Source organism: Plectropomus leopardus, chromosome 17 (assembly GCF_008729295.1).
Source record: "Plectropomus leopardus isolate mb chromosome 17, YSFRI_Pleo_2.0, whole genome shotgun sequence".
In the NCBI taxonomy this organism is placed as follows: domain Eukaryota; kingdom Metazoa; phylum Chordata; class Actinopteri; order Perciformes; family Serranidae; genus Plectropomus; species Plectropomus leopardus.
The window spans coordinates 10,831,373-10,894,006 of NC_056479.1; the positions used below are offsets into that span (position 1 = coordinate 10,831,373).

The 62,634-nt window shown below is 41.8% G+C and overlaps 1 protein-coding gene across 1 annotated transcript; it reads left to right on the forward strand.

The window, feature by feature from the left end:
• Positions 1–693: 693 nt before the first annotated feature.
• rnd2 (Rho family GTPase 2) lies at positions 694–36,018 on the forward strand. The gene is made up of 5 exons (XM_042505511.1): positions 694–1,007; positions 1,456–1,543; positions 28,442–28,551; positions 31,605–31,739; positions 35,657–36,018. Exons 1-5 carry the CDS (start codon positions 846–848, stop codon positions 35,924–35,926), a joined length of 765 nt encoding a protein of 254 aa, XP_042361445.1. The 5' UTR covers positions 694–845; the 3' UTR covers positions 35,927–36,018.
• The last annotated feature ends 26,616 nt before the right edge of the window (positions 36,019–62,634 follow it).

The window sequence follows — 62,634 nt, forward strand, 5'->3', positions numbered from 1 at the left end:
GATGTCAACAAATGAACATGATGGGATGACGCTGCAAACGCTTCTGTTCAGGCAACAACAACAACAACACATGGCAACCAATTTCAGAACGCCAACTAACACACATGCTGGCACGAATGGTTAGGATTTGGAAAGGCGGCACATAGGTGTAGAAAAACCCCCCAAAACATTCACACGGGAACTGAATGCCAGACTCGTGCATCAATGTCCGTTTGTAATGCTGCCTGTGCCCATATCAGGCAGACCCACCAGGTGTCATCTGGCTGTCCGCTGGTATATGATAACACCAACCTTGGGCAAAAGTGAAACCTCCAAACCCCCAAACCCCCTTGTTTCCCCTCCATGTTGGAATAAAACCTACGCCCCTGCTCTCAAACATAAAATTCCTTAGGTAATATGATATGGACACTGTAAGGATAGAGTAGGTAGAATTTGTCTCCATAGACTCTTTGTGTCCTACTGATATAGTCTTAGTAATATCATAGAGATATTAAAAGGATAGCCTACTGGGAGGCAAAAACAAACAGGATGAGGTCACTATAAACTCTTTGTCCCACAGACCTTTTATTTCCCATAAGAGCAGCCTATTACAGCTGACTGATGTGATCCAGACGCGATTATTAGGAAGGCGTGGCCAGAAATCAAACTACAGGAGTTTCTAGGGAGGGCTGCGTGTGTGTGCGCGTGCTTCCTGTGGTTTCGGTAGCAGATCAGTCAGACAGACAGAGTGTATCAGCGGGACCGGGGAGCTGCGCGCAGGGCAGAGGGATCTGGAGAAAGCGCACCGGGTCGGCGCATGTATTTTCTCATTTTTCTTCCCCGTCTTGCGTTCTGCTGCGTCTCCTATGCTGGATGCTGGATGCAATCCGTCCCCGCGTCAACAGCACACCTCTGACGGACAAAACATGGACAGTATAGGCAGCCGCTGTAAGATTGTGGTGGTCGGGGACACGCAATGTGGGAAAACGGCACTGCTGCACGTTTTTGCCAAGGACTGCTATCCAGAGGTGGGTCTGTCACAAGTCTGAACTTTAGTGATTTTAATATGAAGAGCAGTGGAGTTTGTGAATGAGTGAGCACTGACATTTAAATGCAACTTCAGCAGTACTTATTCAGTAGGTTACATCCACCTGCCCAAAGACAGAGAGAGAGAGGAAGCTGTGATGAATGCCTATAAAATCACTGTAATAGTCCTGTAATGTCTAAATGGACTTCTTATTGTGTCTGCAGTGCTGCCTATGAAACTTTAAGGCGTTGTCTTCACCTGCTATAATATCAACGTTTTTTCTCAAATATCCCCAAAGGGATTACTTTGCTGTTTGGCATTATTTTATTTATCTCCAACATCATTTCAAATGGTTTTCCTTACTTCTCTCCTGAAGCCTGTGGCTGTGTAAACACAGGCTTATCTTGTCCGTCTTAATTGGATAACTAAAATAAATCCCTTATTTTCAGAACTACGTGCCCACGGTGTTTGAAAACTACACAGCCAGTTTTGAGATAGACAAGCACCGGATCGAGCTGAATATGTGGGACACGTCAGGTAAGACAATATCTCTTCATATCTCTGCCTGCTGCACAGTCTCTCTTTAAAGGCTGACATCAAATCAATCCCCTCCCAGCCCCTGCCATGGTGCCTGTCCCTGGCTGCGACCGTGGGAGGACTGCCTCCAACTCCCCTCTCCAACTTTTCTAGCCGTCGTCTTTTTGACAAATTGCTTTGACCTTGCCAACTTCAGATGGATGTCTTTTGTTTTTAGATTCTTTTTTTGTTGTAGCACGGTGCTTCTGCTATTTATGATTGTTGTCTTTTGCTGGAAAGTCGGTGCCAGCCTCATGTCTCCTGGTGCCTTGTGTTTGCATTCCTTCCTGTGCTGTCCGCTGTGTGAGGCTGGCTCTTCCCATGCTCTGGCCACAGGGTCAGGCGACTGTAGGGGGTTGGAATGGGTGCAGGCGTGGAGAATTGAGACAGGATGGGCCTGAAGAGACCAGCAAGTGTGTAACCAGTGACTGTTTTAGCATGATGTAGTGATTTGCTGACATGTCAGCCAGATATTTGACATGTCTGATTGTTTGCTTCAGTTTCCTCCTTTGCCACAATCTCAGGAGATAATATGATATGAAGTTTTACCTCCTTTAAATATTTTACCAATATAAAAAGGGCACTTACATAAAACTGAGCTGTATATGTAGTAGAGAGACACAAATACTTTCGAAATTGGTGCTACATGACCATAAAAAATGTGGAAAAAGGACTGTGCCATTTGCTTTTGCACAATAGGTCGAAAGCCTACAACTACCATAATGCACTTCATGTAACAGACCAATAAACTCTGCTGCTGGTGGGCGACATAATGTGGACAGATCCATGTGATATAACGGTGGCCAGTGAGTAACAAATAATCTCGTATTACACTTACATGGTAAGCTAAAATATGTTTCTGAAGAAAAGAGAGAAAGAGTAAAGGGTCATTTATGCTGACGGATGGATCCTCCTGTCCATTGTCTGCATTTGTCTGTATTTGTGCACCTTTTCTTAAAGCTAACGGATACGGACGAAAAGGAGCAGAACCACTAGATATCATTGTGGCAGTGTAATGAAAATACCACCTAGGAGATGAAGAAGAAATAATAATAAATAATGGTGAAATGGAACGAACTGGTTATATACAGTGTAATCAACATGTAAGGATGTATATAACAGATGCACAGACCTCCACTATCTACAACACTGCTTCCATTTAAAGGTACAATATTACGATTTCCACCGCCACCATGTCTGTGTTTCGTTGTTGTCAGAAACTTTTGACGCTGCCCTTTAGTGCTATCTAATGGCTGTATCTGTGCAAACGTAATGGTCGAATGGAGGTATGAGGACAATGACGTTAATATGAAACAGACATCTATTTTCATATGTAAAGGGAGTAAAGCTAAGTCTTTTGTACCACCTCTATACTCTTACATACTCTTTCGCAGTCTAAGAGCCAGTGAAACTCCGCTGGATGATGTATTTTAGATCATCCGTCATGGGGGGAGGAGGGATATCTAGGCATGGGTTTGAGTTCATCTACACATACTAACCACACTGTTTTGATAAAAAGCTGGTTCAAAATTTGTGAAGTATCCCTTTAATATGATGAGAGTGATGTTTCCAGAGTTTAACTATCTGGCCACTTTAACTCCCTCAGCCCTAAAAGAAATTCATTCATGTTTCTTCCCAGATTCATTCATCAAGATTTCAACTCAAAGTTTTGTGATGTTGTTTTAGGAGCTTTTCCCACCCTGAGTAAAAGTTCTCAAGGCAATAAAAATGTCAAATTTAAACACGCTGATGTGCTCAGAATAACAGCTACTTGTGACGTCAGTGTCAAACACTGTTGATCCACGGAAAGAATCTGTGTCAACAGTGTTGCGCCATCAGAACGGGACTTTCTCTGGAAATCATCCTGACGTTGTCCTGTCAGTGACTTCCTGTGTGATTAAGCGTCAGTGTAAAAACATGCCTCTGGCTGGGGAGGTATTTTTGGCCACCAGGCATCCAGCGGCACCAGTAAGACTCCTGCTCAGAGAGCCGTGGATTATCTGCGCTGAGATCTGCATCTCATCATGGTCATCTCAGGCTGGAGGGTCCTGTCAGCTCTCTGACCGGTGACACGGCTGACCAGTCACAGGACTATTTGGGATCTTCCCAGGGAGAATTCCTTCTTTTATCATAAACATTCCCAAACCTTAAACCCATCCTCCGGCAGAGACGATGGAACTATTTTTATGTTATATGATCAGTAAAAGAATGTTGTTTTTCTTTGGACCTCATGGTGACCCGGAGAGTAAATCTGCTTGAGCCTGTCAGTCAGGGGTCGGGGTCCCCTGGGGCCTGGGGCCACTACTTAGAAGAGTTCCTTATCTCTGCGCTGTAAGAGCCTAATGATGTAGTGGGAATGTTGTGCTTCTGTCCATCTTTAAAACCCTAAACCACCTTTGGCAGAGTTGGTCTTTAATCTTAAACCAGGAGCTACCCGCCCCACAACAAACATGACGTCACCCAACCCACAGGGCAAATGTGTGTGTGTGTGTGTGTGTGTGTGTGTGTGTGTGTGTGTGTGTTTGATAAAAGTGTGCTTCTGTGTGTGTGTGTGTGCGTGTGTTCAGAGGTCCGTGGTATGCCATTATTCACTGATTCACAGCAAACACAGATGTTCATATTTTCCCTCAACAAGGAAAATAATTGGCTCACACTTCGATGAAAAAGGCTTTCATCTGAAGAAAATAGCATGTCTCCCATCATTCCTCTTTTAGATTCAGATTTTATTATTGCCTCACTCCCTCGCCTCTTTCAGCTCCCCTTTACGAGCTGTTTTTGTTAGTATTATTTTGCTCTTGAACACTATTAGCGGCACCACCAGCTCAGTGCCCAGACTCTTAGGCATGGTCACGGCATCATTTACAACAGAGTGAAATCAATTTATTTCAATAAATCGCTGGGATCAGTGGATTTACTCGTGGAGGGGAACTAAATGTGTTATATGCTCTGGCTTAGAGTTAACTTAAGTAAACTTTGACCTGTGAACTCACTTTCTTGCAAACCGTCCCGACAGTGCTGACCTTTTGAAGAGGAGGAAACCTGTCATGGTAGTCGTTGCCAAATAAGAAGCAATGCAGATGGAGCTTTCCTCTGAGTACCCACTTTGCCTTTAATAAAACCACAATATCACTGAGCTGCCAGTACCTCCTATTTTGAAATAAAATGGATCCCCAGAGCTTTTTCGTAGGTGTAGTCACATTGGGCCACTTAAAATCTTGGGAGGGGCAAAACAAAACCAAACACTATAACTGAATTTCAGGAATTCAAATATAGGCTAGTTGAAAACTATTTCAATATAAGAGTTAAGGAATCACGTACTGATTTACTTTTTCCTGTTAATACTAATTGTCTGATGTGCACAGACTAATATCAGTACACGTATATTTTAAGTTCCACAACAATCCTGTTTCAGTGTGTTATAAGTACAAGTTGTTCATCTAACAGGCTGGTTGTCCCTTTGATTAAATATTTAAATAAGCAGCTTTAATATAAAGGAGTGCATTGATTGTCAGGAACAAAACATTTGCAGAGAACAAGCCCTCTCAAGTTTAGGGGAGACTCAAGGGTATAGTACATAGGACCAGTTTTCATTGAGGTGAGACTTCAAGGTACCCCTTTAAAAATGGTAATGCCAGTTGTTCCCTCACCAAATACTGACCTAACTTTGAAACCTTAAGGCCCAGACACACCAACCGACATTAGAGGGCTAGCAACACAAACGCCGCCTGCTGCGTCACCTCATGTTGCCTGTCTCAGTGAAAAAGTTGCACAAGAACATACCAAACTGAAGGCCAACCAGAATGTAGATTCTGCGCCTGTGCGAAAGGAAACACCCTTCCATACCAGCAGACGGAGACGGTCCGTAATCTTCATTAAAAAAGGGAAACTGCAAGACTGTCTTGACACTAGTTGCCAGTTAGCACATTAACAACACAACCCAATGTTGAAACAAGCAAGCATGTTTACCATGCACCAGTGAACAACAACACACATCAGCAGGAAACATTTCTGCTAAAGAGCTCAATGGCTTAAGAAAAACAATCTCACCCGACACAACAGGTTTGTTTTAATCTCACTTTCTTGACTTTAGCCCTTTGTTTACTTTCCTCACATCTGTTTCTGTTCTCATGTGCTGAGCTCAACTGCCAATCAGAGCGATTTCGTGTCTCATATTCAACATGCTGAATCGGCAAAAAAAAAAAAGGCTGACGAGCACAGATGATGACCAAAGGTACAGGACACAGCAAACTGACTAGGGGTTGATCAATATCGGTTTTACAGGGCTGATACCAATACAGATTATTAGAAGTTAACGAGAACAATAACCGATATTTGGAATCAATATACATTTACAATAAAAATGAAGTATTTTGAATTTGGAATATGACAAACTCAAACACAACACTTTGTTTAAATGCCTTTATCAAACGTTTAATCAAAAAAAGTGAAAATTAAATAAAAACGGTTTTACAAAGTAAAAGTTCCTCCCATGCTGACACCTTCTTTGCCCTTTTTAATTAATTTTATCTGCAATTATTAAAACAAAATGCTGATACAGATGATTGGTAAAATGCCAAATATCGTCCCGATAATCGTCCAGGCCGATAATCGGCCATGACCTGGCACCCTCTTTCTGGTGGCTACAGTCTACAGTTCTCTGTACAGCTCAATTTCGACCTGACATGTGTGTCAGTCAATCCTCTATTTACTCTTCCAAAGCTGCATCCCATTCTCCCCAAAATACAGTGTTGTTTTTTTTCTGACAACCCAAGCTTTCAGCCTCTTCACATAAAGTATTGTCTCCCTTTTAATTGCGGGTGAAGTCTGCCTGCTTTGGTCTGGCTCCGCTCACAAAGCATTATTGATCACTATCCCAGGCATGGCTATTTAAACAGCTTGCGCCTCGCCTGGTCCACGTTTCTCCGGCGTGGTTAGATGTGTATTGCCATTAAAAATGCTCCCAGCATTCAGTGCTGCGCCATTGATTAGTTTGGTCTCATTAATTCTGGCTCTTCCACAAGGTCTAGTCCTTGCAGGATGGGTGAGAACAGCGGTGAGGTGTTTATCTAATTGAGGTCATTACTGAGTGTAAATCTGTATGTCTGTGCAAGTCTGTATGTGTGTGTGTGTGTGTTCTCTAAATGAATGGGTATTTTCAGAAGCATTAAACAAAAACAAGGAGGTTTATGGCCTCTGGGAGCCGGAGGGTAACTTTCAGATGTGTTTTATATTCTGCCCTTCTTTCAGCTCCGGACCATCTGGAGAATTAAGTCAATTAGAAAGTGATTGAATGGAATTCCAATGAGAAAAACCATTATAACTGCGTATGTATCTGTATTACATGCAGCATGTGCAAAAAGACGCTGGAGTCCTTTTCACCATCGCATGTATCTGTTTCTTAATGGACTTTTAAAGCAACCCAAGCTGTTAAGTGGTCAAAATGTCAATGCGGCTCTGTGATAAGTTATCTGAGGGCCATTAGTGATTGCTGTCGACGCTCAGTCAGGGTTTTTTACCGAGCCTGAAACATTAATACGCTCTTTCTTTCTTCCCAATATGGTGAGGGTGCCTGGGAAAGATTCCCTCTTGCCTTGGCTCTCAGACTAATACCCAGCTAAGAGGTGTGCATTCTGTTTCTTACAAGTCCGAGTCATGACAGGCCGTGTTTCCCCAAACTTCCAACAGCAGTGCACTCACGTCTCTTTCTGTTTCTCTTCTCTAACTCCTGACCTGATTCTCACATGAGAACTGGAACTCTTACTTTCTGTTTAGTCATGCTGGAGTGTGCTTTCAAGTGGCAATCCACGGGAATCTTGTTTTTCTTTCTTCTTTTGCTGACATCTTTTCTACTAATCAGTTCACGCTGTGGTGTTTTTTCCCCCACTGTACTTCTCACAGATTGCTTGTCATTCAAACCACGTGTCCCTCACTCTTTATCCCAAGAAGCTCTGTCAATGAAATCTGAGTTTCTGTTGAGTTTCTTTGACTGATCAGCGATGCTGGCTATTGTAACCGCCCATTTTTTCCTCTATTTATTTCCAAACAAAGTGCTGTAGCTGCTGCTGGGAACATGAAACGCATCACTTGCTGTGCAGTGGAGGATTTTTTCCTGCAATAGCCCTGTCTGACACCGGGTGTTCACAACAACAAATATAAAAGCTTTCATGAACTGGCTACAGTTTGACACACCATTGTGCTGCACAGTCGGTGACAGGGAGCAGAAAAGCATTTATTTATCAGGAAATGTCACAGATTATGAGAGATTCTGTAAAAATTACCACTCACACAAATTTCAAAGCCACCTTTCTCATGTTCTCAAAGTCATGTTTAATGTTTTTTTTTTGTGACTCATTTCTCGTGACAAAGCTGTTTCGACTTTTCACAGTCAGAGGTGTAATTGTTTTGACTTAAGAGACGATAACAAGACACTGCAAATGTGTAACACCACTCCCAGCCCTGGCTCAGAGTCGCAGTCTGGCCGTCTCTCTTCTGTCATACCGACTTTCCAGCATTCCTGGTGTCTTTATGCTCTTTAAAAACTCCACATTCTCAGCTCGCTGGACCAGCAGGGCATCCAGAGGCCTGTAAAAACATGCCGGCTTTCTGTTCCTCGACACTTTCCACTTGATTAATCTTTAATAGAGAGTGAGTGAACTACAATCACAACGCAGAGCAGAGATAAAATCAACAGACACATCTTTGCCCTCAAAGTACAGCTCACTGGGGGCAGAGGGTGCTCAGAAAAGTGCTGCCTGACCTCAGCACGCTGATCACATGTATTATTTGCTCTGGGCTCTTACAGTTTGGCCTCTCTGTTAGAATCAACGTTAAATAATTAAAAACAATCATTTCTCTCAGAAACTGGAGAATGAGATTGTGTTTCGGTGGTTGTTGCCCGACGGAAAGAGAGCTGCATATTTAACCACACACACTAAATATACCTTTTGTTTATTTTTGTCTGCATCCTGAAGGGAGGATGACGACACCCTTTCAACTGCTTCTCACAAAGCTGAATGTATGCACCGAGCCTAAGCCCTGAAAGTTGTTCCCGCTCTTTGCCTAACCAGCCCAGGGCAATAACTGCCTAAACGAAACCTGTTTTGATGATGCATAGCAGGCTGGAAGGCACTCCCCTGCACTGAGGGAGAACGGCTGCATGACAGTTTTTGGTAATGAGTAAACAGAGGATAGTGCAAGGTTTGTGAAATACTGTATCTTTAAATAACTGTTTGCGCCCTGGTAATTAAACAAACACAGTCATTTGAGAGGTTTAGAAAGTTGCTCCCTAACAAAAAGTTTGCTTTTCCCCACTGACCAACAGTTTAAAAATCCCAAAAATATTCAGTTAACACCAACATGAAAAAGACAAAACAGCAGTAAATCTTCACTTTTTGGAAGATGAAAATGGACTTCAACAACAAATCCATCATCAAAATTGTTATCGAATAATGTCCTCTGGATTTTCTAATCGATTATTAGACTTAAATTGTCTTGACTCAAGTTCTTATAGTTCTTATGTCATTCATACAGTTATTATGCCACCATGACAGTGTAACACGAGTGAATGCCGTAACAGGGTGGCTTATGAACACGCCTGCCAATTGAAAACAACAGAAATCAGTGCGCAAAAAACGCGGCATGTGTACGGCCCTTTACACTACTACTACTACACATGCACTCATTCACACATGCATTCATACACCAACTCGGAGGCTATCAAGGTGCTACCTGCTAACTGCACTTAAACACCAATGGCTCCACTATCAGAAACAATTTGGGGGTCATTATCTTTCACAAGACTACTTCCACATGCGCACTGAGGGAGCAAACAGCTGTAGCACCACAACCTTCAATCTTTGTCCAGATTGAAATACTGCATCATCAACTACTGACATCAAATTATGTTTAAACATTTTTGGTCCCCAGAGGGTGTATCCAAATGACTTGAGTGAGCCTCTGGCTGGCTTTTCCCCAATGTATTTTCATTTCTGTTTTCTTAGCTATTTGATAGACTTACAAACATTCACGACCCCCTCAAGATGAGTCGTAATCTCTCTGGTGATCCTCTGACTTTTCATCTAGTGCTATCAAGTCAAAATTTCAAAATGCTAAACTAAGATGGTGAACATGGTTACCATTATACCTAGTTAAACTGTTTTTTTGTTTTGTTTTTTGCTTTAACGTATCGTTATGAAGCAAATGTTGATTGCACGATATAATGGCTATTGAAAAATGACACCTTCAGCGTTTAGGATGGTCCCCTTTAAGCCTTGCTTTCACTGTGTAATACTGTCTGTCACCGGGTACAATCTCTCGGGAAAACAAAGGCTGACTGGCGATCCAGTCAGGCTGGCACCAATATCTGCTTTCATGTCTTTCATGTCATTATAGACGAAATGAATAAATAAATTCAAGCTTTTATCCTGCGTTGTAGTTGATGCTATCAGGAAACGGGAAAGCATTCGTGTTGTTGTCTGCAAAGGTGGCACCAACAAAAATACAACTTGTAAACAATGGGGGGAAAGGTTGTCTGCTTCCACTTTAATATTGCCACTGTGAGCGTGTAGCATATCGATGGTAGCAGTTAGCGCAATGCAATGCTTTGCCTAAGTACAGCCTTACAGAGCCACGAGCACAGCTAAAGACTAATGCTGTGTTCACACTACAAGCGACAGCTCTACAACAAGACCAGCTTTATTATCAACAAATTGCCATTAAAATGGTGCTCTGAGTGATGAAAAAAGTCGAGGCCAGCTCAATTTTCATTTGTAGCACATCATAGCAACAAGTGTTGGACGTCAGTTTGCAGCTTCATGTCAGCCGCTTCCGCTGAAAATGATTCGTAACCTGTTGCTGTGACACTCGTGTGAACGCAGCTCGACTCTTGTTGGAGCATGAGAGGGCAGGTGTGACATTCTCTATTGTGTCTGTGACAAGAACTCACTGTACACATTAAACAAAAGTTTCCCTTCTCAATTTGGTGGCTGAGCACAGAGTACAGTTTGTAATAATGTGTGACTTGTGACTGACATGTCAGATTTTTTTTCTGCGAGGGTTGGAAATTAACTTGGGCTTTTGTTCAGAGTCTCCAGTCTCCATAGACAGTTAATGGAATGCCTGTGAAGTGTATTTTTGGACAAAGGGGATATCGTTCTGTCCTCCCGGGCCTTATGAACTTGACAGCAGAATCACAGAGAATATATTCTGTCTCATCCCTGACTCTCATCCCCCTGGCATCAGGTTTGGGTTGAGCCTGCAGCCTGTCTGGCAGGCTGCACCTGATAATCCCCAGGATTACAGTTAATGGTTGGAGCCCACAAAGACGTTTTGCATATTAGAAATCAAGCTGCAAGCTGCGTGGGGTGTATGTGGATGTGCAATCTTTGTGTGTCACTGTAGTGTAGATTGTATTAAAATTTTACTGCCGAGGATTTTAGCCATGTTTGATCTGATCACTCCCATGATCAGTAATAATGAGCCTTACTAACAAATAGAAATAAATCACTTCAATTTTGAGAAGAAAAATGTAAATGTAGTGACCTTTTGCGTTAACCCTTTGAAACCTGAATGTACATCACTGTTTTTGTGTTGTATTTCAACCTTTGAAATCTGAGCAAATTGGTTTGCTTTCTTTTGAAAACATGGGAAAACAGCAGTGAGCTACTTGGCAAGAACTGTTCCGCAAATTGCAAGCAGTGAATAGCTTTGGAAAATTATTCTTAAAAAAGGGGGGAAAAGCCCAAAAAACATATTTATAATTTTCTTAACTATATATTTAAAATTATTTTACTTTTTTTTTTCAGGTCATTTCCCTGATTTTTTTTTTTTTTTTTTTTTTTTTTTACTTTTTTCTTTTTTTTCCTCTTAATTTTGAGTTTTTTCTTTTCTTTTTTTTTAAACTACTTTTGTTTTAGCTAATTATTGGGTCATTTCCCCTGAAGTTTCTCAATGCCCTTTTCCCATCATTTCAAAAGAAATCACGCCAATTTGCTCAGGTTTCAAGGGATTAACGGCCACTGAGGGGCTGCTTAGAGCCTTAAATGTCCAGGTTTAGACAATAACTAAAATATATTTTACAGCTCAGGAAACATTATTGCTCCATATTCACACATGGTTGCATATAACTAAAATGGCACTTACAGACATACAGATGCATGCCTCATATTAAAAATTACTATAATTATTTTGGCATTACAAGAACAAATCCCCTCTGTGTTCCAGGCATTTCACTCTTTCCCTCTTTGCAAATGGTCTCCAGCTTCTCAACTTCTTGAATAATAATGGTCTCATGCACAGTGCTGCTCTTCATCGTACCCCGACTCTGAGTGTGTGACATTATGGAAACTCTGGAGGACAGCCGGCAGTCCTGGCTGCTGAGCTGGATGGTCTTGGTTGTTGAGCAGGCAAGCAGCTGTGCTCCATCCCTGGAGCTCTGTGAATTGTATTCTTAGAGGACTACACAACAGGTCAAGAGCTGAAGAGGAAATGTCTGCCCGTATGTTACAGGAGCAGCAAGAAACAAAGGAGAAGAGGAGAATTGTTGATGTGCAGGAGAGCGTAACTTCTCCAGAGATGGATTGTCAGTTATCTTTTCCTCAGAGCTATTTATTTATCCTCCCCTATTTCTTTCCCCTCCACGATGTTCTCCATCTCTGATAGCCCATTAGTCAAGGTGGCTTCTGAAGCGCCGTGTTGAGGTCACTTGCAGTCAGTGGCCGTGTTAAGCAGGGGGTGGGCAGAAGTGCTGCATGAAAGCCAGCCAGCTGCACTGACAGGAACACACAGGCTGTAATTACCACACAGAATATCTGCTCTCTTCAGTGACACTGTGAAGCACACACACACACACACACACTCAAACAACCACCTATACTCACATACACACAACCTGCCACCTGCACCACACAGGCATGTACTCGCTGTTGTGCCCGTTTTTACATGCATACAAAACGTCCTGAGTGTCCCACATGTCCAGCCGCCCATAAACAATAAAACAAGCACTTCTCGGAGGCCCCGGAGGAGACAGCCTCTCAGTCCCTGTGATCTCTTATCTCCGTCAGAGGAGCCTGTAAATGTGACCATGGATACAGCTTGGAGCCGAGAGCCACCACACATTCCTTCGCCACATCTCAGCCCCCATGTACTGTCAGCTTAATGCTGAGCACCAGGCAAAAGTGGATAATCTGCTTAAATAGCATGTCCACTGCTGAACTGCGCTGCACACTGCTGATAGGCTGTATATGGCTTTTACTTAGTAAATGTGCCGATGGAATAATCAAAGTGATAAGTTATTAGGGAAGGAACATTAACGGGGGTAGAATTAAAGGAGTCTTTTGGTACGTGGTGAAGAAAAAGAACACTTAAAGCTTTTGATGAGCTCACACTGACTCAGATTACAAGCCCTGTCTTAAGCCTTGCCATGCCGCGCTACTAACAGAGAGAGAATGGAGCAATATTATGACTGACAGAGAATAAAAGGATAAAATGAAGATATAAAGTGGTTTTCATGGCAAGCATTTAAGACGACAGAAATACAAAGGGGCGATATGAGATACGAGAATCAGTTGTAATGAATTGTAGAGAAGACACTGTTAACATGATGGTATTTGGGACATTTTGGCCAATACTTGTTTCCAGTAGTTAACTGATAAAGACCTGTGATTAATTTTTGAAAAGATATCATAAAAGAAAAAGACATCACAGTCACACTACAAAAGGGTTTTTAAAAAGCATCATACAACAAAATAACAGATGCACATTCAGAAGCTAGCATGCATGTCCTTGTACATGGTATAAACATATATCTAGTTACCTAGCAACTGTATCATTCATTTGGAGTTGTGTGTCCGTCCATCTGATGAATGGAAGTCCAATACTCACTTTCATTTAACTCTGTTTCTGGTTTCTACCAACTTCTGAGGGAAATATCTGGTTCTTTAGCTGCTATATGCTCCATTACGTTCCCAGTTTTAGTCTCTAACTGTGTCTGTCTGCTGTTTGGTGCTAAGCAGGTAGTGTACACTGGGGTTTTTAGAGCTTTCTTGGTCAGAAACTATGCAGTGAGAGCATTCACAGTAAACCAAAACGTTGTGGGCCAGAAAGCTAAACAATGCTAAATGTATGCCAAGACATCAGGTCATATGATACCTTATCAATTACACACACAACAGTTCGTATGATATCTGAAAAAAATAGCGCTAAAATAATAAGTATTCCTACCTGTAATGTTAAGTTAGGTTTAAGAAAAAAATCATGGTTGGGTATCAGCAAGTTATGTACTCAATGTAAAGTCGTGTACTAAAGGTGAAGTTACATAGGTTTGGTTTAGGAAAAAATACATTGTTATGTACTTAAAGTAAAGTTATGTAGGTAAGGTGAAGGAGAAGACTCATGGTTGGACATCATCACTTTATGTTCTTGATGTAAAGTTAGGGATTTTTTTTACGTTACATTTCATTGGTTAGATTTAGGAAAGTGAAGAAACATCAGTTAGGTTTAGTCAGTGGGCATTGTCACGTTTTGTACTTTATGTTAAGTTTTGTTCTTAAGGTGCAGCTACATAGGCTAGGTTTTGAAAACGGATCATGGTTCGGCATTGCCACATCATGTACTTAACAGATTACATAGGTTAGGTTTAGGAAAATAAAGTTCTGTAGGTTCGATTTGGAAAAGAATTATGGTTGAGGATCGTCAGGTTATGTAGTTAACGTAAGTTACATACTTCAGGCAAAGTTACGTAGGTTAGGTTTACTAAAAAAAACTGTTGCTTGTCGTCTGGTTACATGCTTGATGAAAAGTTACATTATTAATGTAACCTGACGACATGATGATCTTAAAATTACTTAATTAATTAATTAATTACTTTAGTTTACTGAGTTTCACATGGGACACAAACACCTCAGGCACTGCCATGTGTTTGTTGGACCCATCCACCACTCCAACCTGCCTCTCTGCGTGGACTTTCACTCTTTATACTGCTTACTTGCATTCTTCCGTCAGTGCATTTGCTGCATGATTGCAATGATTGAGCAGGTTATATGCAAATTTGTATGCATTACTTTTTTTTTTTTTTTTTTTTACACAAACAGTGCATGAAAATAGCCTGAAAAATGAGCTAAAACTCACTATAAAGCTCCATAATGGAGGAGAGCTGCCGTTGTCACATTGTTATTTGATGCATTAGTTTAAAAATACTATATATTGGTCTCCAGCATTTAACGTACATTGTAAAGTGAAAGATAGATGGATGCCACAGATAAAATAGACGAATGCTATTGTATAATGAATACGAGTGAGTGCAAGTGTACATGTGTGTGGGCATGTGTATGATTGAGTGGGTTTGTGTATGGGAATTCCAACAGCTCTGACCCTGTGACCTCTCCTATTGTTTCTCAGCTGACCAGAGGCGTAATGGGGGCTGATAAGGGGTGCTGGGGTGGGAGCCAGCACACAATAAGACTGGAAAGCGAAGCAGCTGCTTCGCCCTATAGGCAAAGACATTGGGGGAGTTGAAGCGAGTTGTGGGGGCTGCCCTTAGAGCATGTTATAAGAGCAGCAAGTGTTCTCTGGATTGAAAAGTGGGGAAAAGGGACAGAAGGAGTAGACAGAGGGAGAAGTGTACATCTGTGCTTTTCCCACCCCCCACCCAACACCCCACCCTTCAAGGCTTTGTTTTGTGGGTGAGGTTTGTTGGTGGCACCCTTGGGACCTGACCCACTGTGGTCCTCGGGGACGCAGACACACAAACGCCAACTGTGTCACACTGTTAAATCACTGCAGCGCTCTTGTTCAATGCCAACACATAGCTACATATGGCCATATAAATAGTCCTATTGGGGATTTAATGCAGTGCTTTTGTCTATTGTATGATGGAGGAAGCATGCTCTGTCTTCATTGACCCGAAGTAACGTGATCTATGACACAATGCAAAGGAATCCATTGACACAGGAAGTTATTGATTCCAAATGTGGTCACTTCAAGGGCACGTGGACTTGAGCAGATGAACCAGGACTTTTCTTGCTTTTCTTTTAGTTTTTTTGTTTTGTTTTATAATGAATAACATACAGTCTGGTGTTGGCATGTTTTCTAGTCAATTGCTTTGACAATAATCTGAACTGGAGCTTACAGGTTACTGTGATGTTCTCTTTCTGTATATTTAAAGTCAGAGGATTTTTTTTAACTTATTAAAACATCCAGAACTCTCCACCATTTTATGCTTTATTTGCGTTAATTTCATTCCTACACAAATGGGCTAATAGGGTTCAAATAATTTTCCCTTACAGGCATTTAGAGAGAAACAAACTTATTGTTCTTCATTCCAAAAGAATAATTATACAACTAATGTAACTATTTTGAAACACTACATCTGTTGAAATACTAAAGTTCTTCAATTTGGACATGGCAGTGATCTTCAACTGTATTTGACAGATCTCAGTGCAATGTCATGTTAAAAAATCTGTATTTTCTCCGATGCCGTTTGGCTTATCGTGGAGAGGCTGCAAACTACGGTGGCTGATGTTAAAACTCTAAAGTTGTTGGGAGCCAGTGTTTAGATTGTCCATTCTGGGCAAACATGGTGGTGCACCATGGCAGATTTTGTGATAAGGATCACTTCCGTCGTAGATATGAACTACCTCTAAGGTAACGAAAACACGACAATTGTTATTTTTAGGTGATTATAAACATAAGAAAAAAATTCTCACTATATTATATTCCATTCCTGCCAATAGACATCCCTAAATCCTACACACTGAACCTGTAATGTGTAACATGGGGAACATCATTTTCAGCAGACCATTAACTGCTCACTGAAAAACAAACTGCTGTTACTTGGCACAGTAATGTGATTACAGTAACACATTGTGGTGCCCCAGCACTGCTCATGTGTTTGGAAAATTGCCTTTAACAAGAAAAGAGACACAAACTAATACACCCTGGCACTGAACCAGGTATTTGTTCCCATTCAGCAGCAGTAGCAGTGAATGCCTCAGTCATCCAGGCAGACAGGAAACCCACCCAGGGAACTGTGGCTCTGTGTGTTTTCTCCCGGTCCACTCCCTCCACCGAGTGCAACAGAACCCGATGCAGCGCCAGCTTTGATCAGCCCACTTCAAACAGCCACACTGACTGGTTCTGCTGCTCCCAAAGCTAGCGCTCAGTCCCTCTGGTCCCCCCGCACCACCACCTCCAAAGGAGCAAAACCCTCTCAGCATCCGTCTGCAACCCAACCGAGCGTAAGGGGATACAGGGAGAGAGGCCGTCTTTCACCTCCATCCTTCACCCCCCACCTGCACCTCGCTCACACACACTCGACAGATCCCATCATTTATGGATGACTTTATTTATAAACAAGATCCAATGCGCTCTCTTTCTCGCTGCTGCTGCTGCTTTTGTGGAAGTGAAATTGCACTTGAAGTATTGCCATGTCTCCCCAGCGGCCTCCCCAGGGGGTTTCAGAGTGGGCTGGGGGATAGATAGCACCATGATAGGGATGTGTTTGGATGGTTATGCACTGGAGAAAGCGGAGTCAATGGAGCAGAGGATGTCCTTTGCCACTCGCAAGTTTTTCTTCCAAATGCCCGTGTAGCTGCCTGAATATTCTTACTTCGTCTTTCATATCAGACAGACAGCAGCGGACGGAGAAGCTACAGTCAGTATTATTACAAGTTTTAATGAAAATCCAGAGATTGAAAGATGTGTAGGCGTGGAAATAAAGGACGTGATCTCTGCTCTTTTACAGGTGAAAGGAACAGAATTTGAATACTGCATGTGTGAGAGGTGATGGTAGTATTCGAGGTGGGCTGGGAGCGTTTTTAGAGCAGAATTCATTGTGGGATGGTAATCACTAATACTCGGTCAAAGAATTAGAGTGGGTGTCCAACGCTGGCAGTGAACTTTATAACATGATCTCAAAGAATGCTGAAATGGTGCTCTAAAAGAATTACAATATTTAATGCAGCTTGAGGTTTTTGTCTATTTTTGGCCACCTTGTCAAATGGAGGCGCTGTTAATAAGCTGTAGGCTAAGAGAACAACCACCATTACAGTTTTATACAAATATTTGGTTAACTGAGAAATGATTATAGAAACTATGGAAAATGTCCTACTTTGGTGCTACCCGGTGTTAGAGTATGACATGGCGGTGTGTGCATTAGGTTTGGGCGGTATCAAGATAATACGGTATGACAAGGTATTTTTAAACCCCGAAAGTACGATTTTCAATATCCTCAAAAATACAGATGCTCCTCTTTCTTTTAAAATGAAAAAAAAATTAAAATTAAAAAAGAATTGCCAAACAGGCGCATTTGCATTTTTTTTTTGCTAATTAAAGCATCTTTTCTGTGGGGCTACATCGGTATTTACGTACAACATCAGACTTCAGCCAGCATGATTTTACTTTTTGGTGCACTATAAGAATGTGTTGAAACATAGAGAAAATAAGAGGAAAAGAGAAAGAAACTGAATTTTGCGCAATATTGTTAACAGGTGCTGCACAACTGAATATCTTTCTCCCTCTGTGGACACGACGAACATTATCGTTGCCAGCCAATATTGTGTTGAACAATACCTACACTGCAAAAATCAAAGCCATAGATGGTGTTTTATTTTATTCACAAAATCACCATTATGCCTGTTTAAGTGTGTTAATGTTTGATTGAAATGTATTTGGGGTATAATGTCAACAACAGTGACCCAGACGTCCTTGGACGTCCCTGTAAAGCCTCCAGAAGGCCAATCTAATCAGCTTTTAAGAAGTACAAAAAAAAACCCAAAAACTCTCCCCTGTCTGAAATCTTTGCTTTTACATGTTTAAGTTGGGCAACCAGACAAAAACAAATACTGCATAAAGACTTGCAGTCTGTGTTGGGGATATCCGAACCAGCTGGAGTCCAACACTGAGCAGTAAAAGAGGTTGTGCAAAGAACAAATAATCTTCAAGTCAGCATCTGGTGTGCTTCATCTAGCTCTTGTCTGTTTTTTTTCTAATTTTTTAACTGTCTTATTTGGTGGATTCTTTCCAAACAGTCTGCCGTTGCTGCTTTGACGAGACTCAACTGTTCTGGCGTGAGAGCTTGAGGAAACACATAAACAGATAAAGGCAGGTCCTGCGTGTGCTCCCTGTACACAGCCTGCAGCCGTTCACAGCTACTTGACTTCCTCACACAAACCAAAATGGGGAAATGTTTGTATTGTAACATCTCAACATGAACATCTCCAAGGAATTGTGAGTGTCATGGAGGGGGTGCACCAACCAAAACAACAAATCTGAAGTCATGTCTCAAATAGTTCCAAGGGGAAAATCAAAGAAGAGACATGATTGGTGTTTTTTTTTTTTAAAGCGAGGCGGGTAATATATAAATCGACAGAAGAAGTGAGCAACAAAAGGAGCATAGTGATCTTTAAAAGCAAAGCGCAGCATGAACCAGAGCCTTAGACAAGACACAAGAGATCAAACAACAGGAGATGAAATGCAAAGCTATTTCTCTGGCGGAATGAGAGTGTGTGTGTCTGTGATTATAAAAGAGGGGCCGAGGGTGAGGAGAAAACTGAAAGCGGACACACCACTCCATCTCCATACCCCTGGGGCGAGCAGGAGACAGACAGTAATGCTGCTCTGTCCCCTCGCCTGTGCTGTCAGCGCTGTGGTCGACCCCTGCTTTTCAACCTGCGATTGGACGACAGACACAGGCATTAACTCCTCGGCAGCAGAGCTCAGAGCAGATCCGTGGAAGGTGCTCGACGCCCTTCAAAGGGCTGCATTTCCTCCACTGGGGAAAGCGCAGGGAGCTTTGATCAATATCCCCTGTGTGAAGGCTGCAGACATGGAAGGTTAATGGCCATTTAACCCAGTGTCACCTCCACTGTCCCGGCTGTGTGCTAATGCCTTTGAAAACTTGACACAGCCATCTCTATTACAGATCAACAGCTTTATCTGTGTGTGCGTGTGTGTGGTGCGTACACTTGTACAACCTATATGTCAGACTGCATGAGCAACCAAACATATAGGCCACTGTAGAGTTCAGTCCATCTTAGGTTGCTTCAATACAAGCTTTTTCATGGCTTGTTTCACTGGATTGAGTTGATTTTTCGCTCACAGATTCACTGCTTCAGGCTCCTTATATAAGGCCGTGGCACATAATCATGTCTCTGTTGCCTCTACATATTACACAAAATCTGGACGATATTTCATGTGATGGTGAAATCTGAAAGTTGCAATATTATAGACATATACACTTATGGCATTAGCGATCATTTGGAAGTATACAGCCCATCTGCTCTGCTACTATGAAGAAACATTTTATTTGAAAGATTTTACTCTGAATGAATTACATATTAAGTAAGAGTTAGTGGATCTCAACTGAAACTAGAACTCAGAAATCAATATTAATCCAATGAAGCCAGGAAGTAAATCTTTGTATTCTCAAGTGATGGATACAGCACTGTCTCCTCTCTCATTTTAGGAAAATGAATATACCTCTGTTGTGTTCCACATATGAGGATCAATGCAATTTTGCAGTATTAAATAGGAAAGTTTGTCCCAGACGTAGTACAGTCGTATGACTTTATCTCCCTACTGGCTCGATATGACTAACTAAGGTGCTTCCTAAATTTAAAGGACTGGTCCCAGTGGTTTAGCATGTTTTTACCAATTTAAATGAGTACTTAGTATTAGACATCCACAGTAGGACAAAGCAGATTAAAAACAGAATGGTTAAAAAGCAGCAGCAAACAATATCATGCATATTAGTGCCCTGTGAGAGTGAAGCTTCAAAATGCTTGATCCTACGTTTCCCATCATGCCACTCAATAGCGAGCTTCATGAGACTGTCCCTGTCTCTAAAATGCCCTAATCTCTCTAACTGTATGCTTCGAGTTTGTAACCCTGTCAAAGGCTTGAAGTCTCAAACCCAATATCGCAACCTATTGGCTATCGGTCTGACGTTAACAGACCTCTAAGGCAACAATCAATATTTTATGGTGTCTTTTGTAGCCAATGGATATCAGGGCCAAGACTTCTTTTTCTGTGCACTGCTCGTTGTTTACAGTTTGATAGCAACTTGAAAATGGTCCAGACAAAATTTTGGCTAATCTCCATAAGCATAATTTGAAAAATTAAAATAAAAAGCTAAATAATCATCAGACGACAGCAGATGGGTTCCAATATTGCATTTCAGTCAATGAGTTTCGCCTCTCCACATGAACTGTTTACCTGCTGTTCAAATGTGATTGGTTAATACAGTCTGGCAGAGTTGGGAGTAAGTCACACATGCGCAAGTTACAAGCAAGTTTTAGTCATCAAGTCTCAAGTCAGTTCCAAGTTACCTTTGTGAGAATCAAGCAAGTAAAGTGGAGTCCTTTCAAGTCCTAAATTGAGCAAGACAAGTCAATATGAAATTCTGATAACACTGGCTAGAAAGCTAACGTTTGACTAGCCAGTAAAGTAATAAGTTAGATAAAAAGACATATGCCTATACCTTTCTTTGTGGGCTTTGTACTGATAGATGAAGGTGGATGTTAGTGGTAATGTCACTGAATTTTGAGCTCCAGACCTTGCATACTGTTGTTCTTTACTTGCTAGATTCTCAACAGCATAATCCCTGGATCCATTTTTTTTAATGTTATGCCTAGCCCCCTTCATGAAAGCTGCCTAGTGCATTGACTTCTTCCGGTCTACCATGTAATAAGTTGTTATGTCTGTGCTTGTTACACTTAAATCACCCAATCATGTTTAAAAACAAAACATAACTTCCAAATATCTAAAAATTGCAAATATTTAATAAAATTGTTAAGTCTTCTCGAGTTATCTGTCTCAAGTCTAAGTAAAGTCTTAACTCAAGAATACCAAGTCAAAGTAAAGTCAAGTCTTTTTCATCAGTATAAATTTAGAAAGTCTCACTCAAGTCCTCAAATTTGTGACTCAAGTCTGACTTGAGTCAAGTCATCTGGCTCAATCATCTGTGTGTGTGTACCTATATACACAAATCAGTTAACTAAGCTATAGCCTATATGTAAAACTGTGAATGCCCCTTTAATTTTCTTCTTCTCTCTTGCTTCAGGCAGCCATTGTTTCCATTAACTTCTTTATTTTATGAAAATCAATTAGCAGACTCTTTAATCTTGCCTGAGTTGTGTTACATCACAGTGAACACAGAGCCTGTATTAATATTTGTCACATTACTGTAATGGGGTATTGCAAATCAATCTGCATTTACCAAGCAGTGACAATGTAACACGGACCAAAACGAGTGCAGACTTTATCTTCCCTGTGATGGATTACACAACTCAGACTCTTGAAACTCAGTTTCAAGAGTCTACTAATTGATTGCATACGCAAACGGGAACCAGTGGTTGCCTGGAACAGTGTAAAGATTAAATACAAAACTCAAAAACAGTAGAACTTGCTAACATGAAAATCCCACACTGAGTTTACCTTTTTTTTTTTTTTAAAGTTTCAATATGTGAAGCACTCGTTTTATGCCAATCTTCCAGGTGGATTTTTTTTCCATCTTGAGTGTGAGTTAAAAATTTCTGCCATGGGAATAAGGTCAGTGGCACCATATGCTGTAGACTGTATTGGATTCTGGATGTGGAACTGTAAAAGACATTTTTTTTTGAAGGCTAATATTCACATAAGAAAACGCTGTCTTGTATAACACAGGGTCAATGTAACTCCACCTTCTCTCCAAGGGTCTTGGCTGCCGTCTGTGTTTATCTCTTTTTGAATAAGAACCCCGATTGAGGAGAAGCCATAACAGTTCACACAACACCAACCGGACCTTCAGCAATGAAAAGTCTGCTCAACCCCTCAAAGGATGTGCCAATCCTCTGCTTCTCCTCCTTTTAGTCACCTCTAATCATCAATGCACTGGAGTCATTAGCCTCCGTGATCCCCTCGCTCTCCTGCTCTCTTCCTCCTCACTTCTTTCAGGGCCCCACAATGAAGCCATTTGCATCCCTCCAGGTTGCTACGATACTCGGCCACCCCAACTTGAAATATTTTGCTTTTGCTTTGAAGGTGAATTTCAAGAAGGAAACAGCTGCAGGAGAAGAAAAAAAGACACCGGGTAGTTGGTGCTGAATGTGCCGTGTTTCTAAGGGTTGCGCCTAACTCAATCACACTAACTGTTTTCGTTTATTTGGCGACATTTGAGAGGGTGTTTGTTTCCTTATACCCTGCCTTTGTCTGTGTGCATGGGTGTTTTTGAGTGTCTATGTGGCCTAATGAGGCTGTTAGTTGCTGTTGACTCCCTGCCATATGTGCATGAACACATCAGAGAGCCTCAAGGCAAAGACTATTATTCTCCCTCTCACTCATAATGGTTTGCTTTTTAGCTGCGTCTGCAATGAGCATGCAACGAACACAGAGAAGAAGTGGAAATTCCCGCTGTGATGGTTCAGATTAATGCACTGAAGACTGGGAAGCTTTGTTAGATGTAAATTTCTCAGGTTTCCTGAAGAAATTTCTCCGTCAAACTGGATCAATTGTGTTTTATAGTTACGTTTATTTCATTGTTTGTCGTAAAATTCTCACAGCGGAGGGTTTGAATGAGTAGATAGACAGCTGTCGTATTGCAGACAGATTAGCCCTATGAGGGAGTTGACGTGTCGGGGGACAGGAGGCATAAATGAAGTCATACCACAAACCCTCAAACCTTATTACTGTACATTAGCACGCCACTAAGTTCCTGTCCATCTCAACGACCTCTGGGATTTCTGGCCTTTGATGAGGCTCGACTGACGACTGGTGAAGACACTTTCCTTCCCACCTCTGTCACCTGAGCCTCCTGCGCGCCGCTGCTGCGATGCTTAGTTCTAATTAGCCAAGTGAAGACAGATATCCACTTTTCAATGTGAGAAATCGCTGGTGCTAAATCAGGCTAATGCTAAGGCTCAAGGAGGTTTCGCGAGGAAGTGTTTTATGTCCGTCCTTGGCACGGTGTGGCAGGGTCCCGCTCCTTGCCAGACGTGATGGTTTTCGTGGTCCCTGCCAGGCAGTGCCCCCCTCCTTCGCCCCCTCCGCTCCATCCATCTCAGCCTGCTCTGTCTGAAATTCAATTGACCTTTTGTTCCACCTCACAGTGAATGGGCACAGGCCAGCTCCACCAATAGCCAACCCAGAGCTCTCATACCTCTTTATTTGATCTGTCCTGCCGAGTCCAGTGCTTTCATTACCTACCCAAACACCCACGGCACCCCCTCCTCTCATCCACTCCTCTACAGCTACATCCTCTTTTATCTCTGGTCATGTCTCTATGCTGGAAGGGGACAAGTGCATTTCAGGCTGTGGAGGTGATATATTTCCCTCCTCCTCCCCGTGTTCTTGATCGTTATGGTGATTGGCTTTTATTTGTGCCTGCTCGGCTTCTTTTAAACACAGCACTTTTTCTCCTCTTCTCTCCCCTCAGAGGACTCTTTTTTTCTGACTTTGCAAAAGTGCTGAGGTAGCTTCCCTGTCGCTCAGGGCAGAAGAGCTCTGAATTGCTACGCTGTGACGGGGCCCGTCGTCAACCGTGACCTGCCAATCATTTTGATCTTTGGGAATTGACAAAATGATCCCAACGGCCTCTAATTACATCTTAAGTCAAACAAGCACCACTGTCTCAACTTTCCTTCATCTGACATCTCTTTGCCTTCATCTGGATTCTGCTGTAATTCCCCAATTGCCTCTCTCATCATCTCCATGCTTCTGCACCTTGCCCTCGCCCCAGTGTCAAAGTCATTAAATCTCCTCTGTCCCCTCTCCACCCCAACATGCTCCGTCTCTTTTCTTCTTCAGCTCTAACCTCGGTACAGGTCTGCTGCACTGTGATACATACTAAAGACCAACTTCAGCAGCTACAGCACCTCATGTGTGACCACTACCAATCAGAGCTCGCTGTCGTACAATGTGTGCTTTGCTGACTGTTGGACTTGGCATCCGTGTGATTGGGCTTTTTTGGATTGTGTGTGTGTGTGTGTGTTTATGTATGTGTGTTTCCTGCTCTCTCAGCAGTACAAAACAGTAGCAATCTTGTATTAATAAAACGAGGAGGGGACTGTGGATTCCTGATAATGTCCTGTAAGGTGTAGGCTAAAATGACATTTATTTTTTCATTTCTTTCTTCTATATTACACTGAAAATATGATTACAGTGTGTATTTTTTAAAGGGTGGAGAAACAAGTCTGTCAAAAGTGTTTGTGTCAAGATTTTGCAAAACTGCCTTTGGGCTTTTGCAGAGTTTAAAGCATCACATTGTAGAAATTTTGACCACGAGAGGTGCCAGGGTTCCCTAACTGTTTTCACATTGATTCACACGCACCAAGCTCCCAGGAGCAGTGCCAGACTCTGCAGGAGTTTAGCAATGGTTGTTATAGTTGAAACTATAAGTCATGTGAGGTGCATGGGTTTCAGAAACATGGAGCCTGTTTATAAATATTAACATGTGTCTGCATGATCCAAACAGGAGTGAACAGTCGAGACACATCGGCTTTCACACCTGCGTTTACCATGGGTCTCCAGCTAACCACTTTTGTTCAACATTTCGTTACTGTCTAAGTCACTTCCTCTGAAGGTCAAACAGCCCTGCACACAATTAATAAAGTACTGGATACAGCGTTTGAGGTGGAACTCAGTTCATACCTTTAAAAAGTTGCTAAATGGTTCATCAAGTCAAAAAAGTTCAACTACCATGTAAACAATCACCCGGATGATCAGCGTTGCTTCCCCAACATTGGGCTTCCACCAGCTGAGCTGACTACTTCCAGTTTAGTGCTCCGCTTACTTGAATGGAGATAAAACTATTTTAATTGAACTGTTTTGCCACTCCAAAAAGCCAGGCACGCTTCCTTGGGGCCTGGTCAGTACAGCTGAAGATATTGCTGTTTGCAGAATTCAACACATCTTCTTCCAGAGGGCAAAACCACAGATGGTCACACAAAACTTTAGCCAACACAACATCAAATAGGCATGTTATAGAGCGAGTGTGCTGTCACTGAAACAACCACCACATCCTGCATTGATGACGTATTTTACGTATCGCCCTTGTCAGGGATGCTCAGCACACTAGCATTTACACTACAAAAGATATATAATCATATGCATTTTCAGACCACCTCGGTAAGTCGTTTAGGTGCTTGGTGGTTGTTTACTCTTGTATTTAGAGCTGTCCAGTTATGATCAGAATATTATGGTGATACCAGGTATAAACAGGGCCGATCTATTCCTTAACCAATCATTACAAAATTATCTGCTGTTAAAACAATGAGTGGAACAGGTGCATCCAAACACAGGAGACTGCAGGCAACAGGAACTTGAAGAAATAACTTACATTAACACTTCATGCATTAAGGCCAAACTGATAATACCAGAACAAAACCAACACTCCAACAAAGACTGAACTGAAAAGCGGGACTGAAATATGAACTTATTTGACAAGGGGATGAAGTGCAGGTGGAGAGACGGTTGGTGAAGCTCAGGTGAAGGGAATGAGGTGATGGGCAGGAGAACATCAGGGAGCTGATACGCTGAGAAAAACATTGGGAGCAGAAACGACTAACAAGGCTGATTGAGGGCAAGTGTGTAGATGGGCAAAGGAGGGAAAGGCAGCGTAAACAAGCAAACCAAGAAAACACAATCCTCTTAATAAACCAAGCAGAGAGAACACTCAGTCCACTCCTCACAAAAAGTCTGAGAGCATCAGGACACAGACAGACTTCCACATAAAGCAAATAATTGTATTCTTACAAATTTGTCACCACAATTTGAGCCATAAATTGAAACTAAAAAGTTTCAAAAAGCTATATCAATATAATATTATCTTGTCCTTCATGCATGCAGAGTCTATAATCTTTAATAGTCAATAGATCTGATTTTTTTTTCACCAAAATTAGTGTGTGTATGCAAGTTTTTTTAGCATGGGAAAACCTTTTGAAATAAGCAATGACTTCTTTCCCGTCACTCGTAAATAAGAGTCAGTAAGCAGGTGAGTAAACAGTAGAAAGCAGCATGGAGACCAGCGAAAATGTTACAGTGTTTACTTCTTTTTTATATCTTTTACTTATTCAGTCTTTCTCTCAAACTTGGTGCCAACTGGTTTCTGAACAATGATAGAGCGCTGCTTAGAGGGAAATGGTCAGTAATTTTGTAGCGGTATCTCGCCAGAGTGCCATATTACTATCAGCAGGAGCCGATAAGTACCTCCGGGCTATAAAGTCTTTTATGGCTGAAAATTCTAACAAGACTGAAGGACCTTTACATTGTGTGCAATGACCAATTTTCAATAAAATGAACAGGTCACCATTTTGGAGCATTATATCCAGTTTTCTTAATACATCCATCATAAACACACTATGAGTGAGGGTGTGATAGGCTTTGTATCTGCAGAGGGAGGTAATGCATATCAGTGGTTCAATGCCATACCAAAAGGACAGAAGAAGAACACTGCAAGCTGTGTGTTTTTTGAAAAAGTGACAAGACTGGATAGCCATTGAGAATATTCATTACGCCTTTACGACAAAGTGCATTTTGGTGAGTAACAAAATGTAAACAAAACTGTTCCTCTCACTTGAAGGCACAAAAAGCATCCATCTTTAATGTGCAGGCTGTTGCATTGCTCATAGTGGGGAGGGAGCAGGTCACTGTGGGACAGCCGGCTGAATAACTGGGGCTACGGGCCGCGTGCAGCTATTGTCATTCCATCATTAACAAAGAGAACATAGTGATGCTAAAACAGGCTGTAGCGCCATTGTGCAGACTCCATTTACCCCACCAGACAAAGGCATGTGGCTCTTTAACACGCTGGCTGCCTTTTGTGTCAGGTCTGGTATGACGCACGTAAACAGCAAGTATAAAAATCTACAATTATCATAATCAGCTTGTGTGACCTTAAGGGATTAAATGCAATACAGGAGTTGGTTTACATACCAAAATGTGCAACACTCATCTACATGATGATTCACTGATTCATGGCCATTTGTAAGCGTGGTAAATGTGGTCATTTGTCACCAAACGTGTGAGTTTTCATGAAACTTAATTGATGCAGCTTTGGGTGTTGTTGCTATCAAAAAGTAAGGGTTCAGGTCCTCACCAGCTCCCAGGGGAGGCAGGAGGGAGGGTGCCCACAGCCCACAGCCACATTTCCAGGGAGAGAGCGAGAGCCCAGATATTTTTACAAGCCTCCTAATGAGAGCTGTAAGAGAGCAGGACCCGTGTAACCGAGCAGCTTGTGAAAGTACAGAGGCACCACGGCGCCTTCAAATTTGATCAAGGTACAGAAATGAAACGCGAGAGCCGGGAGAGGCGTGCAAGTGCATGTGAATCTCATATAGTCGGAAAGAAATGGAGGATTTTTAAAACAAGGTCCATTTTCAGGAGAGACAGGAAGAGGGATGAGTCGGGAGAATTAAGGGGTTCAACCTTTAGTTTGGCCTTTGTGCTGGCATTCGCTGTTGTTTCAGGATGATTATGGATTGTGTGCACAAGTCCTCCAGTCCTCAGCCCACTATAATTCACTTTTTGAGTGTATGCTTCTCTGAGTAACCCCTCGACATTCCTCGTGTAGCTCTGTGATAAAGGGGAGGCCGCAGCTGTGCAGAAGCCCAGGAGACAAAGATACTCAAATATGTGCACACAACTGTTAAGATCCAGACTCATTTGCATCTGCAGAGTGCACTGAAGGTGCAGCATGTCCAAGTTTATGTCAGAGCCCCTGCTTTAATGGACTATCCATGTATTATTGACCTTTAGATCACCTTCTAGTATGTTTCTAATTGACAGAGTAAGCCATATGGTTGAGATGAAGAACCTCATGGAGTTTAAAACACACAGGCATCTCTCAGAAGACACCCTGACCTTACGCCATATGTTATTGTGTGCCCACAGGTTCCTCTTATTACGACAACGTGAGGCCGCTGGCATATCCCGACTCGGATGCAGTTCTCGTCTGTTTCGACATCAGCCGCCCAGAGACTTTGGACAGTGTCATAAAGAAGGTCAGTGTCTTTTTTAATATTTATTTCATCTCCTCCTCTAAACACTTTAGAGCAGCATTTAATATCTGCCTTGACACTGGAGAACTAACCGGAAAAAATTCACTTTCTCCCTATCAGCATCTTGTAGCCGCTCAGATTTCTGTGCCAGCAGCTTGCATTTTCATGGCTCAACAATAGAGCAAATCAGCAGCAGAGGTTAGAGCCTCCTGTTCCTTTATCTCATCAAAACGTCCACGGATACTTGACCCTGGTCCCTCTGAGGAATGGAAGGTTGGAGTGAAGAATGAGAGGGAGAGTCTTTGCACCTCGGTGGGTTCGGGGGGAATATCAGATAAGCAAATTAGCCACATCAGCCATACCATAGAGGAGCTGCTGCAGAACCTGTTCAAGAAAATCGCCCTTCTGTAGGCATTTAAAATATAAAATCTGAGTTTTATGAAGAACAGTTACCCAGATGGTGGCACTTAACATTTGTAAGGTGGCTTATGGTTCAGATGTTGAGACTGAGGTGTTGGTTAAAGTGCGATGCTGGCAGGGCAGGGCTGTGCACGGGTCTTTACAGCCAGTGGCAATACCTATTGTACATGCAGAGACACCCAACTTAATGGGTTTGTTTGCATGCATGCGTGTCACGTAAAATAAGCCTGCGCCTTTTCGTGGTCTCTCATCTTGAAGCCATGTGTGTGTGTTTGCCTTTGAACTGTGCTCCTTGTGGGCCGAGGACAGTTCCCACGGCAGGCCTGTTGACGTGTTTAGTGGTCTGAGGGGAGCCGCTAAAATGCCCCTGCAGACTTTGTAGATCTAACCCGAGACACCTTTTTTTTAAACTCACAAATATCTCACAATACTCAGTGCGCTCTGTCAACAGGGGGAAGCAGAGTAGCCGTCAAGCTTTTGGTTTTCCCATGAATCCCTTGGCGGGGGGTTTGCCATGACCCCCGACCCTGAGCTGTCGCCCTGGTAATCTTTGAATCTCAGGGGCACATGGAAAACCTGTTGCACAATCACCATCCCAAATTAGACTCTTGACCTCTAAGAAAAAGCAGGTCACCAAGGTCTCTGGATGACAGCTGGGGGAGGAGAGAGGGTTAAACAATCAAAGCTTTTGATTGGGTGTTATTGGCAGAACAAGGGGTGGGCTTAAGGTCAAAGGCCGTTTTCAATGTGAAGGATGAATGGACACCCTGACATTCTGCACACGGCATGGGGAATATTTCAGGGCTGTTGGCTGCTGCTGTGCGTTTTTGTCACAGGGAAGGAGACCGTGTTGGTTCAGCTGAATTTCAGAAGTGACATTTAATCTCAGGGTGATTTTAGGAGAAGACTGCTCAACCTTTTCTGTGCAGAACCTCAAATAGATCTGTTGACAGGGGCTGAGTGAGGGAAGTAAAACACACATCAGGTACTGCACAAACCTGAACCAAGCTGGCAGGATGAAATATGGCATATTTTTACACGGTTCTTAGTGACATAAATCTATGATTTTAAAGTAAAAGAGTGTATCGTATTATGTAGGGAAAATCTGCCTTCGTTGATAATTTTTTTCTTACGATAACTGATAAATTGGTCAAGTATTTGTTAACAATAAAACATCACATTTATCTGATTCCAGCTTCGTAAATTTTTTTTTTTTTTCTGGCTTCTTTACTCTTCTATGACAGTAAAGTGAATATCTTTGGGTTGTGGACTGAATTACATATATGAGAATGTCATCATGAGCTTTGGGAAAATTTCCACCAATTTCTGACATTAAATAATCGTTAGTAGCTGCCCTTATGTGAAGATGTCACCTTGTGTTTCTGGAAATTATGATGTGCATTTTTCACTGCTTTCTGACAAATTATTAACCAAAACCGTTACAGATTAATCAGGAGAATAACTGTCAGATTAACCGATAATGGTACTATACATATAGGTAAGTTTTATAGAGACTATAAAATTACAGAATATGGTGAAAATGCCATCAGAATTTGCTAGAGCCCAATATGATGTCTTCAATTTGTGTGTTTTGTCCAATCAACAAAGAAATATTCATCATAAAAGAGTGTAAAAGCGAGAAACACAGCACATTCCCCTCCATTTATGCCTGATAAATGCTTTGTGTTGTCAACAAGTACACAGGTAATTTTCCAAAACAGTGTGTTCTTCCTTTGTTCTCCAAAAACATAAATAAATGATAACATAAATTAAAAAAATCCTGTCCACACAACCACTGTTTCAAAAAATCTCTGTCCAAATGAAAATGCAATAACAACTGAAGCACTGTCAAGACCACGTCAAACCAGCAGCGAGAAATATAATCACAACCCTGAAGCCACATAAAGAAGAAGAAGCTGTTATGAATCTGAATCTGATGCCTAAAAAGAAAACTATAATCGGAAGGCTACTTGGAGCAGTGACCTTTTTAGTGCATTCTGGAAGAGTATATATATGTACATTTTAGTGTAAGCGTTAAAGTCCTGTTAGCAAGGTTAGAGTCAGCATTATTTTGTTTATGCTTGCAACAAAATGTCATGTCATTTGTGATGCCTAAAAAAGGACATAAAAACACACTGATGTTAAAGCAAAAGACTTTTTTGTCTGTCTACATGTAAAGAATGAAAACTGGGTTCTGAAAATCTTCACCTTGGATGGAGTTTTACAAAAGGTCTGTTTTCAGTGAGCTTAAACGCAGTTTGCGTGTGGACGAAAGGCTACATCTCATAGAAAAAAATACATTTCAGAAAATAGTTGCGTATGTGTGGATACATCCTTAAACACCTAAAATATCAAAAATCAAAAAAGTTTTCCGTTGGCTGACGAGTGTTTTGTATTTAAAATATGGAGGAATTGATCTCATCCACACATTTAATAAAAAAAAAATTTAAAAAATGTAATAAAATAAAATTTAAAATACTCCTCAGCTGCTAATTCCCCTCGAGCGCAGGTATCCAGCGTCAGGGAAGCCAAAGGTCGTCACTGTATCTCCAGTCAGTACAGGCAGGTCTGCTCTCATATTTGGCACAATCACTGATGTATTTCTGCGTCTCTCTTGTTGGGTCATGTCTCAACAGTGGCAAGGGGAGACACAGGAGTTTTGTCCCAATGCCAAAGTGGTGCTGGTGGGCTGTAAGCTGGACATGAGGACAGACGTCAGCACCCTGAGGGAGCTCTCCAAGCAGCGCCTCATCCCCGTCACCCATGAGCAGGTGAGAACAAGCAGATGATGGATATGTGAGGAGAAAGGGGTGGGATGAGTAATGAGAGAGGGACTTGGAAGGTGCCCTGGGGAAAAGTAAGACTTGAAAACAACAACGGTTTGCGGGAAAAGAAATTAGAAAGCAATCCAGCGATTATCGTCAATTTTTTCCATCTTGGATCAGCAGTGGCATTGCGTCTGCAGTGAAGTCCCAAAGGAAGGGAGTGTGAGAAGGGGCTCACGCAACACAATCAAGCAACGCAGAATAGGAGCTGTGTGAAATCCCTCTGGGACATGTTGCTGGGGTTGGCGTTTTGACCGAAATTTGCTGATGTGCGATGCAAGGTTGCTTATGGCGAGGGCCACAGAAGAGGGGCGGGCGGTTTATGTCTCAGGACACATTTTTTCCCCTGAAATGAAATATTCATGCAGATTTAGGGATTTTCAAAATGCAGGATGAATAGAAAAACGGACATTGATGAATGAGTGAGCCCTTTTATCGCATGCCGCCATGACCTCTAAGCCAAGGGGATGGGGGGAAGAGGGGGGGGATGATAAACTGTTCTGTAAATCTGTGAATTTTAATCAGCTTTCAGCGTGTTCATTTTGTGCTCTCCCGTGTTGGACATACAAAACGTGGAGGGGCTTTTTCAGTGACACACAAAAGCCCTCAGAACAAAGGAGCCCTTTTCTTTCTCCACTGCTGTCTGAGAGCGCGCCGGAGGCTAAAAGCACGCAGCCTCCGAAAAAATCAGCGACTGAAAAAAAACAGACTGTTCATGTAAATAAGATACATAAACAAAAGACGGAGTGGCAGACCACAGAGCTAATGTTAAATAGCTGGGGACCATTTGTGGCCAGGCCTACATTAAGCTATTGTTTTGCTCCGTCTCAGTGACTATTTTCATCTGAGATTACTACTGTTTGTCCCTCTGACATAACCAGAAAATGTGTGTCACACAGCAGATGCCAACGCTGCACACAATAACCATTTTGGTGCTCTAATCCAATAGCCTCTGTTGTTATCCTGTTGTTGATCTTAAATTGAATTCCAACACAGCGGAGGAGTCGAGAGTGACCACTGGGTGAACTCCAGACATTTCCGCACTAATCTGCCCTGAGATCCGATAGAGCTTTTCCGCTTGTCACGACAATCTCTACCTCGGGCCCCCCCTTTCGCCGCCGCCACTACCACCCCTGAATCTAAATCCGCAGTTCCACCTAATGAGGACTTCATTGCCTCTAATATGCGGCTCAGTGAACAGCGGCGATAAAAATCAGTCCACGTCCACTGGGGATGAAAAGCTCTCTGTGTTGGAGAGCATGCAATTGTAGGGTCATGGGAAATGCAGTACTGTCTCATTCATTACAACCTTTGCACGTCTTGATCCTGCGTGAACGTTGGTTTGATCATGTAACAAGAGTCGAGGCTGTACTGTAGCAAAGAGAGAGAGACCGAGGGACTCCAAAATTAAATTTGTCTGTGATTTGATCGCAAGCAAACAATTTACGGTCTCAATTAACTGGGTATATCGTAACATTACTCAGGGGGTGAGATCCAGTGCTGGAGGAGTTCTGTTAGTCTCCTCTCTCTAAATAGCTGCAGAGACCATGTCAACAGTGGCCCAGTGGGTTCTCCGTTCCTACTCTCTAACCACAGACTGAGGAGTCAGAGCATCTGCATTATTTATGCCTTAGATGGAGGGGCTTCATTTGTCTGCAGACATGTTTAGATCATTGGAATTCAGTCTACAGTTTAGATAGACATCTTTGTCTCGGATCTGCTGCCTCTTTCAGGGACATTTAGTCTTCCACGGTTTGAGATATAGCTCCTGCTTATGCCAAGGTACAATGACGGATGGGGTGCATGTTGTAAAATTTCATTTTCTTTGTGGAGTGCTCACGCTGCACCTTGATGTTGAACAAACCTGTGTCTGTCTCAACCTCTAAAAGGAGGAAGATGTTTTTGTGTCACGGTCAGGTGTTCTACCAGAGAAGAAGCGGAACAGAAAACATCTGAAAGAAGGAAAAGTGCAACAGAAATCTTTTGCGAAAATGTCATCTTATACAAGCTGATGTTTTCTGTTAGACATGTAATCTCACCTTTCCCCTTTTATGTTTCATGTAAAGTATTTTGTTTCATCTGTTTTGAAAAACTGCAACATACATTTTAGGGACAGTTCACCTCCAAATCAAAAATACATATTTTCCTTTTACCTGTGGTGCTATTTATCAATCTTTTCTCTGGTGTGAGTTGCAGAGTGTTGGCGATATCAGCCATAGAGATGTAACTGAACTAGATGGCACTCGGCTTATGGTGCTCAAGATGCCCAAAAAATACATTTGAAAATCTCAAAAGCAATGTCTCTCTCCAGAAATCATGACTCAGTTAATCAAGATAACCTAAAAAACCTTGTTGTGAGCAGTTTTATGCAGGAACTAATTTCTTTTGACCAAACTACATCCGCCAACTGTATCACAGCACAGAAGGAAGTGTGCATCTACTCATGGATGAGAGGCTCATGGCATCGTGTAATGGCATCCTCCTTGGCTGGGCTGTAACGTTAGCTTACTCAATGGTGCTAGGTGAGCTAGCAGTAGCTGTACACTGGACACAACCCTTTTGGGTCAGGATTTTCTTTCAACCGAACTAGAGCTGCCAACCTTATCACTGCGTAGAAGGAAGTGTAGTTTACTGATAGCTACAGGTCAGCCATTAAGGACACCATTAATGTTTACATCTTGCGATTCAATGATTATGAGCCTCTCATCCAGTGTTGTCAACTCCTCTGTAAGGAAAGTAGCTCCCTGCTCTCCCAAAAGTCGCTGCAAGTTGCTAGATGATGTAATCAACTAATTTGCATAATATGAAAGTCTGAGAGAGGCAAAATTAATAGAAAAGGCTAAGCAGGTAGTTTACAAACTAACTGTATTTACAAAGCTGTTTTTGTTGCCATATAACTATAATGTTATAATGCTTTTTCTTTTGTTTTATAGTGACCTAATGAATGCAGAGCAAAACAAAAACGTGGTCTTGTAGCTTATATTTTGCTAGAGGAGGAGAGGGACAAGAAACTGAGTGTGTGAGTGAGACTGACTGAGACAGAGAGGACTGTGTGAGGGATTTTGGGGCATGAAATAAAAAAAAGAGTCAATATTTAAACAAAAACGTAACATTTCTGCTGTAACTGTACAAAATCATCATCTGTGATTGGTCGTAAGCTGCACATGCGTGATTCATTTGCAGGGCCGGCAGCTCTCGCTCAGAGCAGTCACAGAGTCCGCTGCATGAGTGCTGTGGGAGTGATGACGAGGAGACGGCAGCCGCCCTCGCTGTACTCGGCTCTCGTGAGCGCAGTTGTAACATGAACCGCAGAACGGGAAATGCTTTTTGCAGACCTTTGTCAACACAATCATTCCCCAAATGACCAGAAAAAGTTGCTAGATTTGTTGCTGTTTGCTTTTGACTAATTGAGGGGCTGAGGGGGTCTGAAAAGTCACTAGATATAGCGACAAAGTCGCCAAGTTGGCAACACTGCTCTCATCCACGAGTAGATGCACTCTTACTTCTGCGCAGTGATACAGTTGGTGGGTGTGGCACAGAAGGAAGAAAATGGTTCCTACACTAATCTGCTCACAACAAGGTCTGTGTATTATATTGAGTAACTGGATCATGATTTCTGGAAAGAGACTTTGCTATTAAGTTTTCAAATGTATTTTCTGGTGCCATCTACTTCAATTACATTAGAGAGAAGGCAGACATCTCTATGGCTGATATCTCCAGCATTCTGCAACTCACCAAGAAAAATCTAAATAGCACTACAGGGAAAAGAGGAAAAATCTGTCATCTTGATTTTGGCTTGAAGTGTCCCTTTAAGTTTGTTTCCTTGCTAATTGTCTCTTTCTTTGTCTGTCTCTGTGTTCCAGGGCAGCACAATAGCTCGACAGATGGGTGCAGTGGCATATGTAGAGTGCACCTCCAAGGTTTCAGAGAACAGCGTTCGGGACGTGTTTCACATCACCACGGTGGCGTCCGTGCGGCGGCCGCACAAGCCGCAGCTAAAACGCAGCAGTTCCCGCAGAGGCCTGAAGCGAGTGTCACAGCTGCCCCTGCCACCCCTGCCGGGTCGGACTGAGCAAATGGACGAGGCCCCGGTCATGAGGAAGGACCGGGCCAAGAGCTGTGTGCTCATGTAGAGACCCATCACTATGAACATATATATGTATATACATAAACACAGAAATATATAACAGAGGAAGTCTATTTATTGTTTTTGGTAAATGTTTTTTTTTTCCCGTATTTTAATTTTTTGCACTGCAGAAGAGTGAGGAAAAAAGAAACACTGTGCTGTGGAAAGAAATGCTTTGGATTTTTTCTTTTCTTTTTTGCGTGTGTGAATATTTTCTAAGCTGTTTACATATTTGTGTTGTTTGAAATGATGGCAAATTGGACTAACCCCCTGGACAGGAGGAAGCCATGATAGTGGAAATGCCGTCTAGTCCCGGGTATTAAAAAGGAATTAATTTCCTGAAACCGCTATAATAAAAGGATGGCACCGTGGCGGAGCAACAGTGAGGAGGGTAAAGAGTGTGTGTGGAGGACCATGTCGAAGCAGGACGTCTGAGGATGAAGCTGGTTTCCAAGACAGCGTTGCTCGGAGAACATGAGGACTAAATCTGTCGCTGCACTGTCTGAAGTTGTTTCCTGTTGCCATATTTGAGAGGAAATGTACAGTAATGCTGAAAAGGGATTCTAATGATTCAATGAATGATGGCTCAAACCAAATGTTAGGAGCTGGAAATGAGACATGTAACACTGAAATATTGTGGAGGTGTGTGTGAGCATTACTACCACAAGTGCATTTTAGAGGTCACAATATATCTGATTTTATTTTTGCTCATTTAACACTATTTTTCTCATCAACTCCAACCGTGTCAGTTTGATTCAAAGATGTTTCAGATGTTTTAAAGATGTTTCTTTGTGGAAAATAAAGTGGTAAAATGATAGGGCTATTTTGTTTTCTTTTCACCAAAGTCCAAAATAAATGAACAGCTTGACTGTGCAGAGAACAGATGATTTCTGGATAAAATTTCATTCCTTTTTTTTCATTACATGGCATCAGACAAAGATCATGTGATTATTATACACTGTAACCAACTGTCTCATTATGCTCAATGACTTGCAATCTTTTCCCTACAACTTCCCATCCATGTGCATTCCTTCACCAGCCTTCAAAAGGCTTATCTGTAAGTAATAACTCTCCATTTCCTGCTTTAATGTCATCTCCGTGCTCTCGTGTTGCCCTGCAAGTCAAACAGCACTGCAGCCCAAAGAATGAGTCAGTCTTTCAAGGTAATGTGCACACTGTGCAGACCTCTCAGCTGGCAAAATTGAACTGCAATGCAGCAGCACTGGAGCACTAATGTACTGTTTTTGGACTCAGGAGCTTCAAGCCTATTCAGTACGGCAGATGATATGACATGTGAGCTCTTTCATCCGCAGAGAGCAATTTTGCCATTCAGTCGATCCCAGGACTCCAAAACCTTTCAAAGCTGTTTTTTTTTTCTCTGAGCTGCTTCTGTAAAAACAGTCTATTGGTCAGTCTCAACGTGGACTGTTTCTTTTAGGCAGCTGGACTTTTCTGTCTGGAGTGTTTTTGAAGTTGGCAAGCTGCTGTATCCTGACAGCATTTAGGTGGAGGTGAGAGTGGACAGGCCTGTCTGCTGTGAGTCATAACACGCTGGCAGCAACTGAGAGCTTTACCTTTACAACTGTCAGCTATGTCTGGCAACTTAGGTGTTGTTACATCCCAGCCAGAAATTAAACCATTGACAAGATGAGCTCAAATGATGGATGAAATGTCACAGGAACTGGGATGGATGAAGAGAGAAACAAGCTAAGACAAGACACAAAGGGGGAAGTGACAGATGGCTGATGGGTGGAAGTATTAAAGGAATATGCCACCAAAAATATATCCTTTGAGTATTAAATACACACTTCCTGTGGGCTTCAAATGTGTCTCCGAAAAGTTTCCAGCTTGTTCTTTTGCACAGTAGTGTAGTAGCTTCAACAGATCACAATGGACTGATGGCAAAAAGGGAGTCTAGATGTACTTTCCAAAGTAAGTTTTCAAGCCACTCCTTCAACATAATTATCTTCACAACCACTGATCCATTTGGTCAGTATTAAGGTATCGTTGAAAAAACTACAAAACAAGTATCACTACCAGATACTTCTTAAGGGGTCCGCAAATGACAAGACAGGAAAAACAAACAAACAAAAAAAAACATTTCAACTATTCAAAAATGTAACTTCTGTAAAATATTTTTTTTCTTTTTCTATAAAATACTGGGATGTTTACTTCTTCCTAAACTCTTTGGTTCAACTGCTCATGAAAAAGTGCCAATTGGACTCAGGGTCAGATACAGACACACAATACATCCTTTAGCATCGGTATGATTCACCAGGCTGTGCACCGACTGTAAAGTCAACCCATTTGCATCATTATTAGACGTTCAGAGCAACTGACATACTGAAAAAAATCTGTGAAAGTGCCAAAGTCTGCGTAGGGCCAGTTGGTGGGGAGTTGGATAGGTCCAACAAGCAGAGGCAATCCTAGACTGGGGCGGCACAGGCAAAGCAACTCAGCCAGGTTCTGTCCTAACTAATGGTAACCAGGAATCATGGGGTAGCTAAAAGTGGCTCTACTGAGGGTTTTTTGTCAATGCACAATGTGCGAAAATAAGTGGCCATAGGGGGCCATTAGTCCACCTTTAGTCATTGGGAGGCTATTGATATAACTAACATAAACTAACTAACTAACTGACCACAATCTTTTAATAATCCTAACCAATAGCTTTTGTAGCCTAAACCTAACTGCCAACACAAAAGAACAACACAAACAAAAGTCTCCTTCTGCCCAGCATCATAATATGAAGAGTACGGATAAGATCATGTTGTCTGAATAATTGTCACCTTGCCAAGAAATCAATAGTTTAAAAAAAAAGGGGGGGGGGGGGACTTATGACCAAAAAACAGTGGTATTAAAGATCCAGGTCCAGGCACTCAAGATAGCTCAAAAAGCATAAAAGACCTTTAATTCATAGGGTTAGAAACATTAAAAATACACCAATGCTAATCAGCATGCACCTTCTTCAGGGTGTAGTGACTCACTAAGTTATTTGTATTCTTGATATTTTGTTGATACATGATGGCATTTGAAACAAACTGAAGATACGAATAAATGATAGAAACGTGAAGAAGCTTCTATGAATGTTTTGATATTCCGTTTTCGTGGTAATCTATTGCAACTGCTGGGAATCCGAGCTACTGCGCTACTCTGCAAAGCAGAAACTTTGAGAGTCAGCTCTTAAGCCTGCAAGGATGTGAATGGTCAATACTCAAAAAATAGATTTCAGTCCTGTATTCCTCAAAGCAAAAAAAAAAAAAAAAAAAAAGGGCGGGTGGGACATTTTTTGGATGGACACATGAGTCACAGAGGAGCTGGAGGAAGGTGTAGCCCAGGGCAGGAAATGAGCAGTGGAAATGAGGCCAGCACCCACAGCAGGAGCACAAGACCTGCTGTGCCCCCACAGCTCGGACTGAGACTTAAGAGGATTAGTCTTGCCGTGCCAATGTGTGTGTGTGTTTGTGCATTTAACAGAGTGGGCATGGGTAGCATCATCTCCATTGCACTGGCCTGCATTTTGCCATCAGCCAGAATATCCATCAAATAAAGCAGTCATTCAGGCACTCACACGGACGTGTACATCTCACGGAGATGAAGACAAATCAGCTGCTGCTTTGTTTGTAAAATTAGGGCTGGCAGCTGAGTTTATCTTGACAATCTACTCCCACTCACAGGCAGGTTTATTACTGCAGGATGTCTCGCCTCGATTTCAGCAATCTGATCAGCCATTTGCCCTTTACCGCTGAGACGGCAGGAGGATTAGAAGTACCTTTGTGGGTTCACGCACTGATTCTGCATTCTTGAGTTTCCCTTCCACTCTCTGCTGCTCCGAGTGACTCTGACAAGCACAGAGAGCCCAGTCATCTTATCCTTGAACGGCCAGAGCTGACGTCATGTGCACAGGAAGCGCGATCCCAGACATTCTTGGCTAATTACTACAATTTGCAGATGGGGTTGTGTCCCATGAGATGGCAGAGAAAGAGAGAGAGACCGAGCGATTGACAGAGACACATTGAGGAGGAGTGATGGACACTGACAGAGACAGTACTTGGCTTGCCTGCTGACAAAAGGCTACAGAGCAGAGCCACAAATTGCATACAGTCATGAGAGGATTTATAATGAGAGGCAGTATGTGACCAAACTGAAACACACACACACACACACACACACACACACACACACACACACACAGGAAACCAGCAGAAATTGTTGGCATTCCACATTCAGGGTCCAGGAACTGACCACCACTGTACTGCACAAGCAAATGCCTTCAACAGCATATTAATCTGGTGACCTTTCCCCTGTTACCCCTTAATATTTTCAACTTGATTGTTTCCTGTTTCCCAACAGATGATCTCAACACATTCGAGAGCAACCTGGGCCCCTCCCTGAGGTGGTTTAGCAGTGAAAACACAGACTGTGGAGATTAATTATCCTACGGTTTAGTGCTTTCTGCACTAAAGTGCTGCTAATTAAAATGTGGGAGTGTGTGCTTTCATATGGTTAGTCAGTGTCTGTGTGTATGTCTTTATCTGAATGTGTCTGAATTTACATCTGGGACCAACGTCTTACTGCAGGGATTTAAAAAAAAAAAATCATCAAAAGCAGAGCAGGGGAAGACTGAGTGATGGGATGAGTTATTGATGTTTGAGAAGGCAGTGCTTGTTTCCATCATGTGTCGTCAGGTAGATGCACACACACAGAGCTTCCCCAAGGGATTAGTGGTTGTGTACAAGTTTCTTTTGTCACTGAGCTGTGCAAGGGGAGGTCTGCTAAGATAGGAAAGATGGAGTGGTTTGGCAGTGATATTCAGTGTCCAGCTTTTGAGTTTCTCAATGGTTCCACAGACTGATAGACCTGTTGGAGGTTGTCCATGGAAAATAAAGCAGATTTATCTGGTTTATAACTGGGAGGGACAAATCTTAAGCATTTATCAAAAGTTGCATGGTGGTGATCTGTCTATATTGACTGTTTTTCAGACAGACAGACAGACAGACAGATAGATAGATAGATAGACTTTATTGTCTGTCCCAAATGGTTTATAATCACATTTCTGCAAAACTACTGACATTCCCATCATCCTCAGCTGTACTTTCTATTGCAAATGAGAAAAGTACCATGCAAAAATGCCACACTGTGATTCTCATTGTAAGCATGTTAGCACGTTAATATTAGTATCGCCTCACGTTTAGCTGTAGATTCACTTCTTTTGCTTGCCACAGCTACAGAGCCTAATACGTGACATACATTTTCTGCTCCAATAATTGGCTGAATCTAATGGATATTATTTTTCTGGCCATAAGATCAAGTTGGCAAACTAACCACCTGTCAGCAGCTAATTATATGGTGCATTACAACAGCAGCAAGTTTAGGTCGAAATACTTTGTCACCTTGCAAGCAGCTGTTCTGTAATTTGGGACAATCCAGCAGATTGCTGGAGTTTTCTTTTTCACTCAAGTTCGAGGGCAAGAGGTCATCAGTGTGCTATACCGTCTGCTGTATAACATAAGCATGGCAACTGATATGACTGCTGTGTGTATGTGTGTGTGTGGCTCCTTATAGTGTGACAGTTAAAAAATAATGATTAACTGTTTGTATACCACACTTTTTAAAACAAAATTACAATGAGCTTTTCATGGTTAAACCAGGATTGAAAAATTCTGATTCTGTAATCTGCTACTGTGGGTGGGTTTCCAAACAATCTCCTATATTTTTGTTTTGCTTGGGTTAGGTTAATAAACCCAAACATCATGCACTCACCCCCTCAGCCACTTGGGTTGGAATTTTCCTATTTGCTGCAGGGCGTCACCCATTTACATAGTCGCACATTAGGGAGATGCCCTTTAGTTGTTCACTGTGTGGCCACCGAGCAGCTCGACTGGAGCAGTTGGGGGTTTAGTGCCTTAATAAAGGTCACGTCACTGTCAACCACCGAGGGAGAGGAGAGCATTATCTATTCACTGCTGCCAATAGTGTAAGATAATCCCACCTATCCCTGTTACAGTTTGACCTGTTGAGAGAACTTCTTTCACAATGAGTGTTGAAGAAAGTTCATATCTTGAAATATGTCAGGGAACTAAGGTAAATGTCATTTGGCTAAAAAAAGATAAAGTTCATTTCCATTAGAAACCTGATATGATTTCCTCAGAGAGAAAAATGTTTGCAGGGTTCACTAAATTTATTTTTGCCTATCAGTTGTGATAGGAAGAAGTTTTAGATAGCTACATTTTCAGTTTCAAACCATTGCAATGCGGAGCTATTTTGCAGCTTTTAGATAGGGTTGCCTTCCTTTTTACTTCCAATTCAGTGGTTTAGATAATTGCATAAAACTGAACTTAAAAACATGTTTGATCAATAATAGTGCTGTCACATCCCTGTATGTCTCCTCTGAAGCTGGCCGATAAAATGTATTCACGGTAGAAAGCAGTAATCACCTTGGAGGGTGAATATTATGTGAGGAAAAGATGAAAATTATTATTTTTAAGTACAAGTAGGATGGTAGAGCATTCAGAGTTCTGTTTATGACGTGAGCAATGCACAAGCAAGAATCACCCTGTGTTACATTGAATTTGTGTAGAAAAGTTACAAAAAATCTAAAAAACAGAAAATTCTTAGCAAATTGTAGTAAAGGAGACCACATTTAACGGCAGGAAAACCGTATAAAAACATACATTTACAAACTCTTACACAACTTGTGCAGTATAATCCTAGTCTCATTTATCCAGCTGCAAACTCAGTGCTTCCCACACAGACAGTCCTCTCCAACAGGTAACTAAATTTAAATTGAATCATATGCTCTTTTAAAAGTCACACAATAACACAAACAAACAACTGATCAAGGTAGTGTTAATTGAATCTGTCTTTAAAAAGGGTATATATATATAATTTTGCTGTTGCTGAACGTGGACTCCTATGACTTCAATTTATCTAGAATTTTTTTTTTTCTTTTTTCTTTTTTTCCCGGTTGAGAAAAACAAATTTTCTTCACAAATTCAAATTAGCATTGTGGGAATAATTGATATATTAATGGTCATTTGGGGGGTGAAGTCTTTCTTGAACGTTATCGTTTCAGGAATATTTTAAACTGGTCTTGGAGCCACATTAAACACAGAACACACTACAGCCTAAGATATAATAAAATATGAAAAATATATAAAACATATTCTGAAAGCCATGATGGCTCATATAAACCGATGTTCACCAAGTGACAGCAACATGAAAAAGGTAAAAACCCATCACCACTCATCAATGGCTACATTTACATGCACATTAATATTCCACTAAGATTCAGAATATGACGATATTCTGAATTTGATGTTGGTCATGTAAACAGCAAATTGTGTTTAGATATTCCAAATTAGGCTGTTTTCTATTTTTTGGACATATATACAGCCCATTCAAAATATAGGACTTAACTGAGGTTTTACCACATTTTACGAAACTTGGCATCTTTTAAAAAATCATATTTTGACGCAAAGATGCAAAATCACAAGTGGCTCCAACTGTTCACTTTTCTATATTATGATGCAATAAACAACATGTTTATGTTCACTGGCACGTTAATCTCAGTATATTAGGCTGCATGTGAAAAGTGGTAAAAAAAAAATTTCATATAGATACTGACTTTTTCAGAGTAGGGCCAAAAAACGGACTATTTTGTGCACGTTAAAGCAATCAGTGGTAATGGTATATAGAAGCCCACCAGAGAAAGTTCTCAATAATTTGTTGTTTGCTACAGTATCATTGTTATCATTGTTAGCTGGAAGACCAGTGAATTGCTACCCAGAGCAATACCAGACTGAAAAGACAGCAGTGCTAACCATGGTAACTGTTGCAAATATGCCAGTTTAAGCACTCAACAGCGCAGATGAAAGAAAATACCTTTTTTTTTTTACATAAAACACTCACAGATTTCAGGTTCAGGTACCTCTAATTGGCATAATTGGGGCCTTTAAACAATAAACATCCAATTATGTTGCCTTGTGTAATGCAGTCGCTCAGCTTGATGTTGAAAATGTGAAATTGCTTGTATTTAATACCATGTACCATGTGCACAAGGACAGCACTTTAGATAATTGTAATCTTGCTGAATCTTTGGATATAAGCAACCCAACCTGTCCAAAGATAATATCAGCAAGTGAGACAGGCTCATCATCCATCGTGTCTCTAGGGAGAAAGTGTCTCAGGCTCTCGCCAGCTCAGTCGAAGTGATTATGGAGTAATAAAACCCGTGTCCACTTGTGTATCTCAGAGCATGTTTGTCAGGCCGGCTAATCTGGTGCTGAAATCCCTCCTCCTGCTCACACAAGCTAGCAGGCTTTCTGGTACAATACGAGTCTGATTTGGACAATTAAACACACATTAGAGCGCCAGTCAGGTGTTTTGTCACCTCTCACTGCTGTTTGATTTTTCTTCCCATACGTCTGTGTGCCCTGCAGGCATTTTAGAGTGGTTGACAATTTATCATCCACAGCTCAGAGTCACAACGTTGGTTGTAAATTATGATGAGAACAGAAAGCAGACAAGAAATACACAACGTATGATTAAAAGTGTGCTCTCTGACAACCTGACGGGATGAATAGTAATATGATCGTGGCAGAATGTGTATCTGACCCTGATCCCCCCCGAACGAGTTTCCACAGAGACACTGACGTCATGGCAACCGTGGCGGTGATGCTTCAGAATGTTAATGAGCTCGCTGATGTCCAAGACACGTTGTCAGTTACCTGGCGGAGGTGAGTCACTCAGAGGAGCACAAACACAGCAGCAAAACAAAAACCAAAGGATGTCGGGAGGAAATAGCAGTGGAGGATGGCGAAAAACAGAGAGGAAGAAGGAGGGAGGAAATGCGGACATGGGTGGTTTAGCAGCGCGGGGGAAAAAGTCACTGAGCCGTTCCTAATCAGACCTGTGTAGCCCTGAGCACACACTCCGACACGACGAAAAGGCTGGAGTGTGTTTCACTGGCTGCCCACCTTTCTTTTCCTTTATCCTGTTTTGTCTCGCTCTCTATTGTGAAAGGTCAAAAATTTTGTCACGACACTGTGCTGGTGTGATTGCTCTACCCAGAAACTTTTCTACCTTCAAAAAGTATTTCACCAAAATAAAGAGGGTCCTCGCATAAAAGTAGGCCTTCAATGCAGCTGAAAGACATAAATACTGGTGCTAAATTACTGGAGACTGCTCAGTAGACACGTTTAGCCGCTTGTTAGCAACCACCTTTTTTAAGACGTAAAAGCTTCAAAGTTCATGAGTGGGGTATTTACTGACATGTCTTATGTTGTAGAAGAAAAAGTGAAAGTACCTTTAGCTTGTGTTAACCACAGAGCTTTTTTCAGGCATCTAACCAAAAACGAATTATAAAAACTCATTGATTTGAAGATGAGGGAACCGGAATTTCAGGGTTTTATGACTCATTACTGGGGCTCTTGATACTCTTGTGTCCACAGTAGCCGCTCGGGCAAGTCAAGTCTGTAGATTGAGCAACAGCCTGAGAGCCACTGAAACTTGGACCACAGTTCATCTTCACATACTAACCACATTGTTTTGATACAAAGCTGGTTTTGAATAGGCAAAGTATCCCTTTAAGATGAGAAGCACTGAGGTCGGCTTCAAAAGTTTGTTGTTCCCTGTGTGGATTTATGAGTGTGACCGTGACCTACAGTACACACATACTTATTTCTGTAGATTAAAATGAACTTTGCATTGGCTTTGCAAGCACAGCTGTGTATTATTCTGCAAGCATGTGTACTTTATAAGGGGGGGGGTTGTATTGGCTGCTATCCAGCCCGAGTCAAGCCATCGTTGCCAGTTTTGGATGGCAAATCACCAACTTGGCAGTTGGCTGCCTTCAGACTCAGAGGCCAGAGCAAGAAACAGAATGGCAACTTTGTTATGTGGACTGCTGCTGCTGCGGAGTGGGTTGTTACATGTTGCCTCTGCTGTTAAATGGCAACAGTATAAAGCCGTCTGGCTCCGAGTTGCAATTGGTAATTCAGAAGAGCGAAGCGAGCGAGAGATTGACATGTCTAGACCATGACCACAAATTTATGCATGTGACTGACGCATGTTATCATGTTTTTACATGCATAAAAACGACAGTTATTGTGAGTTCTGCTCCACTTTGTTAAGAACAATTGCGTTCATCAGTCTGTGTGCGTCTGATAAGATAACAAATATAGACCTCATTAATTCAAAAGAAACATATTGTTGAGAAACAATCAGCTAATAAATAAAAACTAATTAGTATGTTTCCTTCCAGCATACTGCACGCAGGTTTACTGCTGATTCCTATAAACTGAGAGGGCATTTTTGTTTGCTTGTGTGAGTGTGTTTAAATATGCTTATTTACAGTGTAATCTGGTTTGTTTGCTGTGCATCGAAAGTGTATGTGTGCATCTATGCCTTCGCTTGTGTGTGTGTGTGTGTGTGTGTGTCCATGTTTATTTATGCTCCGTGGCAATGCATACATTTCTTGGTGGGCAAAGAGGAACAGATGAACAAACAGCGAGTGAAGGAGGGCCGGCATGGAGGCTTTTGTGTGCATGTGTGTATGAGAGTGAGAGTGAGAGGCAATAATCAAAGCTTACTTTATGTCCTGTTTTGGTCCACCTTCAGAGTTTGCTTTGTGGTTTTGGGTGGACATAACTCCTATTGATGGCTGAGTTGTGTCAGCAAGATGTGTAGCCTCCCTCCTGCACGACATATAAATCACTGCCTCCCCCGCAGAGTGACTTTACACCACACAAACCCATCACCCAGAAACAACGCTGGCCACAGCAAGAAACATCCAGCAAAGTATTTCCTCACACAAACTTTGGTAGCTGTAATGTAGCATGAAATACACTGTCTACTGTAGGTATTTGCTAACTGAGTGGAAGAAAAAGCAATCACTATACAGAGTATAAGAGCTTTCTGAAGACAAATAAAGGCCCTATACTCCTTATTAGCACAGGTGGGGGCACGGATGTGTAAAAGGCCCCATGAAGGAACAAGATAAACAGATGGTAAGGTGGTTTTGCCTCTTTTTTCATGGTTTTGTGTCTTTGTATCGTTTTGTGTGTCTTCAAAGTCATTTTGTGTCATTTTCGCTTCATATTGTGTCTTTTCTTGGTTTGTTCGTGTGTCTTTATAGTCATTTTGTACCTTTTTTAGCCTTATTTGGGGTCATTTTGCATGTCTTTGAGGTTATTATGTCTTTTTAAATCCAAATTCTGGGGGTTTTTTTTGGTCATTTTGTTTGTCTTTGTAGTCATTTTGTGTCTTTTTAAGGTTATTTTGTTTCATTTTTAGTCATCTTGTGTTTTTTTTATAGTCATTTTGTGTCGACGTTTTGTTTGGGCCCCTGGGCACGTGCCCCAGTAATACATCCATGCTAATTAGGTACTTTAAAATCATAGGTGTTTACAATAAATTTCCCATCCTCGTACAAATCTCAGCTCATTTCTTTGATCTCGTCTCCTCTCTTCTCTCGAACCACAGTGGGTAGATACTCCTTTCTCTATTCGCATTCCTGTAACCTGTAAGCTGCAGCTGGTGGCTTTTCTAATGAAATTTTCAGACCAGTCAGAAACCAACCAAGCTGGTTATGAGGAGGCATCCAACACCAGAATGTCATTCTGGCTTATACATGAGTCCTACACCCCCAGGGCAGGCCTGGAGCCAGGGTCAGGGTCTGGCAAACTGGAGGAAAGTTAGCTCGGCAGTGTCAGAAGACCACGCTGAATGCTCAGAGCTGGCCACTGCAGCCATGCAAGCGTAAACATATCTTACACTGGGGAGATTTCCTGCAGCAAGAACAAGCGCATATTCACATTAATGACTTAGCTAACGCTGACAGCCACAAGGATGTGAGATTTTGTTAGAAGTGCAGGTGATTGGCTGAAAGAAATACTCATGATTTTTTAAACTTAGTGGTTTATTTCCCTTGATGCACTTCTGTTTTCCATTTTCCACAATCCATTTCTCTGTGTAAGTCTTTCTTTTACAGGCTGGGGATTTTTGTTAAATATTATTTAACACAGTCCCTGAAAATCTACTCTGAGCAGCTAAATGCTTTTCACTTGATATTCACTGGGGATGAAAGTGTGCAGTCATCACTTTCAACATTAGCAGCATTTTTCTACACAAACTAATTTTTATCAAGTATTTGCCAACTGGCAGCTGCACAGCCCAGGTTGTTTTTGGAATAAATAGAGAAAGTTAATTTTAATAAATGAAGCAAACACTTCATGTTGACGGATGATGCTTATCTATCAATGTTTGGAGTGGCGTGACATCTGCATATGCTAAGATATATTGTCTTACTGGGGCTGAAGGAGAAGAAAAATGACAGAGATAACAGAGAAACAGTTTATATAAAACCTGTCACCTTTTGGCAAAAAATGATTTTTTTAAAAATCCAAAATAGGTGAGTTTCTGAAACTGGGGGTGCAGGGTCAGTTTTGATCTCATACATATTACAACATGTCCAGCTTGGGACTGTTGATCAGCCTGATGTTATTGTTTTGATTTAGTGTATGTTAGCCATCACAATTTTTTATGTCACAATAAAAATTACATGAGAAAATGGAGGAAAAGGGCTATTGGCATTCACTTTTGCTTAAAAGGTAGAAAACCTACAACTATCAGAATGCACTGCAACTCACTGGACCAATGAGCGCACCCCTGGTGGATGATGTAATGCAAGTATTGCTGTTTTCCCACGAAAATATGGCGGCTGGCTGGTAACAAACCATCTCGAAATACAATTAAACAGTAAACTAAAACAGGTTTCCAAAAACTTTTATGTGAGAAATAGGTAACACAGTGACAGAATCTTGGTTCATATTTTAGCGCTGCCAAGTTTTACCATTTGAATTTTTCAGCCTCCGTTTTTACTATATAGGAAACAACATGGTGCCCTCTTTCTGTTCACAAATTCTCGTATCACAGCCAACCACTGCACTAAAACAGGTTTCTGAAGAAGAAAATCTGCAATATAGTAACAGAATCTTGATTTATATTTGATCAACAATGCATAGTTTTCCCATTTGATTGACTTCTATACTTGTGTCCATGTTGATGGGCATATGATACAATCTGTTGTTAAGGCAACAGCCCTAAAGCCAGTGAAAATCTGTTGGGTGACGTGAAATGTGTCAATTGGGCGATCTGAGCTGAAAAATGCACATGGAGATCTGGGTGCCGGTAAGACGAAGTAGAGGTTCCTTTGCACATACCCCCCACATTATTATGATACAACACTGGTTGAAAATTAGTAACACCTTATCATTATTTCTATGGAGTCTAGCATAAGCCAGCAAACTTTTTTCTCCAAATTCCACATAGCCTGGTCTGTACTCATTCACGTTACTTACATTACCATTTTGCAGATGACTACAAAATATTTTTTTTCACTATAATTAAGACCTGCAACCATTTTTTATTGGAAATGCATGCAAAGAGTCTCCCTTTTGAAAATAACTAAAGGTGAGATTCGCCATTCAGTTGCATTTTTAGTTTTGTTCAACATTGTAGATAAGAATATGTACGTGGGATAAAGTTCAGCTTTCATATCACAGTATACCTTGAAACCAGTATATCCCTGCAACCCTAACTACAACATTATTTAACAATTTGCTTTTGGGTTTGTTTTGGAAAACTAAGCTAATTCATGAGTAAGCACTGTTAGCATTTAGCTGAAATGGACCTTTGTTTCTATGATGTGGTTAAACGGATCGCTTGTTACAGTAGCCTAATTATGTCGCTTGAGATGGGGGGAAATGCCAAGTTTACAAAAAACAACAGACGCTGAAATGCCTTTTTCTTTTAGTTGTAATGGTTGTGAAATTTATTCATAAATGCCACTGAAGCCTTGTCTTTTAATTGACCAAACTGCAGTTGCAATAACTGCAAAGAATAAAAAACACATTCATTTTTTGCTAGCTCCTGCAAAATTCCCTTTGAGCCTTCCAGAAGCAGAACACAGAAACAACTTGTGTTCAGAGACTGTTTTCAGGTGCATGTATGTCCGTGACTGACATAGCTTCAATAGGACATTACAGTAATGGCTTTAATGCTTCCAGCTCTCCCCAATATCTCAGTGTCTGAGCCAGACAGCAAATGGCAGTGAAGAAAGAGCTCTCTCACCTCAGCAAAGAAAGTGCTTGCCAAGGAAAATGGCAGGATTCAGAAATGGATTGCCTGTTTAAACAGCATGTAAAATTAAGCAGATTATAGATGTATACATCTAGCACTCGCGTTTACAAAGGCCTTCTCTTTCTGTTCATCAGTCTTCCATCCTCTCCACCTCTCTCTTCTTTCATCTTCTGTTCTACTATAATTCAGTCTTTATCTCTCTTGCGCTGATTACTTCTTTTGCAAAGACAATGACACAGGCTCGCTCTAAATGACCAGTTATGAGGAGAGATGTGTTCACCGTGCCATCGCCAAGGAAATTAGCCTGTGTTTGTGATTTAATTTCAGATTTTCAGACTTAATTACTTGCGAGTGTGTGTGAGTGTGTGCCTGTGCTTGTAGATGTTTGTTTGTGCAACATGGTGCGACCCAGCACATGTGCACATATCATCTACGTGAAAAGAAGGACTGACTGCGGTAAAGCACATGCGTGGGCACCAATGATGATGAAAGTGTAAGATGAAGGTAATTATTGAAGACAGCTTGATTCAGGTCTGTCTCCTGGAAACAAAGAATGAGGGCTTTTTTGTTTCAAGAATAAGCATATGTTATTTACAAAATCAAATTTTGAAAAGGAAATATGAAGCTGGGTGAAGGTGAAATAAACCTGACTGACAGTTCTGACTGAAGAGAAGAGATTAAAAACAGACAAAAAATTAAAAATTTATAACAAATGCAGGGGTTACCGTGGTCATTTTGGGAGCCCCTTTGCCCATTTTGGCATAACCCTTTCAACACATAAGAATATTGAACTTTGGAAGATTCCTCAAACCCATTTGAGGAAACACTACCTGCCTCTTTTCACTACTCATGTTGACCAGTAAGGTGGTTAAGCTCCGTGCCAGACTGGCGATCTGCTGTTGCTGTCTTGAATTTTTTTTCTCCATGAGCCACAAGCCAATCTGGCAACAATACACACTGATAACAGAGCGCCTTGGTAGCCGAGTGGCAACATCCCGGATTCTATTCCAGTCTGGGGACCTTTGCTGCATGTCACACCCCTCTCTTTCTCCCCCATTTCTATACCACACCCCAACATTTTTTTAAAACACTCTGATAATCTATCATGAATAATAAAGACAGGGTTTTCCACACATTCATTTATTTGTGGTCAAAACATCTGCTGCCACAAACAAAATTTCTACTTTTGGAGCTGGACTGGTCATTAGGAGCGCTATTGGAAAATAAGCTGTTTGTTTAATCACTGTACCACACGCTGAGTGCAGGGCACAGACAGGTGCAGTGAAAGTGAAACTTATTCATTTACTGTGCTGGGTCTAAAAGTTTACTTTCACTGCAGCTTCTCCTCTCATCTTATCCAGAGTTTCATCTTCAAAAGTGAATTTAGAGAGGGGGCACAGAATGCTAAAAACAGGGAGGGACATGGACACATGCACACCTCCTGCACCCTCTTTGGTATATTTAAAGAGAAATTTACTTGAAGCTTTAACCACGGAGGGCAGTGAAACACTGATTTTTACCTGGTGGTGTTAAGCCTCTGGAAATATTTTGGTTGTATCATATACACTATATTGGTTAGGATCAGGATATAAAACACTGACAGTGGTTAACTAAAAAGCAAATGTTATCTGCAGGTTTGAGACAGGATGCAAACATTTTCCTGCACAAAAGTCATTCGTGCTACATGCCCATTCACTGCTCTGACTTTAACACTTCCAGTTGCCACCTTGCTGCATGAAGGGCACATTATTTCCTGCATTCACACTGACCCTTGGCATTGGACGTAAATTATGAGTTAGAACTGTCCATAATTATCTATGTAATTTCTGGAGATACTGGCCTGTTTATTTGGGATGTGCAATGTGCAAAGAGCTGGTGTTGCATGCAGTGTTTTTTCTTCTTGATACTACTGCTAAGAGCTCCCAAAGTCTGAATATTTTATACTCTGCACATCAGGGCTTTAACTTTAGTTTGCTTTGAATTGATGTTAAAATAAAATATTAAGTAATATTTAAGTTTTCAAATTTGGTCATTTTAGTCTTTGCGCCTATGCAAAACGGTAGAACCTCTCTTGAGAGATACACACACACACACACACACACACACACACACACACACACACACACAGTCTGTGTGTCATTCACAGCATGTACACTAATTATTTACAGAGGCGAGCGATGGGCAGGGTGCAGAGCACAGGGGTGTCCTTCTACCATCTGTTCAAGGGCTTAACAACACACACACACACATCTGCACACTCACAGATATGCATGCTCTCAAGAATGAGGACTGGGTCATTTCACGGAGGTCACAGGAGTCGGCCGATCACTTGGTGACACTGAGACTCGTATTGAGTGATACGTGAGTGTTTTATACATATCACCAGGATAAAGTCCCTCTGTTGCCATACAAAGTCATAATCATTTTCTTTAAAATCTAATCTATGCTACTACTGCATGAATAAATGTGAATCCTGATGTAAACTCATTTCCCAAAACAATCCTCTGGTGTCATTCTCGGACACGCTTCACTACACACCTTCAAAATCACTATTCAGAGACAGAGAGAGAGAGAGATGACAAAGCAGCAACGATACAAGTGAGCCTAGAGCTGAACATCAATATCTCCTATTGATTTCCCTTTTGTCCTGACACAGAAAAACGAACAATTTCACAACAATAGACTGTCCTATTCAGTCTTCTGTTCTCTCCCCTGCTCTTATCTCTCTCCATTTTCCTCTACAGACTTTTATTGCTGAGTCTGAAAATAATGACATAATAGCTGTGGTTTTCATTGCGAGCTGCTGATGGGGGTCAGCAACAGTCAGGGGTGGGTGGGAGTGTGTGAGGGTACCATTCCCTTTGGGTAATTTCATTTTCCTGGGTCATAGCCCTGTGAGGTCAAGGTTCATTCAGGGTCAAGGAAAGAAGTCCAAGAGATGAGAATCATTCTGCCCTGTTGATCTAGTCAGCTTTCTTTGGTAGAAAACAAATGCGAACCTCCATTAAAACATTACAACATCATAACCCTTTGATACATATTAATGAGGGAATGATCTCACTGTGACCTCGAGCACGTGCATGTAGCTGTTCCTCAAGAACCCATTTAGTATCTCGGAGGAGCTGTGGGGTTTAACATGCTTTCTAAAAGGTCCAGAGTAACACGACTATTAAATATGCATTTGCACTTTTGCTATGCATTCCTCGGGCATTTGTTTCTGAACAAATGAGGCCAGCTGTAAACAACACCAGCCTTGCAGTGATATCCTGATTATTTATTTACTGCTATCACTGTTGTATTTTATACTGTACATGGGCAGCAGTTGTACTCCATGTCCAGATGGCTATGCTACACTCGAAAGATACAAGATGAGGAGGCGGATGCTCTTGGCTCTGGATTTGACGCGTGTTTAGTCGGCACTGGTGGGTGTTTGATTGGTATTCTAATAGCAAAGGGGCCGAACACTGACCGGCCGCCCCTGGAGAGATGAGAGGTGTGAGAATAAAATCAAATTAGCTGCAAAACAAAGAGGCGTCCGCTGAAAAGCAGCCACATCGATGGCTGGCAGATAGACAAAGTCACTCCCACCGGCTCTCCTGAGAGGAAGAGCCGGGGCTCCACTCCCCATGTGGTCACAACACAAACAAGCCAGAAGCAAGGACTTCAAAGCAGCCACACACAAACGCCACACACAGAGTCTGTCTGAGACATCTCCGGTCATGTGACTGCGGGCCAGGTGCACTCAGACTGGGTTCTTGGCAAAGCAACGTGCTTTCTGCCCCTGTCAGTTTTGATCGGCAGCCAATCAGAGGCTGTCCCTTCTTCGAGGTGGCCATTTTGGGGGGCTCAGGCCACCTCCCAGATTGGCTGAGCACCTGCTGCTATCCAATATGCCCACCCGCTCCCCGCAGCGTCCCAACAGGCCTCTCATTCACACTCCTTCAAGCCCCCCTCCTCCCTCTCAATCTCCCCCTGCCAGGTGGGACCAAACACATGCCCGCTGTCTCATAAACACGGAGATGTGCCAGTGTTGCCCGGTTAGCTGCGAGGAGTCCTGAGAGACGTCCAACTATCAGACAGGCTCGAGCCAAACGGTTCAGGGAGGAACCAGACAGGCAATAAACAGAACAAATCCCACAAAACTTTAAAAGCACAAAGCAGCTGACAGATGAGCAGCACACACACATTCAAAATTAATCAGACAATAGAAAGAACAAGGAAACAAAAGCGAGAGAAAGACAGGAAAACACCAAACAGCCATCCACAAAGTAAAGGTCTAATAAAAGATTTTCAGCATGAATAAACACAATATAGCAAATCTCCACACCGTATTTATAAGAGTGCCAATGGAAAGCGGGGCCAAATAAGAAATTGCCTTTCCCCTCTGTTCGCTCATTTCCCGCAAAGAGGCAATGATGACCAATATGTCTGACCATCAAAGCACAGCACCTTCCTGCAAATAGCCGTGTAATGTAGGCAGGAGTGGCATTAGGGGATGCAGCCGACCTCCTAGCCAGCTGATGGAGCCAGACCGGCCCCCCAATGATGACAGACACACGGGGGAAATCAAGCCAATCACCCCCCCACCTCAGAGCTCGGCATACTTTTCTCTCCTCCCGTTACCTAAATAATCACACTCCTGCGCTTTTATTTTCTTTCCCCTTATATCGCTCTCTCAGCCTCCTACGACGTTGATCTATTAACCCGTCCCTCTCAGCAGAGGAGCTGGGGCAATCTCAGCCTGGCAAAACCAATTCAACAGACAGTGTAATGCTCTCCACTTCAGCTAAGCTCCAATTGGAGCTCTTGAACTGGAAATTACATTTTCACAGCTTGCTAACACTGAATTAATGCCAATTATAATGGGTATTTGAGATGAAGATGCAGTGAAAACAGCAGCTATATTTTAAGCCAACGGAGCATATTTGTCTGAGCCAAATGTTAATATCATTTGCTTTTAGTTTTTGACAGCCTCAATTTGTATTCAGAGCGACGGGCAGTAGCTTTTTTCCTCCCTTTTCCTTTTACCACTCTTCTTCCGTCTTCTCATCCCAGTGAAGTGGTGTGAGATTTTGAAAGACTGCCTGTAAAAATGGAGATCAGGGCAACAGCAACATTACCTCCATCATGCACAAATGAGAGTTTAAACGGCGAGGAGAGGAACAAGGTAGACAGAGGAACAGTGAGACAAAGTGCTCTTGTGTCGAGAAGAGAGAGAGAATAAATGGAGAGAAAATTATGGCACTTGGGAGGGAAGTTAATAGTGATAAAGGACTCTGCTGGAAGAAAGTCCCCTCAAATCTCTATAGCTGTAGCTGCTCAACTGCCACCAAGAGATGGGAATCTAAACAGTTATTTTTGCCAGAGTTGACAGACTTGTAGAGTTTTTGAAAACAACCTCACAGTGAGTCACACAGACACACACACACTCACACACAATCATACAGACACAAACGTTTTCAAGAAAATAAAGCACCATCAAACTTAATGTTTGAACCCAGTCTCAATGTTTCCACCTGAGAGTGTTGAAACTTTTCAAAATATAGACAGTAAACGTTCACACACTATGGAGCATTTACGTGTTAGTCAATAAAAGCACATTTTTCTCCAGTGTAATCTTACTAAAATGAAGGGAGTCTTTGTCTGTCTGTTTCTATATTTGCATGTACTGCCATAAGAATCATGAAATAGGATGTAAAATGGAAGTTTCATTTTTAAATCGGCAGACAATGTACAACCTAATATTACATTTTAAACTGTAATTTCAGGTTATAAATGTCCTCATCATAGCAAATTCCCAGTGAAAATAAAACGTTAATGGCATCTTCATTGTCATTTACAAGACTTAACAATAAATAACAAACTGGTAAAAACCAGATTCAACTGATTTGTTCTGCAACCAGGGTTTCCATGTCTGCCTAGCAGATTTGAATTTGGGCTTGTTCTGCTATGCAAATTTTTAGTCCATTTCAAATTCAGATTTAAATTTTAATATTGATAGCCTTGAGGTTGAAGCAATTAAATATTATAAAATTGATTTATAGAAAGCTGACAGCATTTAATTGCCTGGTTTTAAAAGAAAATATATTAATAAATATTACAAAATTAAATTTGCAACCCTTTAAATTTTGAAGGGACAAGCTGTTTGATGTTTAAAAAACTTATTTTTAAGCTTTAAATAATATTATTTTCAGTTAGTTATTCTGCTCCTGTCAATTTGGAAAGCCATTCATGTCCAATGTGCTTGTATTGGGGTGTGATGTGTAGCCGAAATTAGAGCTGAATTATCACACATTGTGCAGTCAGAGTATCACAAATGTAGAGTAATTCCCAATGATAATCACACCTGTCACCAACACCATCTGGAGCTCCAACTATCTGCTCTCAGATTCAGCGCTTGCTTTCACTCCTCTGCCTGCTTGCATCTCTCTGTGTCCACAACCCTTACCTAGACTGGTTGTGTGTGCTTTTGATAAATCATTTATCAACCGAGTCAAGCAGGTCATGCATCATAGCCTTCTCTGATGATGGAGACGCTGCATATTTTGCCTGAGAAATATCTAGCCGGTGTGTGCTGATTGAATGGCAATGGAGCAGATATGGAGTTGCTATGCAGCTCTAAGGTTGCTATTAATGCTATGTTTCTAAAAAAAAAAAAACAATCCACAAATACTGCTGTACAGAGGAGCATATATGCCCCAAAGATAGCAGATTTACAAAAAAAATTGTTGTTTTATTTAAACACATTAGCAGAGCATTAGAGAATGCTGGAGAAAATCAGGCCTTGTGTGATGGCTCATCTCTGGAGGCCGTGCAGTGGATGTACACAGCTCATTAAAATGAGGAGCGATAATGGGAACAAGCCCGATTATCTAGCTAATGACATGGTGTCTCATAAAGAAACCAGAGAGCTAAGGCTCAGGGATTAACTACTGCACAACACTGCATAGCCTAAAATATTTCAGATCATAAGTGTTGCTCTGCCGGCAGATGACCAGTGCAATATGTTATTTAAACCAGGGTCAGGGCTAGGTTCAAGTGTCAGTTCACCCAAATTACTTAAGAGCAGATTTTCTCGTGAGTAGTATTTAGCCATGCAGATTGTCTCAGAGATTTCTGCCTCCAATCCAATATAATGGAGGTGAATGTAATTCCATTTGTGGTGTTCACAGCTATGAAAACAACATTACACTACAAAAGTCCACTCAGAAAGAGTGCAGATCTCCAACAGGTGTGTCTGGCGACACATGGATGGGAAACAAGAAGTGCAGGGCAGAATGTGTGTGCAGTGTTTATACATGACAGTGGAATTATGGGGAGACAATGTGCAGGTTACATTATCAAGGTGTAACGAGAGTAGACAGACTTTATGGAGACAAACCTCAGACACAATGTCTGATAAATCCCTCCCTACCTCCCCCTCCCATCCCAAACAAAGAGGAGCTGAATCTGACTCAACTGTCCCTCCTGGCTCTCTTGGGTCAAGAAGCAGCTGTTGCAGAGTCAAGGCAATGCAACTTTTAGCCCCTTTGCAATTAACAAATAAGTTTCACCGTCACTGGGCCTGGCGTTCTGCTGCTCTGGTCTGTGGTCCGAGAGTGTGTTGCAATGAATAACCAAAGGGTTCATTTATTCCAATAGCATTCCTAATGAATGGTCCAGCTCCAAAATTACTAAAACAATTTATGGCAGCAGGTATTTTGATTGTGGCAGGCCGCCAGAAATAAATAAGGGTTATAAATAGGGTTCATCCTCTTCGGACCACGAATGTCTTTACAAAATTTCGTTGCAATCCCTGTAATAGTATAAGATACCATGGCTACAAAAAGAGCCTTTTTTTAGAGCTAATGTTTGAGTTACTCTGAATAACCCCTGTTCCTATAAAAAATGTTGACTACATTTTGAGTGTGAAAATTGCTGACTCAAAATGTGTTTCTTTTTATTTGGGTGATCCCTAACAGAAACAAAAAACAAAAACAGAATCAGTGTTGCATATCACACAACCTTTGACTAATTGTTAAATGTTCCTCTGGCGTGCACATGGCACAGTAACAGGTTTCTGCAGCAGGTTCCTGTTGGAGGAAGCACAATGCGCGTCTATTGACTGAGAGACTGCAGCGGGCCAGTGGCTGTATGCCCAGGAGCAGAGGGATGTTTTTGTGTGTGTGTGTTTTTGTATGCGTGCACCCATTTGCTCTTTCCCTCACACAGAACCTCTATTGTGATGTTTCTGGCACTCTGCAGTAACATTTGACTGGGGGCCTTTGCCAGTTCCCCGAGCCTGGCTCTCCCTCGGGACTTAAAGAAGAAAGACAGGTGAAAAATCGCATCTTGAATTGTTTTTCCCACAAAGTGTGTGTAGTGTCAGAGGGGTATTCTTGGGAGAGCAAAATGTCAAGTAAAATTTAAGGATTCCCATTTAGTATATTCAAGGAGAAATCTGATTTTTCACCTCCATTTGCACGCTTACGAGCCTTCCGCATTTAAGACTTTAATAACTGGTCATTTCCGATGTGATTATAGATGGCACTTTATCTGAATGTCTCGAAATGCCTTTTAAATGTCAGATTATTCAGCTCACTTTTGAAGTGTAGCACCAGTAGCAAAAGTATAAGGTCTCATCATCATCATCACATCTCTACTGCGATTGAGCTGTTGACATTTGGGATGTTTCAGCCGTCAGACAGTTTTGTTTGGAGAGCGCCGAGCTGCGGGATCAAGTGTCAGCCCAGGTGACTGCCTTTTCCTTTCCTCACAGTAGTTCACCCATCTCTTGCCCTACACAGGCAGCCTCCTCACCTGTCAGTCAAACTCCTCCCCGCTGAGTGACAGCTCTGTCAGCTAGTGGGGAGACTGAGCGAGTCCAGTCACATCTGTTGTTTTACAGGCAGCCTGCGTTCAGCCCCAGGGATCTCATTATAACCCGGCCTGTCGAGAGAATCGCTCATGAAGCACTCAGCCACACAATGATACATACACGCAAGCAAGACTGCATGCTTTCAAGACAAAAACACAGACATATGCGGCACATGTTCGCTCAGTACAGGCATGTTTAACCAACCTGCCCACCCACACGAACATAGAGACATGAGCCAAGAGTATGCACAGAAAAACTGCCACTTCAGTGCAGCACACATCGTGCAAAACAATAAGTGACACCTCTCAGTATTCACCACTTGTATTCTGCTGCACAGCTGTCGATCTGGGATTAAACTTCGCCTGCAAACAGACACTAAAGGTGAGTGAATGCAGCCTTCAAAGTCAACGAGGCAGCAGTCAGGAGGCGGTGAGGTGTTGCTTTAGACTGCCCACTGGCTCACCGTCAACTCTTGATGTGACCAAGTAAGCTGATTTGCGTCACAATATCGTTTCTCACAAGCATGACGGACATGGTGTTCCGTGCAAATGGACAGCTAGTTTGAGAGTGTGTGTGTGGTTTGTGTGTCAGGGGAAGGAGAATGAGCAAAGCATGGCTGTATGATAGGGGCGTCAGAGCAAAGGAGGAGGAAGAGGGGAAGGGAGGTGGAGTGTGAGGGATGGCATGGGGAAAAACAGCATGCATGCTGGGATATGTATGTTGATGCAAGCCATGGAGTCACTCTGGCTCTCTGTGAAGGCAGGTTGCCCATTTACCCCCAACTGTTAATTACATCCTTGTACGCACACACACATGCATACACACATTACACCCATACACTGTCCTATCAGCAGCTGTGTCCTTCATTCAACTGCTATGGTGCATTTCTGTTTAACAAAATTAATTAAGGGATGTTTTCTTACATTTAAACCTTATTTGCTTAGTTCTTCCTCGTCATTTTTATTGTTTATGATAACACCTTACTCAACAAATTGACTGCTGACATATGGGAAAATTACCTCGTATAATTTAGTTGTAAAAGCTAAAGTAATTAACTCAAACTTGACAGTAATCCGTCACTGAACATAAACTGTGCGCACAACTGCAGTAGGCCAAAGCTGAACCAGGAATTTGTTTTCTCAGCTCACTTTATCAAGAGACTTACACGCCTTTAAGTGTTGTCATTTGCGAACAATTAATTCAAAAGCGCAAATCTTTTGGGTGAACAAACTGAGCTGAACCATTTCCTGAAATAATTTGTCCATTTCTCAGTTCAGTTGAGCTCTCAGTCAGTTGTGAGCGAACGTGCAAGGACTCACTTAGTGACTGATTCATGTCTGAGACTCTCACACCATGTTCACACTGGAAGCTGAAGCGCTCCAATATGTCCACTGTCGTGCAGTCGCCTGGACACTCACACCAGAAGCACATTTCTCTGTGCAAGGGATTTTTGCTCCTTTACTATTTTCTAATCACAAAGAGAGCTCTCTCTCTCTCTGGCTACTCGTGTGTGTGTGTGTGTGCGTGCGTGCGTGCGTGCGTGCGTGCGTGCGTGCGTGCGTGCGTGCGTGCGTGCGTGCGTGCGTGTGCCCGCCCATCTCTCTCACTCTCTGTTTTGACACAACAGACAAATATATGGAAACACTAGATGCATATTTCATCATTCATCATAATTATATCATTAATATCATATATAATATATGCTATATCGTTCATAATAGATTACCATTGTGCTTTTTAGCCAGATTCGCTCTCAGCTTGGGGAGATCAGATGGCAAAACTATTGCTGCAGATCCCAAACAGGCCACGGTGCAACCAGTGTGAAAAACCCAACTGATAAACGTGGGCGCTGAGAGGAAGCAGGCAGCGCTCCATGAAAAATCAGCACATTTTGCAGCACTTCTGCGTCCAGTGTCAACCTAATGTCTTGAAGAGTGAGACTTAGTACCACATCAAATAATTAGGTGTGGCAAAATCATATGTGCTGTACATAATAAGGTGGGACTTCAGCTTTCAATTTTCATATGGTATTTATCCAGCTAACTTCTCCATTATTAGTTCACTAGTTTACGAGTTAGGGCTACACGAAGTTGAAGCTCCAGGCAAGCACTTAATGTGTCAGTGAAAACACTTAACCAATTTTTTTTTCAGTACTCTGATAACAACTGCGTTGCCTGTCACCACTGTCTATTAGTATTCATGTACTCAGAAATGATCTCTATTATTCATTTTATATATCTAGCAAAGCCCCCACACATACAATATCAATTTTCCCTCAATCCTGACTCCATCCTTCTTCACTACTCTCCCTCTCAACATCCATTAAATAATTCAGCCCACTCCTTACTTTTAGTGAACACCACCGACCCCTACTCCCATGAGTCTGTTTTATTGGGACACCGTGCACATGCTGTTAAAGTATGTCAGTGATTTTTTGTGAGTGGGATTTTTCAGTCTAGCCAGTGGGTCAAGATCAGGAGTGGACATTAAAATTCATAAAGGAGCGCCTCAATCCGAAGGCATGTCGGAAGCCCAGAGAGGAGATGAGATGATAAACACATGAGCCTCAGGTCGACATGCACAGACAACAAGCCCCGGGCCAAAGCAAGGCCACTGTCTTCTCATTCAACACACCTGGGCTTGCCGCGGGCGTTTGTGTCTACACAGACTAGTCAACCGGCCTCACAGAAGACTAGAAATAAAACGTTACTTCTCACATTTAACCTTTCCTCGGTATTGAGGATGACACTGACAACACTAGGATTGGTTTGGATGGTTTAATAGCTCTACTGGTTGAGCTGCACCCTCCCTCTTAAAGGCAGAGAGGAGCTCCTAATGGCTGTTGTGCCCAAACTTCTGCAGATTAACCTGCTTGTCCAAGTGTAGAGGAGGAGAAACTTTGAGCAGACTAAAATCCGACTTTAAAAGAGTTTTAATCCGAAAACTATCTTAATAGTGTACAGGCTGAAACTGTCCTTGATCTGATGCATGGCTGCGAGGCAAGCTCCACCACAACTTCCTATTTCTAATGTAATCTCTTGCCAAAGGCTACACACCAGCTTAGACAATCCTTTTTAAAGAGCGTCTTATCCAGCCTCTTGTCCACCCTGCAACAGTCATTAAAATGCTCTCTGCTTACTCCTCTCACAAGACATTTTCTAGTTTTTTTTTCTGGCTGATAATTTTTCCTTGGGGACAACATTATTTCCAATTATAGGAACAGAAAAGGACACTATATGTTTGCAGAATTACAAACTTTTGACAGGACAAATAAATAGATTAAAATGAAACATTATTAATGTCTGTCAGAGAATAAAAAATACTCTAGGCTGTCAGGTAAACACACACACCTAACACTTCAGACATCGTGTATATAATATTGTGACTATGCGGTTTGTAAATGTGTTTGATGACAGCAGAAAATGTTGGCGGTATACTTTCTGGAAACCAAGAATATGTTACATTTGTACATTTCTGTCTAAAGTGATATAATATATGAGGTCACTTTGTCATCTAGAGATGGAGACAGACAGACTGAGACACTGCTGTGCTTCCTGCTAAAAGAGCTGCCAAAAAAGTGGAAAAAAATACATTGAAAAATTTTCCAATGTATCAACAACATAACAATGTGTAAATGCTACAGATTCATAATTAATAAAGCATCAATATATTGGGCATACTATGTATTATCAGAATATGAAAACTCTGAATAGAGCTAA

Coding starts and splice junctions, on each gene's coding strand:
- rnd2 (XM_042505511.1), top strand. CDS start 846: ATGCTGGATGCTGGATGCAATCCGTCCCCGCGTCAACAGCACACCTCT. Junction 1,008..1,455: donor CCAAGGACTGCTATCCAGAG/GTGGGTCTGTCA, acceptor CCTTATTTTCAG/AACTACGTGCCCACGGTGTT. Junction 31,740..35,656: donor TCCCCGTCACCCATGAGCAG/GTGAGAACAAGC, acceptor TCTGTGTTCCAG/GGCAGCACAATAGCTCGACA.